Source organism: Oryctolagus cuniculus, chromosome 19 (assembly GCF_964237555.1).
Source record: "Oryctolagus cuniculus chromosome 19, mOryCun1.1, whole genome shotgun sequence".
NCBI classification, from domain to species: domain Eukaryota; kingdom Metazoa; phylum Chordata; class Mammalia; order Lagomorpha; family Leporidae; genus Oryctolagus; species Oryctolagus cuniculus.
Window position 1 is genome coordinate 33,765,679 of NC_091450.1, and position 67,407 is coordinate 33,833,085.

The window sequence follows — 67,407 nt, forward strand, 5'->3', positions numbered from 1 at the left end:
AAAAGGCGCCGGGCGCCCCACGTCCCGCATCCCGCGTCCATACCCACCCCACCCCTGAGAAGGTCAGGACCCCTTTGAAGGAAGGCGGGGAGCCGGGGGCGCCTCCTGCGACCACCGCGCCGACGGGCCTTGCTGGGGACCCAGAGAGAGGGGTCCGGAGCGGGTCACCCGCGTCAGGGCGCCCCCGGGGGCCGAGGCGTCCTCCCTCCCTGTCTCCGTGGCTCCCTCGCTGCGCCCCGGGGACCCGCGCCCCCTCCTCCCTCCCCCAGAGGGACAGGACCCCAAGAGCCCCTGCGGGGTGGCCAGAGCAGCGGGGCTCCCCGACGTGGACGCTGCCCCTGGCCCCGGGGCCGCCGGCGGGCGCAGGTCCCCGGCCCTGGCCAGCGGCGTGGGCGCCTCCCGTGCCTGACGGTGCTGCTTGGTAGTGGACGCTGGAGCTGCCCCGAGGCTCCACGCGAGGACAAGGACCCCGGAGGGACACTCGGACGGGTGGGGCAGGGTCTTGGGCGGGGTCCCTCGGAACTCCTGACCCGGCTCTCACTGAAGGCTTCTCATGGGGTCTGCCAGCGACCGGTTGGACCACCCATTGGGGGTGGGTGGTGTACCGGGCCATGGTGGAGCTGGGGACGGACGGACGGAGGGACGGTGGCCACTGCACAGTCCTTGTCCCTGAGTTTCTTGGCGGGGGGCAGAGGAAGACAGCACTCAAGCTGTGGCCAGCACCACAGCAGCAGCAGCCGTGCAAAGGCCCTGGGGCCGGCAGGAGCGGGCAGCGGGAGCCTGGGGCGCTGGGAGGACGCTGCCGTCCCTGGGGCGCTGGGAGGACGCTGCCCGTCCCTGGGGCATGGCCGCCACGCTGCTCCCTCGCGCCCCACCCTGGGGGTGTCTGCAGGAGCGAGGCTGACATTGTGTTTTAAAGCCGCACCTACGGTCTGACAGAGCTGGTAGCCGTCAGCCGCCTCACGGCCCATTTACGGACCAGTGGCACCCAGCGGGCACCTGGAGGGCGTCCTTCCGCTCGGTCAGGCGCAGCTGAGAACGCTCCGGAACTGTGGTCGCCCAGCTCCGAGCCCCCGGCCCTGACGCGCAGGGACTGCCCCCACGGGACAGCCCCGCCCTGCGGCTGGCCGCCGGTGCCCTGGAGGCAGGAGGCTGGGCCCGGCCATCTGTCCGTCTGTCCGCTTGTCCGCCTGTCCGTCTCCCGGGCTGGGGAGCGCAGGAAGAGGTGGGGCTGGCGCGGGGAGCTAAAAGGAGCTGTCGCGGAGGACAATTTGGAAATTGGCATTAAAATTGTTTAATTAAACTGTACAGCGTGTTCAGATATCTATTTTTTTACATCTTCCAGGCCTCTGGAAAATTTGGTTCTGCTTTTTGCTATTTGCTGGTTCTTTTTTTTTTTTTTTAAGGACAAAGCTTTCGCCTGGCAGAGAGCTGGGGTGGGGACAGAGGGCTCGTTGGTGCGGCCGCAGGAAGTGGGAAAGAGAGCCCCCACCCTGCAAAGCCCGGGACCCTCGGGGGGCAGCAGGAGGCCTGCAGTGGGCGGCCACAGCTGCCCCCGCCGGGGCCTGCGGGCACCTTGGTCCCCGTCCGGCTCCACCGCTCCCGTCCAGGGCGCCCAGTGCACCTGCTGCGGCTGCAGGCCGGAGACACCTTCCTGCGTGGCAGTGGGGCCTCCTGCCCGTCCAGCTGTCCCCCAGCCCGCCCAGGCAGCTCCAGCGTGGCGGCCCGCACGCCCCTGTGTGGCCCCTACAGTGAGCTTCCGCTGCTGCTGCAGTAGCCGGACCATGGCCGTGTGGACACCGTGGCCGTGGCTGTCCCTGCCTGCTGGCCAGCGCGGCCACTTGCCACTTCACCCGGCCACTCTGCCCTTGCTGCTGCCACCTCTCCGAGCGGCCACAGTCACCGCTGCCCCGGTGGTGGGCCCCGAGGTGGCCTCTGAGGCGCGCTCGGCCGGCCCGGCCCAGCACCCCGCCCGGCGGGTCCCGCCCCACCTCTGGCCTGCGCCGAGTGCGTGCTGGCACCTCCGCTCAAGCCGCCGGAGACTGCCCTCCAAGGTGACGAGTCGGCCCTGCTGGCCATGCCGGACGCGCCACAGGACCGCAGAGTCGTTCGCCGAAGAGCGAGTCCCACATTCGCGCCCCCGGAGGTGTGGGGCCGGTCCCCAAGAATGCCCACTGCCCCCCAGGGGAAGCAGAGCCTCCGGTTTGTCCCTGGGGTCCTGGGGGACTGGGGTGGGGACCGGGCGTGGACACCGGGGAGGCCCAGCTGTCGGCACGCAGGACGCCGGGTAGCATCTCCCAGGGCTGGGGTGCAGGCGGGATCCCTCAGCACTGGGGGGCAGGAGGGCTGACCGGGACCTGACCCAAGCCGGGAGCTTTAGGGGGCTGGGGGGCCGCAGGGAGTTTGCAGCTCCCCATCTCGCTCCCCGGCGCAGGGAAGCACCGGACTCGCTCCTGGGGCACCAAGGGCCCTTGGGGGTCCTTTCTCAGGAAGGGTCCCCTACAACACAACACAGCACGGCCCCCAGACCCCAGGTCTGATGGCCACGCCTCCCCCTGGCACCCCGGCTGTGCCCACCCCGCCTCACCTGGGGCCTTGCTTTGCCCCAGCCCAACCCTAGGGGCCTCACGCCCACCCATGAGCCATGGCCCCAGACAACGATGGCCAGCAAGGGGGTGACTGGACGTGACCTGGTCACCTGCCTGGTGACTCCCAGAGGTGAGCTGAGCCAGGCCTGGGTGGGCATCACAGGACCTCCGAGAGCGGGGGGCCGGGCTCAGGCTCCTGCCCTGTGTTGGGGGTCCCCCCTGCTCGCTGCTGGACTGAGGCGGAGGCAGGAGCGGCGCGGGCCCGTGGGCAGTGGGCAGTGGACACCGGGTCGTCGGGCTGGGCAGTTGCTCTGGGTCCCTGGCTCCTTTCACGCCCTCCCCGGGGGGGGGGGGTTGTCTTCCCGGGTTTCTGGGTAAACCCTCAGTCTTCACCTGCTCACCAGCCAAATATTTGCACAGCCCCTCCCGCCGCGGCAAAGGTCAGCGGGCAGAGCTCCAGCCCCCCCGCGTTTCCATGACTGATGGTCGGATGCTCCGCTGGTTCCGCTTAGCACTGGCTTCCTGGGCTGCACGTGGGGCCGGGCGGGAGTCCTGGTCACCACGTCTGCCGGCCGGTGGCCATCACCAACACAGTGAGCGCCAGCCCGGGGCAGGTGGCCCTGGAGCCCCTCCCCCATCCAGGACGCACAGGGATGGGCGCAGCCACAGGAGCCACCTGGCCAGAGCCTCGGACACGAGGCTGGGGTTTGTCCTGCCAGGCCGGCTGCCCGTTCCTGGCCTGTGCCAGAGCCCATGTGGTCTCTGGGGGGCCCTGGGGGTCTGACGCTGGACAAGGCAACACTGTCCCCAAGCCGCGCCCACCTGTGCCCAGAAGTCGAAAATTGTGTCTGTGGGCAGCAGGGCTGCGAGCAGGATTCCAGCTAAAGTGGCGACTTCCGGAACCTTCCTGCTTCCGGAACCTTCCTGCTTCCGGCCTGAAGGGCTGGACACCAGGCCGGTTCTTTTTGTTTTGTTTTGTTTTGACAGGCAGAGTGGACAGTGAGAGACACAGAGAGAAAGGTCTTCCTTTATCGTTGGTTCACCCTCCAATGGCTGCTGCGGCCGGCGCACCGCGCTGATCCGAAGCCAGGAGCCAGGTGCTTATCCTGGTCTCCCATGGGGTGCAGGGCCCAAGCACTTGGGCTATCCTCCACTGCACTCCCGGGCCACAGCAGAGAGCTGGCCTGGAAGAGGAGCAACCAGGACAGAATCCGGCACCCCGACCGGGACTAGAACCCGGTGTGCCGGCGCCGCAGGTGGAGGATTAGCCTAGTGAGCCTGGGCGCCGCGGGCCAGTTCTTGGGTGTGGCTACTGCCTCCTGGCCTAACGAGGAGGGAGGGGAGCAGCCAGGGTGGGAACGGGGGCCGTGGGGGTCCTGCCATGGCCTCGAGCAGGGGGTGCTCCTCTGCGCCCCTCCTCCGCCCGCCGTGCCTGCTGAGGGCAGGCACGGTCAGCCGGGCGCTCCAACGCGCAGTGCCCCTGGGCTGGTGGGCAGCGTACCCCTGGCTCTGTCCCAGCCCGGGGCTCAGCTGGCAGCCTGGGGGCCACGCTCGGGGGGCTCTGCCCCGGCTGCCACAAGGCTGCGAGCACCAGTTCCAGGGCGTCTGAGCAGGGGCCGCCCGCAAACCCCAGGCCTTGTCCCGTCTGCCCGCGGGAGGGGCTTCCCGCTGGCTGTGCCTGGCCCCCACGGGGATCCCTGCATGGGGGGTCGCCCGGGCGGGGCAGACGGGAGGCTGCAGGGCCCTTGGTGGGGGCCGCGGAGCAGGGGGCGAGCTGCGACCCCTGCCTCGCACACACACAGAACCCCCCGAGAGAAGACAAAGCCGGGAGCCTCCCAGGAAACCGTGAGGGAAGGCTCCGCACGCCCTCAGACGTGCCAGCGTCTCAGCCAGGAGCACAGACCGCAGCCGCCGGTTAGCACCAGAGCCCTTCCTGGAGCTCAGCGAGATTCTAAGGAAATCGAAGGCAGCGCAGGGGCGGGGCGGGGCGGGCGGGGCGCACAAGCTCCTCCGCTGGGGCCGCCGGGCCGGCCCCCAACCTGCTGCCCACCTGCACGCCCTCCGCCCTCCGCCCTCTGCCCTCTGCCCTCCGCCCTCCGCCCACCTGCACGCCCTCTGCCCTCCGCCCTCCGCCCTCTGCCCTCTGCCCCCAGGCTGTGTGCTGCTCCAGCAGGCGGCTTGTGCAGGGTCTTCCGAGACCCCGGGCTTGTGCGCACCTGCAGAGCCCAGTCACAGCGTGTGCGTGTGCGAGTGTGCGTGTGCGAGTGTGTATTTGTGTACGTGCGTGCATGCGTGTGCGAGTGTGTATTTGTGTACGTGCGTGCATGCGTGTGAGTGTGTGTATGTGCACACCTGCAGAGCCCAGTCACGGCGTGTGCATGTGCAAGTTCAGTGTATGTGTGTGCGTGTGTATTTGTGTACATACATGCATGTGTGTGAGTGTGTGCGTGTGTGTATTTGTATACGTACGTGCATGTTTGTGAGTGTGTGTGCGCGTGCGTGTGCGTATGTGTGTGCACGTGTGTGTATACGTGCACACGTGCGTCTCTGTCTCTGTGCATGTGGGGTGTGTGTACATGTGTGTGCACGTGTGCACGTGTGTGAATGTGCATGCATATGAGCGTGTGCACACGTGGGCGGATGTGAGTGCGTGTGGGGGTGTGTTTGGGGTCCTGGTGCCTTCCCCCCGGCACTTCGGGAGCTGAAGCCTGTGGCCAGAGCTCGGCTGTTGAGCCTCGGGCGCTGTGCCCTGAAGGCCTCTCTGGCCCCGCCTGGGGCAGCTCGGCCGCTTGGTGCAGAGGCTGCCCTGGGCCTCCCAGGGGGCACTGGGGCCCAGGCAGAGCAAGGATCTGGGCCAGGGTGCCTGGCGTGGGGTCCGCCTGTGCAGCTGGACGCTGCGGGAGCCGGGGTACCAGCAGGCTGCGGCCCGGGGCGGCCTCTAGCCCTGGGAGGAGGTGGGAGTGGGACGAGGGGAGGGGCCCCGGGCCCAGGCAGTGTCCAGTGGTGCTGGGGTCCTCGGTCCAGCTCTGCCCCTGACCCAGCTCCTGGGAGGCAGCACTGACGGCCCCTGCACCCGTTAGGGGGCCTCTGACGGAGCTCCAGGCGCCCGGCTGTGGCCGGCCCAGCCTGGCCGTTGTAGGCACCTGGGGGTGAACCAGAGGATGGAAGGTCCCCCACCCCCTGTTGCTCTTCCTTTGAAATAAATCCCAATACGTACATTCACATTTAAACACCCTCAACCTCATGGCAGTCCTCGCCCGACGAGGCCACAGGAACTGGACGTGGGCATGAGTTTGGGGCCTTATTCCACCACGCAGCCACAGGCCAGGGTGGGCCCGGGCTCTGGCGCAGCTCTGGGGCTGCCCCTGGTGGTCGTCCACTTCACTGACAGGACGCAAGCTTGCTGGGGCCCTGGCCCTCGCCCCGGGGTCCCCGTGGGACCTGGGGTCTGCCCGAGGGCTCCAGCCCGGCGCTCTGGCTCGGTGGCGACACGTGGGGTGAGCTCAGGAGGTTGTGAGGTGCCCTGGGGACGCGGCTTGGGGTTCCCCAGGCTGCACCAGACCTTGTCCAGACCTGGAGAGTCAGAGCAGCGTCCGCAGCCTCCGGAACAGGGGCGGCTCCCGAGTGGGCAGGGTCAGGGCAGCCCTGCCCCCACGGCTCACGGCGTCCACGTGGCTCTCACTTGGAGCCGGCCAGGGAGACGAGTCCAAGAGCCCCTGCCGCCCCAGAGCCTGGACTGTGTCCTGCCTTCCGGAAAGATCTGCGGAACCTCCCCCACCCTTCGAGCAAGCGAGTCCCAAACAGGACAGACGCTGGGGGCTCCCGTGGGGCTCAGCGCTGGGCGCAGAGGAGGGGGCGGCCAGGGCTCTGCTCAGCAGGGGGCAGGGTCACAGCCGTCCCACCAGCCCCAGCAGGCCCAGGGCGGCCACGGAATCCCAGCCCCCAGCTCCTGTGGCGGGACAGGTTCTGGGGGGGGGGGAGCTAGCCCCAGAGGGACGACGCGCAGGACATTTGCAAAGAAATGAGGCAGCATCATGCAAAAGTGAAGAAGACGCGCGCAGGGAGGGGAAACGCGGGGCCGCGTGGACAGCCATGCTCCCAGCATCCCCCGCTCACAGCTTGTCCAGCAGAGCCCCGACAGGTGTCTCGCGGATCTTGACAAGCCGACCCTGAGGTCGATCTGGGCAGGTGAAGGCTGAGGGCGGCCAGGTTTCAAGGGTTTCCACGGAGCTTGGGTGGTCAGGACCCCGGGGTTAGCAGGCGTGGGGGCTGTGCCGGCAGGGGCCTGGCAGGTGACGTGGCCAGGCCAGCTGGTGCTCCAGGAGGTGAGACACTTGTCACACGCAGGCACCGCTGCGGAGTGACCTGTGGGCTCCGGGTCAGCACAGAAGCCGCAGGAGCCTCCGCGGCACGACCGCGGCTCGTCCCGGGTGGGAGGCCAGCTCTGCACGGGCGGGGACCAGCCCGGCTCACGCAGGCGCTGTGGGGGCCGTCCGGTGTGGCAGTGGGGGCGAGGGGCGACAGAGCAGCCCCCACGCCCTCGTGAGCCAGGAGCAGCGTTCACAGGGGGACCCTGACCCCTGTGCGTCTCAGAACACAAAGCGTCCCTCAGTCAAGAGACCTGGGGGCCGGCGCTGTGGCGAGGTGGGTTAAAGCCCCAGCCTGCAGTTGGCATCCCTCATGGGTGTCGGTTCAAGTCCTAGCTGCTCCACTTCTTTGTTTTAATTTTTTTTTTTGACAGGTAGAGTTATAGACAGTGAGAGAGAGAGACAGAGAGAAAGGTCTTCCTTTTGCCGTTGGTTCACCCTCCAATGGCGGCCATAGCTGGCACCGCGCTGATCCAAAGGCAGGAGCCAGGTGCTTCTCCTGGTCTCCCATGGGGTGCAGGGCCCAAGCACGTGGGCCATCCTCCACTGCACTCCCTTGGTGGGTGGTGGATGAGGATGGGGTGGGTGGTGCATGGTGGGTGCACAGTGGGAGGTGGGTGGTGGGTGGTGGTGGGTGGTGGGTGCACAATGGGAGGGGGGTGGTGGGTGGTGGGTGGTGCATGGTGGGTGCACAATGGTGGTGGACAGTGGAAGGTGGATGCCAGTGTAGACGGTAATTCAGAGAGCGCATGTCAATAGCGGTGGACAGGTGGCCTGCGGCGAGGTCTCAGGTCACGGCCGGCCTCCGGAGTCGGTTCTTATGGTGCAGTGAAGTCTGGCCAGCTTCTCTCTCCCACGTCCCTGCTCCACACCCCGGCCTCCACCAGACCCTGACCTGCGCTGTACAGCCTGAGCCTGGCGCTCCAGGACCAGCCCCAGCCGTCCACACTGTCTCAGCCCCGTGCCAGGCTCCTACCGCCTGCTTCAGGGCAGACGGCGAGGGAAGGGCCAGGCCAAGCAGACGCAATGGGGGTACCGGGGACCTCCGGGGGGAGCCGACCTCCACCCCCTCAGGTTGTGTCCATCTGTCCACCTTCCACCTGGACCTGGCGCTGGAGCCCCCACCCAGCCAGCCCTGCCTGTGGCGGGAGGGGGGTCATCACTCAGTGACAGGGAAATCAGGGGTCAAAGGTCACTGGAGTACGCCCAGGACTAGGACCCTCACCACACACCCCACAGGGCAAGCCCCTCCCCTGCCCCACTGGTAGGTCCCCAGCTGCCCCAGCACCCACATGGGGTCAGGGGTCCCCGACACAGACTGCTGCGGACAGAGGCGCATTGAAGGCGGACAGCCGGGGTGTTGGTGGGTGGTGCCTGGGCCCCTCGCAGCCCCCTGAGCCTGCACCCCGGTCTCCCAGGACGGCCCCTCCCCTGGGCCCCAGCACGGGCTGGAGCTGCGGCGCAGGCTGGGTGGAGGGAGACAGACCCCTCCCCGCCCACCGTGCAGGCCCGAATCAAGGCGTGGCAGGGCCCCTTCCCCTCCAGAGCCCGCGGGCGGTCCCGCGTGACCCTCGCCCGTCTGCCGCGTGTCTCCCCTCTGCCGGGCCCCTCTCGGCCCTCACGGGGACACTGTTGGATGACGTCGACGGGGACCCAGGGTGACCGTCCGTCACAGGGCCTGGCTGGGGGGGAGCGCTGCTCGGCCGCTCCCATGTGGTCCATTCGGGACCTGGGAGAAGACCTGGGAAGACACTCGGGGCAGAAGGGTGGGGAAGGGGCTCGGAGGGAGGGACCGCTGCTTCCCGGGGGCTTCCCGCTGCTCTCGCGGGACAGGTGCCCTGGCCTGGGGGCGGGGCGGCTTTCCTGTTCAGGCCCCTGCTCGCCAGGCCCCTGCTCCGGGACAGGCCGGTGGTGCCGCGCGTCCTGGGGCGCCCTGGAGACGCCCGCCGGCTCCCCTGCCAGCCCTGCCCCTTCCCGCCAGGCCAGGCCTCACTCTGGCCTCTCTGCATCCCTGGCCGCTCTGGGGACAGCGCCTCTGTGTCCTGGCGGGGGTGGTCTCCACGGCGACCGGTCGTGGGCGGCTGTAGCAAGGGCTTCATGACGCTGTCCAGAGGCACAAGGCCGGCCAGAGGCAGCTGGGCTGGGCTTGTGCCCAGAGCACAGGGGCAGGGTGACCAAGGGAGGCCTGGGAGGGGGCTGGAGGCCAAGGCCACTGCCTGTCAGCCTGGTGGTCTGAGCCGCCTGGTCACTGCCCTGCCCCAGGCTCTGGGTGCAGCCCCCCGTCTCTGAGCCCAGCCCCTCCCCGTCTCAGCCCCCCCATCTCTCAGCACCCCCGTCTCTGAGCCCAGCCCCTCCCCGTCTCTCATTCCCCCCCATCTCTCAGCACCCCCGTCTCTCAGCCCAGTCCCCGTCTCTCAGCCCAGTCCCCATCTCTCAGCCCCCCCGTCTCTCAGCACCCCCGTCTCTCAGCCCAGCCCCCATCTCTCAGCCCAGCCCCCGTCTCTCAGCCCAGCCCCCATCTCTCAGCCCAGCCCCCGTCTCTCAGCCCAGCCCCCATCTCTCAGCCCAGTCCCCGTCTCTCAGGCCCCCCCCCCGCCCCCATCTCTCAGCCCCGCCCCCGTCTCTCAGCCCCCCCCGCCCCCCCCCCCCGCTCTGTAGCAGCAGGAGGTCTGGGAGCCTGGCTCCACCCACCATGGAGGACCCTCTGGCTCCAGGTGGTCCTCAGCCGGGCTGCGGGTTAGGGTCCCCTGCAAGGCTTCAGACCCCTGACACTCAGGTCACACCCTGTGGCCCCCAGACCAGGGGAGGAGCCTCAAGGCTGCCCATGGAGCCCCAACATGTGGGGTGAAGAATGGAGTTAGGCCACTCGCTGGACGTCAGTCTGCACGAGAGACGGAGCAGCAGCAGCCCCCAGGAGGCCCTGAGGCTCCCACTCTCCTTCCCATCCTGGTCCTGCCTCCCAGCGGTGCTCGGGCAGGGCCCCCCCCCCCCCGCTTCTGCCTCCTTGGCGGTGCCTGCCCCCTGCTGAGCCTGATGTGAAAAGCAGGCCCAGGCGGGTGGGCAGCTCCCGGCCAGCCCCAAGGGGGGGGGCAGGGAGGGGGGAGGGGGGCTGAGTGCAGGGCGGGGCTGTGGGGGCCGGAGCGTGGGGCAGCTCTGACCACGGGTCTCTGCCTCAGAGCGTGGACCCCGCGAAGGCGTGGCTGCCACCTTCCGCTTCCAGAGCCCGTGCCGCTGGGGCTGCGTCTCAGGGCCTCGCTGGGCCTCCTGGCGACGGGTCAGCAGCGTCCACCCCGGCTCTCCCCGGCTTCACCCCTGCAGGACGCGGGGGACCCCCGCTACAGGGACCCCCGGCTCCCTCGGCTGGGCAGGGCGGGGCGCTGGGGGAGGGGCGCCCTAGGGCAGCAGGAAGGGGAGGAGCCCCCCACCAGAGTGCTGCCAGGGGAGGGGCCGGGCGCTCAGCTCCGGGGGTCTCCGTGAGGGACCCCTCGCCGGCCAGGCCGTGGGACGTGGTCCCTTCCTCCCCAAGGCGGCCGCGCGGTGAGCCTGGCATGGCACAGCCTGGTCCGAGAGCAAAATATTTGGTTTCCAGGGCCGATGGCCTTGCAACGCAAACACCACTTCTGTTCCAGCCAACCCCCCCTCGGGCCTGCAGGAGCCCGGCTCCCAGCCCCGTCCACTGCCTGGCGGGCCAGGCGGGCGTCTGCTCTCCGTCCGCCGGCGACAGCCCGGGCACAGCAGCGGCCCCTCCGCCGGCTTCACTGGCGGGGAGACCCGGGAGGGCCGTGCGGGCTGCACCAGCCGGGATCACGGGGGCCTCAGCCGGTAGGGACCCCGCTGCCCCCCGGGGAGGATGTGGCCTGCCCCCCCCCCAGCCCCAGTCAGACCAGCAGGAAGCAGGGACAGCACAGCCTGGACCAGACCGCCCTGGACGCCAGGACCAAGGCTGGGGCAGGCACAGAGAGGCTCCAGGGCCAACCGGGCCGTGGCCCACCCACGCTCTGCAGGGGAGGGGGAGGGGGGCAGAGACGGGGTCCCGGGCTGCTGTCCAGCCCCTGCCCGGCACGGCCACACGTGCTGCCAGTTCCTGCATCCCCTCCCAGCCCACAGCACGTGGGGGGTGCGCGGTAAATCGCCCGTGACAACTTGGGGTTGGGCCTGTGGCCCAGGAGGGAGCCCCCTCCTCCAGGAAGCTCTCCTGGGATTGGAAAGCACCCGCTCTGCCCTCCCCAGAGGCTTGGGTTTGGGGGGGTGAGGCCATTCCACGGTCTCTGCCGGTAGCTGCGCCCCCCCCCCCCAGAGCACCGAGGCCCCTCTGTCATGCGGGCCAGCCCAGGGGCCTTGAGACTGGCGGCTGCTGCTTCTGCTTCCTGAGCAGACCGGGGGTGGGGGTCCCACCTGCCACCACTGAGCCACCAGGCCCCCCGCGGGCCGAGCCCTAAGCGCCAGTGGGGGCGGAGAGGGTGCTGGAAGCCGCCCCCAGCACCCGGGTGCAGGACAAGACCAGGGCCACTGGGGGCCTGCCCGGCCCGGCCACGGGCCCGCAGGACCCGAGATGCCGCAGCCACCCCTCCCTCACTGTCCGCTGGGTGGACGCCAAGTCCGAGTGCCCTGGGGGCAGCTGAGTCTCGGGAGTGGACACCTCCCGAAGCGGAGCCCTGGGCCCCAGGCCCAGCTCTGCCGTCCCGAGAGGACCTGGCCTGGGTCCTCCCGCTGCCCCCGGGCCCCCGGGCCCCTGGAGCCCTCCCCCTGCCTCCGGTCCTCCGTGCAGCGAGCACGGCCCCAGCCCCTGCTGGCTTCACTGGCCCCTCCCACTGGGGCATCGCCCACCCTGCCCGAGGAGTCCCAGGGTCCAGACTGCCCAGCTGGGCCCTGCAGCCAGGCAGAGCCATGTCGGGCCTGGGTCGGGTTCCTGCTCCAGCTCCACGGAGAGACCTGGGTGACCTCCAGCAGGGTGACATCGGGAGCCTAGGAGACGTCAGGCACCTGTAACTGGGAGGGAGGGAACGTGGCGGGGAGAGCCTGGGGTCACGCCCATCACGGGCCGCTTAAACCAGGCTGTGCGCCAAGGCCCTGCTGAGGCCAGTGCGGGGCTGGTCTCAGAGCCGGGGTTCCTGGCCCAGGCCCATCCAAAGCCGCTTCCTTGGGCCCAGGGCCCCTGGACACGGGGGTGGCCGGCAGATGCCCCACCCACTGTCCCTGCCTCTGCTGGCCCTGGGGACGGCAGCCCAGAGCCCACGCACGGGACAGCGAGAAGGACGGGGTGGGGGAGGCTGCCCCGCGGTCCCCTCGGCGGGAGCCCCCAAGAGGTGCTGCGGGAGGCAGGGAGCCGGCGTGGGCACGGGGTTGCCAGGCAACCACCACACGCATCCGGCGGTGCGGGGAGCTCAGGTTCCGATCTGGTGCTCTGCGCGCGCCCCCGCACTCTGCCTTCCCCACGCAGCCCTTGGCGCTGGGAGCAGCTGGTTGGACGCGGGTCGGGGGCAGCTGAGTGGCCTCTCTCTGCGGAGGACTCTCAGCCCAGCCCAGGCCACTGCGCCCTGACATCGACTGGGGGGGGCGAGAGGGTCTGCCTGTGGGTGTCTTGGGTCGCCTGGGCCCGGGCGAGAGCCCTGCAGGGCTGAGCTCCAGGGTGCGCTGGGTGCCAGCAGGGAAGGGGTCCGCTGTGGGCGAGGGAGGGCCTGAGGCGGCCCCCCTCCGCAGCCCCCACTGCCTGAGCGCCCAGGGTGGCCTGACCCTGCGGCTGGACCGTGGGCTGGCCTCCGGGTCCCTGCCGGACCAGGCAGGGCTGGGGCCTTCCTGCACGCTCTGTGGGCCCCTCCTGTGACCCTCTCTGCCCTGCCCACCCCGGGCCCCAGCGCCCGCGGAGCGTCTGTGGGTGCAGCTTTCCCCTGGCCGGCCTGGGCCTCCTCTGGTCCCCTGAGGCTGCTCGGGTCCCTGGGCTGCGTGCACTGGTGCCGTGCACCTGAGCCCACTGCCTCCCCTGCCCCCGCTCCTGCCCTGCAAACCCGGGAAGTGTGTCAGCCACAGGGCGCCTGCAGGAGGTCAGTGTGTGACCAGGCCTTGCCCTGGAGGGACCTGGGGGTGCAGGCGCAGCTGGGCCCTGTGCCAGAGGACCGAGCTCCCCCAGCCCCTGATGGTAACTTCAGATCCCACAGCTGCAGCCCTCTTCCAACCTTGGGTCCCCCAGCAACTTGAACCTGACCTCAGCACTGGGCCAGGAGCCCATCTACACAGCTCCCCCCGACACTGGGCAGTGTGGGGTCCCAGGAAGCGCTGAGCTGTCCCAGGGCTGGCCTGGGCAGAGCGAGGGAGGGGCTTTTACAAACACTGCGTGGTCAGCTCCCTCTGCGGGGCGTTGAGGACCTGAGGTCCTTCGTGAAGTGCGGCGTCGTGGGGACCCTGGGTTCTTGTGCCTCAGTGGGTGTCGGGGGGGTCAGCCCATCTCTCTGAGGGCCCATGAGCTCCCCCAGCCAGGAGCTGCAGTCACGTTTCCCGCAGGGGCCCGGAATCTGCGGAAGCGCAGCAGGAGCCCGGCAGGCTCCCCCGCGGGCCCCGGGGGTCTGGGATTGCTGGCACGCACCTGTGGGCCAGGTTCTGGTGCAGTGTGTGCAGGCCTGGGTCTGCTCCCAGGTGTGCAGCCCTGGTACGAACCACCGGGTCCCAGCCGCATCTGCCGGGCTGCCCACGGGCCTCCCGCCTCAATGATACCAACGGCCGGCCGGCTCCACAGGGGAGGAGCCCCCTCCTCCAGGCAGAGCCTGGAGCTGAGAGCCTGGAGGCTTGGCCCTGGGAGGCAGACAGGCCAAGCTGCACCGGTGGACAGGGAGGCCGCTGGGGGGTGTCCTGGCTGGGAGGGCGCTGGGGGTGTCCAGACTGGGAGGGCACTAGGGGTGCCCAGGCTGGGAGGGCACTGGGGGTGTCCAGACTGGGAGGGCACTAGGGGTGCCCAGGCTGGGAGGGCACTGGGGGTGTCCAGACTGGGAGGGCACTAGGGGTGTCCAGACTGGGAGGGCACTAGGGGTGCCCAGGCTGGGAGGGCACTGGGGGGTGCCCAGGCTGGGAGGGCACTGGGGGGTCCAGGCTGGGAGGGCACTGGGGGGGGGTGTCCAGGCTGGGAGGGCACTGGGGGGTCCAGGCTGGGAGGGCCCTGGGGGGGTGTCCAGGCTGGGAGGGCACTGGGGGTGTCCAGACTGGGTGGGTGCTGGGGGGGTCCAGGCTGGGAGGGCACTGGGGGGTCCAGACTGGGAGGGCCCTGGGGGGGTCCAGACTGGGAGGGCACTGGGGGTGTCCAGGCTGGGAGGGCACTGGGGGGTCCAGGCTGGGAGGGCACACACCCACCACCGGGCCCTGCCCGGGCTCCCAGGGGCTCAGTGAGCTGAGGGCTGCCCTGGCCGCCCCAGTCCCACACCCCTGTACCCCTCTGCCCAGGATCCCAGACCCCAGAGGGAAGGGCTGGAGGGGGTGGCCCCTAGGATCTTGCTGGAACCTTGCGGTCACCAGTGCCACGGAGACTCTCCCAGCAGAGCTGGTGGCCAGCTGGCAGCCCCCGCCCCCGCCCCCGCCAGCTGGGTCCAGCAGTTCTGCCTCCCCGGAGCCACCTCCCTGCACTGCGTCTGCGTCCTTCGGGGGTGCTCCGGGCTGGGCTTGGGGACAGTGGAGCGAGGTGGACGCTCCCTATCGATCGGGGACCGTTATCTGACAGCAAAGCCATTATATGCCTCACGCATCACTGACGCCTAGAAATAGCCGTGGATTGCTGGTCCCGCGGGCAAAGTCCAGAGCAGGACACTGCTTGGCTGGGCAGAGGCGGGCAGGCGTCCACTCGGGCCTGGGGACCTGGGGGTGTGCTTTGGCCGCTGCTTCTCGCCGTGGCGCCCACTCTCTGTCCACTCTGTGGTCAGCTCACTGGCAGGCCAGGCTTCGGCTGCCAGGCGGGGGCAGTGCTGGGGTGGCTTCTGAGCTTGGGTCTGACACAGGGCGAGCTCGCCCCCTGGGAAGAAGCCTGTGGCCTCTAGGTGGGCCGGGGGCATTGAGGGGGCTGGCAGAGACGGGGACGCAGGAGAAGCCCCCATGTCCAGCCCTGGAGCAGGGGGCAGTGCCCGTGGGAAGCCCCAGCCCTCGCTCGGCAGGGGGCACCAGCTTGGCCCCCACCCAAGGCCCGCTGAGCGATTCCCAGCGGTGCCCCATCGTCATGGAAACAGGCCCCACCCCCAGAGTGCACCCTGGCCGCCTGGGTCCCAGGTCAGCCCCTGCTGCTCCTCTAGCCCTCACCCCACCTCCCACGTCCCCACCTCGGGCCCGTGCCAGGCCTCACCTCAGCCCTGCCCAGCCAGTCCGCCAGCCTGCGGCCTGTGTCAGCCGCCAGCGGAGGGAGGCTGGGCTCCCCAGAGCGGCAAGGGCTGGGACGGACCCGCCCCTGCTCGCCGACTCTGGCCCCTGGGAGCTCCCGGGTTGGCGGGGCCGGGGCCGGGCTGTCCCAGGCACTGCGGCATCGTCACAGGGCGGCCAGCGGCTCTGTCTGGTGTGGCACGGCTTCCAGGCTTCCACAGCGCCGAGGCGCGGACAAACTCGGGGAGCTGCCTAGTCCCGCCTCTGCTGTGTGCTTCCCAGGCCTCAGGCCAGCTCAGGGCAGCGGGCCTGGCTCGGGGCTCTCCCTGTCGGTGACCGCAGCTGGTGGGTAGGGCCTTGGGTGGCCGCGCTGGGCGGGCAGGTCCCCTGGCCTCTACGTGCTGGCTGCCCACTCGAGGGCCCCGCCCCGCCAGTGTGTCCTCCAGTGGGCAGAGCCGCTGGAGGAGGTGGGCTGGGCTGCAGAGGCTGAGACCCTCGGTTTGGTTGGGTCTGGGGCCCGGAGGCCGGCGGGAGGGCACAGGCAGAAGCTGATTCTTGTAGGAGGGGTCCTGAGGACAGAGAGATGGACAGAGTGGACGGAGATGGACAGAAGTGGACTCCAGCAGGGGGCAGCCCATGACACGACGACAGCCCAGTCTGCAGAGCCCTGGGCGCTGAGAGCCGCAGCCACCAGCCGTGGTCACAGTGGGGACGTGGCCAGCAGGAGGGAGAGAAGTACAGGGCCACACGGAGCCCAGTGGCCCCCCGGGAGCCCAGTGGCACCCTGGGAGCCCTGTGTGCACCCTCAGGAGCCCAGCGGCCCCCCCGGGAGCCCAGTGGCACCCCCAGGAGCCCAGCCCTGTGTGCACCCCCAGGAGCCCAGCGGCCCCCCCCGGGAGCCCTGTGTGCACCCCCAGGAGCCCAGCCCTGTGTGCACCCCCAGGAGCCCTGCGTGCACCCCCAGGAGCCCAGCCCTGTGTGCACCCCCAGGAGCCCTGCGTGCACCCCCAGGAGCCCAGCCCTGTGTGCACCCCCAGGAGCCCTGTGTGCACCCCCAGGAGCCCTGCGTGCACCCCCAGGAGCCCAGCCCTGTGTGCACCCCCAGGAGCCCTGCGTGCACCCCCAGGAGCCCAGCGGTCCCCCCGGGAGCCCAGCCCGGAAAAGAGGGCAGGGCTGGGGTGGGGTGAAGCCAAAAGCCCCTTCCTCCCTTCTGAGGGTCCAGGTGTCCTGGAAGGGGAGCCGCACGGTGAGCTGACTGCTGGCCCCACAGGCGGGGCGGCCCAGAGTGGCCCCGGCTTGTCCCTTCCCACAAGCTCCACGGGGGCCTGGAGGGCTTGGCCGGGCCCTGGCCCTGATGGACCTGCATTCTTGTCCCCTCTCCCAGCTGGGAAACTGTGCCCCTTCTCCCATGGGCATCGTGTGCGGTGCCGTGTGCAGCCGTGGGCAGCCGTGTGCAGAGCCATGGGTAGCCGTGTGCAGCTGGGGGCATCTGTGGGCAGGGTCGTGTGCAGCTGTGGGCAGCTGTGGGCAGTGTCATGTGCAGCTGTGGGCAGCCGTGGGCAGTGTCATGTGCAGCCATGGACAGGGCCGTGTGCAGCCGTGGGCAGCTGTGGGCATCTGTGGGCAGGGCCGTGTGCAGTGTCATGTGCAGCCATGGGCAGCCATGGGCAGCTGTGGGCAGGGCCACATGCAGTTGTGGGCAGCTGTGGGCAGGGCCGTGTGTAGTGCCATGGGCAGCCGTGTGTAGTGCTGTGGGCAGCCGTGGGCAGTGCCATGGGCAGCCGTGGGCAGCTGTGGGTAGCCGTGGGCAGGGTCGTGTGTAGTGCCATGGGCAGCCGTGGGCAGGGCCGTGTGTAGTGCCATGGGCAGCCGTGGGCAGGGCCGTGTGTAGTGCTGTGGGCAGGGCCGTGTGTAGTGCCATGGGCAGCCGTGTGTAGTGCCGTGGGCAGCCGTGGGCAGGGCCGTGTATAGTGCCATGGGCAGCCGTGGGCAGGGCCGTGGGCAGGACCATGGGCAGCCATGTGTAGTGCCGTGGGCAGCTGTGGGCAGGGCCGTGGGCAGCCATGTGTAGTGCCATGGGCAGCCGTGGGCAGGGCCGTGTGTAGTGCCGTGGGCAGAGCCGTGGGCAGGGCCGTGGGCAGTGCCATGGGCAGGGCCGTGTGTAGTGCCATGGGCAGCCGTGGGCAGGGCCATGTGTAGTGCCGTGGGCAGGGCCGTGGGCAGGGCCATGGGCAGGGCCGTGTGTAGTGCCATGGGCAGCCGTGGGCAGGGCCATGTGTAGTGCCGTGGGCAGGGCCGTGGGCAGGGCCATGGGCAGGGCCGTGTGTAGTGCCATGGGCAGCCGTGGGCAGTGCCGTGGCAGCCGTGGGCAGGGCCTTCTCGGCAGAACCGCCCTTTCACCCCTGGCTCCCTCCCCCCTTTCTCTTGGCCTTGGGCAGCCTGACCTGGCCCGGAAACAGCCCGTGTTCTCTGCTTGTTAAATTACGTGGAATTGTCTGAAAAAGAAAATTCTTCCTCTCCTGCTGCTGACTCCAGCCTCACGCAGCCCCGGGCCTGCCGGGGGCCGCAGCCGCGGGTCTGAGGGCTGAGGAGGGCGCAGCTACTGGCGAGACGCTGGCCAGAGGCCGCGCTGGGGCAGTGGCGTCAGAACTGCCCAGGCCAGGAGGCCCCAGCCCCCTCCGCCTCTGGCTACGGGGGGCTCCGCGGGGGAGGCCGCGGGTGGACTTGCAGTGCCCGTGCAGTCCCAGTGGCCGGCCCCTCAGCCTGTGGGGAGGGGACCCCTTCAGACCGCAGGGAACCTTCTAGAAGCCGCTGTCCTGGGGGAGAGTGTGGGCAGAACTGCCCCACCGGCAGACAAGGCCTGGGGAGCCCCTCCCCGCAGCCCTGTCACTCATGGTGCCGCAGCGTCCTGGCTGTGGGTGCTGCGGCGACAGCGTGGGCTCTGGGGCGGGGCCTCATGGGGGCAGCTGCAGGGCAGGGCCGGCTCTGCGGGGAGCGGAGGGGGATGGGCGGGCCGCAGCTCCTCGAGGCACTTAAGGGGCTGCCCGCCTCTCGCCTCTCAACTCTCGGGGGAGCGCAACCTGAGTGCCTGCTTCCAGCAGCTAAGTGCTCCGGGCTGTGTCCACTGCTCCCGAGCCGACCTCGTGGTCCTCCCACCTGACCGGCCGCCTCTCTCCTTGTCTGTTTCCGGGCTCCTTGGATGCAGTGCTGGGTGGAGCCAGTCCCTCCAGGGCTACGTTCGTCCTGAGGCCTGAGGTCCCTGGCGTCGGCCTGCACGGGCTGCCCTTGGCTGGGGGCACGGGCCCCTCTCCCCCCGCAAAGGGTGGTCTTACACAGAATTGCGAGCTGGGAGCCCCTCCCCGCCGGTGATGTTCAGGCCAAGACCCCTGGCAGGGGGCGTCCCGGAGGCCGTGAGCGGCTGCTCCCAACGCCCGGCGCCGCCCCTTGGGTGCCCCTGGAGCTGCCTGCAGACACCCCAGCCGAGTACCGCTTAGGGAGAAGGACGAGGTCAGGTGGTGACCCCACGGGCTTGGGGTGGCCCAGCAGGGGACGGGGCTCCTGGAGAGTCAGGCCTGGGACCCTGCTCAGTCATCCCACAGGTGAGATGCCAACTCAGAGTGCCCAACGGTGGGCATGAGTGCAGCCCCAAGGGCATCGGGCCCCCACCCCTCAGTGCCCAAGAGAGGAGACCCTGCCTGACCCTACTCTTCATCATCCTCCCAGGTGGGCGTGCCGAGGACCGAGAGGTCAGGGCTGCAGGACGCGGGCGGCCACGGTTCAGGGTGGCCTGCAGCCTGCCAGGCCCGGGCTGGACCCCGGAGCCCAGAGAGCTCAGGCATTGGTCAGCCTGCACAGCCCGGAGACGGCTGCCTCCGCGGGGCCGGGCCGGGGCGGCGGGCACTAGCGCTCCCTGTGACCCCACCCCGACCTCTCCAGACCCACGCTTGCTGACTGGCAGCCAACAACGCCCTCGTCTAGCTGTTCGCGGGCAGGGGCAGACCTGCTGGAGGGGGGACCCTGGCCGAGGGGAGGGGCTGCAGTGTGAAGGGGACCCCACTAAGGCCCCTCCTGTCCCTGCCCCCAGTCTGTTGGTGCCTGGCTCGGGGGCCGCTGGGGCCGTGTCCACCCTGGGCCGTGCTCCCCTTGCACAAGCGGTACTGCAAGGTCAAGGCCAGTCTTCCTGGGGCTGCCCAGGCCGGGGTGGGGGGCTCTCGGGGCTGCAGAGAGCAGTAGGGGTGCTCGCCGAGGGGCAGTGAGGACCGTGGCCCCACAGCCTCAGAAGCCACTTGGGGGCTGAGCCCAGGGCTCCGCAGCAGACCCAGCCACTCGCTGCCACCCCCACAGGGCCCAGCCTTGGCCCCTGGCCCTCGGCCCCTGCGTGGTTGCCCTGCCCGGTGGGCGCACAGGGAGTCGGCGACTCAGCAGAGTGGCCCAGCAAGTCACACAGCCCCTTGCCCAGAGACCCCACCCCCACCGCGACCCCAGGTGGCCGGGTCTGCTCTCAGCTCAGCCACTTCCAGCCCGAACCCCGGGCCCAGCCCAGGGAAACGTGGGTGGGCAGAGCCTCCGTCCCTCCCGCCGCCGCCTGGCCCAGGGCTCGGTCCCCGCACTCAGGCCTTGGCTGTGGGCAGGGGGTCTCAGAACCAGCTGAGGGCCCATGAGCGACGCGTGGGGGCCTGGTGAGGCAGTGATGGGGCGGGGCCGCAGGGGCCGCAGCCCTCACCTGCCCCGCAGGGGCTCCGGCTCCCGTCCCAGGCACGGCCCCAACCACAAGGCGCCAACCTCAGGGACCTCAGCCCAGGTGATGAGGTCACAGTGCCAGAGGCATCGAGCGCCCAGGCGAGGGAGGCGGCTGCACCCTGGACTGCCCCTGCTGCATGGCGACGGCTCTGGGTGGGCTTCAGGGACACTCAGGCTTAGACCCGGCCCCCAGGGTGCGCGCCCTGTCTCCTGTGAGGCCTCCAAGCACTGCAGGTCTGGGAGGGAAGAGATGTGCCGTCATCCCAGCCGCCCCACTGCGCAGGGTGAGGGGGGCACAGGGACGCTGGGCCCTCGGGGGCTGCCCCAGCAACAGGGTGGGCGCAGGGTGTCCCGGCCCTCGGGGTGGGCGCAGGGTGTCCCGGCCCTCGGGGTGGGTGCAGGGTGTCCCGGCCCTCGGGGGCTGCCCCGGTGAGCAGGGTGGGTGCAGGGTGTCCTAGCCTCGGGGTGGGCGCAGGAGTTCCCGGCCCTCGGGGTGGGTGCAGGGTGTCCCAGCCCTCAGGGTGGGCGCAGGGTGTCCCGGCCCTCGGGGTGGGTGCGGGGTGTCCCGGCCCTCAGGGTGGGTGCGGGGTGTCCCCGCGGCAGCCACAGACTGAGGGCTGCTCCGGCCTGGGCGGCTGGGGGGAGGGGGCTGCCGCCTGCCTCCGGTGGAGGAGTCTCTGCCAGGCCGGCCAAATCCCCGGCTTATCGGCTCAACCTTATCTACAAAACCGCCCACAATTTCCCAGAGAACAGAATTAAATATGGGATTTAGCAGAGATTTTGCGTCTGCCTGAGCAGGGCTAGGAACAGGAGGTGGGCGGGGGAGGGGGTGCCCAGGTCACCTGAAAGCTCTGGGTCACCCGCAAGGCCGCCCAGGAGGAGGGGCAGTGGGGGCCGCGTGCTGGGTCGCCAGGCCTGCGCCCCCCACCGAGGCCCAGGAAGGCAGCATCCACTGGCCCACGACCCAGCCCTGTGAGAGCGCACAGAGCCGCCCCGGGTCCACTGCTTTCCCAGGAGCTGTGGCCGTCTCGTCCCTGGGGACCCAGCCCAGAACACTCACTCACTGGGGGTAGGGGCCCAGCACCCTGCCCAAGGTGGAGCCATCGTGACCAGCAGCCACCACTGTCCAGGCAGGGCAGCCTGGAAGCCCTGGGCTCTGCCTGCCTGGCGCCCACAGACCTCTTGCTAACGGTGAGATGACCCCACCAGCGGGAGCCCCATCTCCTGCAGGTCTAGCATCGAGGCTTCCTGAGGGCTGGGGCTGCACCCTGGGGTCCGCTTGGCACCTCAGCTTGGACCTGCTGGGGGTGGCCCGCGGTGGTCCTTGGCAGCCCCTGGCTGGTCCGTGTCTGCACCCCCTCGTCCCCCCTCCACCCGATTAGCACCCAGTGCAGGGCAAGCTCTCAGAGCTGAGTGGACGGCAGGATGGCCACGTCCGCTCCCAGCCGTGCTCAGCCCAGGCCAGCCCCGAGGTGGCAGGCCCAGTTTCCAGAGCTGCAGGCCACAGAGCCCTGCCGGCCTGGCTGCAGCCGCTGACTGACCCCCTGCCACAAGGCTGACACCACCGTGGAGCCGGGGCCCTGGGCAGCAGGGGCAGGTGGGGGGGCGGGGGGGCTTGGCCGGAGCAGAGACCGTGGACCGTGTCCCTGAGTGCTCCAGGCCTTGCGAAGGCTCTGGCTGGGCCTGGGGGACAGAGGAGCAGGTGCCCACCTCTGCCATCTACAAACCCCCAGCTCGGTCTGTGTCCCACTGCGCCTTTGAGAGCAGCTCCCACGGGAGACTGGGGCGGGGGCGCCTCTCCCCGGGGGACTGGGGCATGGGCTGGGGCACCCTAGGACTGCAGCCTTCTACCCCGTCCAGGGCTCTGAGGGCAGTGGACACCTGGGGACAGCTGGGACATCGTGCTGTCCCGGGAGCCCTCACCCTGCATTGCCTTCTCCCTGGCACGCCTGGGGTGTTTCCTGGCTGCCCCGCCTCCACGGTCAATTCCAGGCCCAGCTCTCTCTGCCCAATCAGAGCCGCTGTCCTGGGGCTCTTGGGTGTCACGTGGGCCAGGCGTCCTGTCCACCCCGGCCCTCCAGCACAACCTGCACCGTCACGCTGGGATCCGACGTCTTCTGCCGCTTCTGGGTGCAAACGTGGTCTCACAGAGACCCCTCCCCCCGCACATCTGTATATCAGATCCTGCCCTCCACATGTGTGTGTCGGATCCCGCCCCTACACGGGAGCATCTCAGACGCTGCCCCGACGTGTCTCAGGTCCCCCACGTGTCTCAGGTCCCCCACATCTCAGGTCCCCCCGTCTCAGGTCCCCCACGTGTCTCAGGTCCCCCATGTCTCAGGTCCCCCACGTGTCTCAGGTCCCCCCGTCTCAGGTCCCCCACGTGTCTCAGGTCCCCCAAGTCTCAGGTCCCCCACGTGTCTCAGGTCCCCCACATCTCAGGTCCCCCTCGTGTCTCAGAACCCCCCCATGTCTCAGGTCCCCCACGTGTCTCAGGTCCCCCATGTGTCTCTGGTCCCCCACGTCTCAGGTCCCCCACGTGTCTCAGGTCCCCCAGTCTCAGGTCCCCCACGTGTCTCAGGTCCCCCACATCTCAGGTCCCTTACGTGTCTCAGGTCCCCCACGTCTCAGGTCCCCCACGTGTCTCAGGTCCCCCAGTCTCAGGTCCCCCACGTGTCTCAGGTCCCCCACATCTCAGGTCCCTTACGTGTCTCAGGTCCCCCACGTCTCAGGTCCCCCACGTGTCTCAGGTCCCCCATGTCTCAGGTCCCCCAGTCTCAGGTCCCCCACATGTCTCAGGTCCCCCAGTCTCAGGTCCCCCACATGTCTCAGGTCCCCCAGTCTCAGGTCCCCCATGTGTCTCTGGTCCCCCACGTCTCAGGTCCCCCACGTGTCTCTGGTCCCCCACGTCTCAGGTCCCCCACGTGTCTCAGGTCCCCCACATCTCAGGTCCCCCAGTCTCAGGTCCCCCAGTCTCAGGTCCCCCATGTGTCTCAGGTCCCCCCGTCTCAGGTCCCCCAGTCCCAGGTCCCCCACGTGTCTCAGGTCCCCCCGTCTCATGTCCCCCACGTGTCTCAGGTCCCCCATGTCTCAGGTCCCCCACGTATCTCAGGTCCCCCACGTCTCAGGTCCCCCAGTCTCAGGTCCCCCATGTGTCTCAGGTCCCCCACGTCTCAGGTCCCCCACGTGTCTCAGGTCCCCCACGTCTCAGGTCCCCCACGTGTCTCAGGTCCCCCACGTGTCTCAGGTCCCCCACGTCTCAGGTCCTCCATGTCTCAGGTCCCCCCATCTCAGGTCCCCCACGTGTCTCAGGTCCCCCACGTGTCTCAGGTCCCCCACGTCTCAGGTCCCCCACGTGTCTCAGGTCCCCCACGTGTCTCAGGTCCCCCACGTCTCAGGTCCCCCACGTGTCTCAGGTCCCCCACGTCTCAGGTCCCCCACGTGTCTCAGGTCCCCCATGTCTCAGGTCCCCCACGTGTCTCTGGTCCCCCACGTGTCTCAGGTGCCCCCCATGTCTCAGGTCCCCCACGTGTCTCAGGTCCCCCATGTGTCTCAGGTCCCCCACGTCTCAGGTCCCCCACGTGTCTCAGGTCCCCCAGTCTCAGGTCCCCCCGTCTCAGGTCCCCCACATGTCTCAGGTCCCCCACGTGTCTCAGGTCCCCCACGTGTCTCAGGTCCCCAAGTCTCAGGTCCCCCACGTGTCTCAGGTCCCCCACGTGTCTCAGGTCCCCCATGTGTCTCAGGTCCCCCACGTGTCTCAGGTCCCCCATGTCTCAGGTCCCCCACGTGTCTCAGGTCCCCCCCATGTCTCAGGTCCCCCACGTGTCTCAGGTCCCTCAGTCTCAGGTCCCCCACGTGTCTCAGGTCCCCCACGTGTCTCAGGTCCCTCAGTCTCAGGTCCCCCATGTGTCTCAGGTCCCCCCCAAGTCTCAGGTCCCCCCGTCTCAGATCCCCCCGTCTCAGGTCCCCCACGTCTCAGGTCCCCCACGTGTCTCAGGTCCCCCATGTCTCAGGTCCCCCACGTGTCTCTGGTCCCCCACGTGTCTCAGGTGCCCCCCATGTCTCAGGTCCCCCACGTGTCTCAGGTCCCCCATGTGTCTCAGGTCCCCCACGTCTCAGGTCCCCCACGTGTCTCAGGTCCCCCAGTCTCAGGTCCCCCCGTCTCAGGTCCCCCACATGTCTCAGGTCCCCCACGTGTCTCAGGTCCCCCACGTGTCTCTGGTCCCCCACGTGTCTCAGGTGCCCCCCATGTCTCAGGTCCCCCACGTGTCTCAGGTCCCCCATGTGTCTCAGGTCCCCCACGTCTCAGGTCCCCCACGTGTCTCAGGTCCCCCAGTCTCAGGTCCCCCCGTCTCAGGTCCCCCACATGTCTCAGGTCCCCCACGTGTCTCAGGTCCCCCACGTGTCTCAGGTCCCCAAGTCTCAGGTCCCCCACGTGTCTCAGGTCCCCCACGTGTCTCAGGTCCCCCATGTGTCTCAGGTCCCCCACGTGTCTCAGGTCCCCCATGTCTCAGGTCCCCCACGTGTCTCAGGTCCCCCCCATGTCTCAGGTCCCCCACGTGTCTCAGGTCCCTCAGTCTCAGGTCCCCCACGTGTCTCAGGTCCCCCACGTGTCTCAGGTCCCTCAGTCTCAGGTCCCCCATGTGTCTCAGGTCCCCCCCAAGTCTCAGGTCCCCCCGTCTCAGATCCCCCCGTCTCAGGTCCCCCACGTGTCTCAGGTCCCCCACGTGTCTCAGGTCCCCCACATCTCAGGTCCCCCACGTGTCTCAGGTCCCCCAGTCTCAGGTCCCCCACGTGTCTCAGGTCCCCCACGTGTCTCAGGTCCCCCACATCTCAGGTCCCCCACATGTCTCAGGTCCCCCACGTGTCTCAGGTCCCCCACGTGTCTCAGGTCCAGCCCCTGCACGTGTGTTTCACAGACCACCCTGCAGGTGCGTCTGATCCTGCCTCCTACATGTCCTAGATGCCACCCCCACACATGTGCACCTGAGATCCCGCCCCCTGCACGTGTGTGCCTCCGGTCCCGCCCCCATATGTGTGTCCCAGATTCTGCCCCATCACAGCCTCCTGGGGACCTGTGGGGCCGTGGTGACACTGGCCTGGCACCAGCTGGAGAGGCCGGCCGTCAAAACCAGAGTGACACTGCTGCTGCCCCAAGGCCTGTGTGGGGACAGAGGTCACACCCATCTTGAAGGAGCCGAGGCCCAACCCCTGCAGGAGAGACAAGATCACTGGCCCTGAAAGCAGAACCGGCTGAGGCGTGGCCCCTGGGCGGCGGTGCCTGGGGCCAGTACTGCTGACCGGCATCTGGCTTCCTGGCCAGGGCAGGAGCCAGCAGGACACTGGGGAGTGGGGGCCCGCCCCAAGCCCCCATCAGCCCGCGTGTGCCTCCCGGTCGTCCTCGTCCTAGGGACACCCTGTGCCCTGCCTGCCCATCCACGAGATTGGGCTCCAGGTGCCCCACAGGGCCGTCCGGGGCCTCGGCCTTCCCGCCACCTATGCGGTCTGGCCCGAGCCCCTGGCCGGCCGTGCAGACTGCTGGGCGGCTGGCGGGGTCACCTTCCTTAGGCCGGGTCGCCTGCCCGGCCACTGTCCCCTCCTGGGCCCCGGCCGCATGTCGGGGGCTGGATGCAGGCAGCTCCGGCGCATAAAATTCAGGCTCTTCGCAAAAAAAAAAAAAAAAAAAAAATGGAGCCAGGACTGGCCCCTGGTGGACCCCAGGCCTGAGGCCCAGGAGGAGATGGACGGGGCCGGCGGGGGAGCCGGCGCGGGGCGGCGTCCTGCGGCCGACGGCGCCCTCTGCTGGCCAGGTCGGGCATCGCGGCGGACCGGGTGTGTGGCTCGGGCCCCGGAGTGCGGGGCGCTGCGGGGCGCTCCCCGCCCGGGCGGGCAGGCCGCCGCGGCGCCCGGGCAGGGGTGCGGGGCTGGCCCGGGGGTCTCCGCGGCTCGCGGGCGCCTGGCAGCGGCGGGCTCTTTAAGACGGAACCCCGCGGCCGGGCCCTTTAAGACGGAACCCCGCGGCCGGCCCCATGTGTGCGGCGTCTCCAGGGCGACCAGGACCGCGCGTCCAGGGCGACCACGCTGGCCGCTGGCCGCTGACCGCTGACCGCTGGCCGCAGCCTTCCCCAGCCGGCCATGGCGCAGTCGGACGTGCTGCTCACGCGGCAGCCGGCGCCGCAGACGGTGCCGGCCTGCGAGCTGCCCCGCAAGGAGCCCGCGCTGGCCTGCAACACGGGCGCGCACACGTCCGCGGGGCTGGCCACCGCGGGCTTCCGCACGGCGCGGTACCTGCTGGACGAGTGGTTCCAGCTGGGCTACGCGCGCTACCACCAGGCCTTCGCCGACCGCGACGGCTCCGAGCGCCAGCGGCGGGAGAGCGCGCAGCTGGCGGCCGAGGCGGAGGCGCTGGCGCGGCGCACGCAGCAGGACTCCACGCGTGCGGTGGGCGAGCGGCTGCAGGACGCGCACGGCTGGGCCGAGGAGCTGCGGCGCGCGGCGGCGGGGCTGGGCGCCGAGACCGAGCTGCTGCTGGCGCAGAAGCGGCGGCTGGAGCGCGCGCTGGACGCCACGGCCGTGCCCCTGTCGCTGGCCACCGACGGCCTGCAGAGCCGCGAGCGCCGCCAGCAGCCGGACCTGGTGCGGGACCGCGTGGAGGTGGAGCTGCTGCAGGTGCGTGGCGAGCCGGGGTCTGCGGAGGCCGCCCCGCCCAGTGCACGGGGCTCCCCGCGGCGAGGACCCGGGTCCCGGTGCGGGGGACGAGCGTGCAGCCCCCCGCAGCCCCCGGAAGAAAAGCCCGCCCTCGCCCTGCACCCGACAAGGAGGCGCGCGCCCAACCCGCCATGAGGGCTGACCCGGGGGTCCCCCCCAGCCCCGGAGTGGGGGGGCGTGCTCAGGAGGGGTCTCTCCCCCCCCCAGGAGGCGGAGCTCATCCGGAACGTGCAGGAGCTGATCAAGAGAACCATCGTGCAGGCCGCCAACCAGATCCGGTGGGCGGGCGCGGCCGGCACAGCCGTGGGGGACGCGGCCCGTGGGGGCCTGGGCGCGGCCCGTGGGGGACACGACACAGCCGTGGGGGACACGACACAGCCCGTGGGGGCCACGACACAGCCCGTGGGGGCCTGGGCACGGCCCGTGGGGGACACGACACAGCCCGTGGGGGCCTGGGCACAGCCGTGGGGGACACGGCCCGTGGGGGCCTGGGCACAGCCCGTGGGGGCCACGACACAGCCCGTGGGGGACACGACACAGCCCGTGGGGGACACGACACAGCCCGTGGGGACACGACACAGCCCGTGGGGACACGACACAGCCCGCGGGGACACGACACAGCCGCGGGGGACACGACACAGCCCGCGGGGACACGACACAGCCGCGGGGGACACGACACAGCCCATGGGGGACACGACACAGCCCGTGGGGGACGCGGCCCGTGGGGACCTGGGCACAGCCCGTGGGGGACACGACACAGCCCGTGGGGGACACGACACAGCCCGCGGGGACACGACACAGCCCGTGGGGACACGACACAGCCCGCGGGGACACGACACAGCCGCGGGGGACACGACACAGCCCATGGGGGACATGACACAGCCCGTGGGGGACGCGGCCCGTGGGGACCTGGGCACAGCCCGTGGGGGACACGACACAGCCCGTGGGGACACGACACAACCCGTGGGGGCCACGACACAGCCCGTGGGGACACGACACAGCCCGTGGGGACACGACACAGCCCGTGGGGGCCACGACACAGCCCGTGGGGGACATGACACAGCCCGTGGGGGCCTGGGCACAGCCCGTGGGAACACGACACAGCCCGTGGGGACACGACACAGCCCGTGGGGGACATGACACAGCCCGTGGGGGCCTGGGCACAGCCCGTGGGGGACACGACACAGTCCATGGGGGACACGACACAGCCCGTGGGGGACACGACACAGTCCATGGGGGACATGACACAGCCCGCGGGGAGACACGACACAGCCCGTGGGGGACATGACACAGCCCGTGGGGGCCTGGGCACAGCCTGTAGGGACATGACACAGCCCGCGGGGGCCCCAGCACAGCCCGTTGGGGCACACAGCCCAGGCACGGCTTGTAGGGAGACACGGCCCCAGGGCTCAGATGTCACAGCCGGGCGCCTGGCACTGGCCGAGGGTGCCAGTTCCTGCCCAGCCGGGGTGGGGGGCCCAGGGGCCGGCACGGGGGAGGGGCCTGGCCCTGAGCGGCCACCCTACTGCCCAGGCTGAACCGGGAGCACAAGGAGACGTGCGAGATGGACTGGTCAGACAAGGTGCAGGCCTACAACATCGACGAGACCTGCGCCCGCTACCACAACCAGAGCACCGACGTGCAGTTCCACCCGCACTCCACCAAGCTGGAGGAGAGGTGCGGCCGCCCCCGCGGGCTGCCCCTGCCTAGCCCTGGCCCCTGAGGCCCTGCGCGCAGCCCCTCGGATGGGCGCCCCCGCCCGAGCGCCCAGCATCGCCCAGCTGCACCCGGGACCTGGGACGGGAGGGGCGGCCCCAGGCTGCGGGCTTGGCCGCGTGCGGCCAGCAGAGGGCGCGCGAACGCCGCGCATGGCCGGGCCCCGGGGCGGGGGGCGCGGCGCGCGAGCCGGGCGCGCCCCCGACCCTGGTGCCCGCGCTCGCACAGCGCCTCCACGCCCGAGTCGTGGGCCAAGTTCACCCAGGACAACCTGCTCCGCGCCGAGCGCGAGCGCCAGGCCTCGGCCGACCTGCGCGCGCTGGTGGACTGCGTCCTCACGGACGTGGCCGCGGACCTGCAGCTGCAGGGCGACGCCGTGGCCCTGGCCTTCGGGCAGCGCTGCGAGGAGCTGGAGGACGCCAGCCACAAGCTGCAGCACCACCTGCGCAAGGTGCGGGCGCTCAGGGGCCTGAGGCTGCCCGGCGGCCGGGGCGGGGCCGGGGTGGCCGCGGGAGTGGGGCCGTGCCGGGTGGACTCCGTGGCCCTGACCGGCCGCCGGGGCGGTGTCCTGCGCAGACGCTGCGCGAGATCACGGAGCAGGAGCACAACATCGCGGCCCTGAGGCAGGCCATCAAGGGACAAGGAGGCGCCGCTGCGCGTGGCCCAGACGCGCCTGTACCAGCGCTCGCAGCGGCCGGGCGTGGAGCTGTGCCGGGACAACGCCCAGTTCAGGTGCGCCCGCCCCGGCTCGGCCACGCCCCCGCGGGCATGAGCTAGACCGCCGCTCCGGACCCCACCCCAGGAGAGGGCCCTGCCTTGCCCGGGCTGTCCACGCCATGAGGGAGGGGGCTGGGGTCTCAGGGCCCCTCTTCGGCCACGCCCCGCTCAGGGAGCGAGGTCTCCGCTCCCCCGGCCGGCCGGCGCCCACCCCGAGGCAGGAGAGGTGCAGCCAGGGCCGCCCGGGGTCCTGAGCGGCGCCCCGGCCCGCAGGCTGGTGAGCGAGGTGGGCCAGCTGGACCTGGCGCTGTCGGCGCTGCGGGAGAAGCTGCTGGAGGCGGAGCGGTCGCTGTGCGCCCTGGAGGACACGCGCAGGAGCCTGGAGCAGGACCTCGCGGTCAAGGCCGACAGCCTCTTCATCGACCGCCAGAAGTGCCTGGCGCTGCGCGCCCTCTACCCCACCGCCTCCCGGCTGGCCGGCTACGAGTGACGGCCGGGCGAGCCCCTCCCCAAATAAAGAGCACGTTAGCTTGCGCGCTCGCGTCCTCTGCGGCCGGGGGCGGGGTCAGAGGGCGCGAGGCCACCCCCAGGGCCCGGCCTCAGCTCCGGCACGCGGAGCTGACTCAGTGGTCCGCCAGGCCGAGCCCCGGCCAGCGTGCTGACCGCAGGACCCTCCGCTGGGCCGGGCAGACGGATGGGGGCTGTGTGGAGCTGCGGCTAGCGCCCCAGAATGGGGCCCGGGGTGTGGGGGTGGGAGACCCTGACCCCCAGGGGGACAGGCAGGAGACCAGAGGTGCCCTGGCCACGCAGGGGTGCGTGCTGCCCAGCCCCGTCCACCTCGCCCACCCAGGCAGGGCTGGAGCTCAGTGGGGACTGGCACTCCCATCACTGCCTCGCGGGCGCCCACCGTGGCCTGGCTCACGGCGGGGGCCACAGTGCTAGTCCCTGCCCCTGCTGCCACCACAGGCAGCTGGGAATTCAGAAGGCACTCAGCCAGGTTGGGGGGAGTCAGGCCGCCTGGGGGCGTGGTCAGTGGGGGACAGGAAGGGCCTGGTGGAGGAGGGGTGTGGTCAGTGGAGGAGGGGGCGTGGTCAGTAGGGGGCAGGAAGGGCTTCCTGGAGGAGGGGCCGTGGTCAGTGGGGGCAGGAAGGGCTTGGGCTCCCCCTCACCTCTCACCACAGCCATCGGATCCTTGCTGGCCCTGGGATGCCCCTCCCTCGGCCTTGAGCCCCATGGTTGGTGGGGGTGGGGCTCGGGCTGTTGCCCTTCACTTCCTGTGGGGTTGGGGCTTCGGGCAGCTTCGAGGCCCTGGAGAGCAGGGTCCCTGTCGTCTGGGGGTGGGGTGGGGTGGGCCTGGCCCCCAACCCGGCCCCCAACCCAGCCCAGCCTCCAGCCCCCAGCCTCCAGCCCTGGGCCTCTGCCCACCAGGTCCCTGGTCCCTGCTCAGCCCGGAGCAGCATGGAGCCACCTCCCTGTCCCCCGCGGCCCCTGAGCTGTGGGAGGGGGGTGAGGGCTCCACGCGCTGTAGCCAGGAGGGCGTGAGGAGTGGGGGTGGAGGCTGCCGAGCCCCCGCTGCCCCGTCCACTGTCCTGTGCTGGCCTCAGGCACAGGCCACGTGTCCCCCGGGTGGCGGGCGGCAGGGCCAGGGGCCCCGATGACCGAGTGTCCAGCTGCTGTGCCCGCCTGGGCAGCCGTCAGGACCTGAGGGACACGTCTGTGAGCACTGGGGAGGTGACATGGCCACTCGTCCCATTCGGGGCCCCAGAGGGTGGGGGGCTGGCAAGGAGGGGCGTGGCCCAGGCTCCTCGTCGGCTGGGGGGGGCCAGGCTCCTCGTCGGCTGGGGGGGGCCAGGCTCCTCCTCTGCTGGGGGGGCAGGCTCCTCGTCGGCTGGGGGGGGCGTGGGCCAGGCTCTTCCTCTGCTCCGGACAGGCGGCCGGCGCCGGCACAGACGCCAGGTGGCGCTATAAGCACTGGTTTTCTCTCTCCTGCTGCCCCGTGCGTTTCACAGCGGGAGAGGCCCAGGGGCCCTGACCGCTGGGCCCCCCAGGACGGGTCTGAGAAGCCCCCACCTCCGTTTCTGGGCCTGCAGGACAGCGTTCCTGATTCTCACCCGCGGCTGCCCAGCCCTCACCGAGCCCACCGGCACGCAGGCGGCTGCTGACCAGAGGCCCTGGGTGCAGCCCCCACGGCGGGTCAGGCTGCCCCCGAGGGCGCAGGGCGAGGCCCGCCCTCTGCCCACTCCGGCTGAGCGGCGCCCCTGCCCTCCTGCCCCTTCTGGGAGAGTGGGGCGGGGTCTACGGTGCCCTGGGGTCAGCTCGTGCTGTCTGCCGCGGGCTCAGGCCCAGCCTGGACACAGCCCTGGCAGGTGGGGGCAGCTCCGCCCACTCCAGCGCCCTCCAACAGGTCTTCATGGTCAGCCCGGCACGTGGCCGTGCCCGGAGCCCAGCCCTCTCGGCGTCAGGCCACGGCCCCCTGTGCTCCCAGAGCCTTGGCGCACACGCACTGCCGGCCAGCTGCCTGGCTCCTCCCGCTCCGGCCGAGACCCTGGGCACTGCCCTCCCGAGCCCACAGCGTGCCCAGCAGCGTCCACCTCGCCCACCCAGGAAGGGGTGGCGCTCCGCAGGAGCTGGCCCCTCCCAGCACCGTCTCCCCGGGCTCCCACCGCCCCTGGGGACCCTGCGGGACGCCCTCTGCGGCCTGGCTCTCGGCGGGGGGCCGCGGCGCTGGCCCGCCCTCCGTCGTCACGGAGATGCGGTGGCTGTCTGAGCCCGGGCTATTTCTGTCCTGAGACTTGGTGTCCTGACGCGCTGAGTCACCCTCCGCCTGCTGACCACGGCCTGCACACACCTTCCCAGCCCGTCCAGATGCTCGGCCGCTCACCGCACACTGGCTGCCCACCGAGGGCCTTCCGGGGCTGGAGGGTGGTCGTGCGGTGTTGGGAGGGCCCGAGGGCCTGCAGCGGGTCACTGCCCCGTAGCCGCTGAGGCTCACCCTGCCCAGCCCTGTCCAGGGCCAAGCGGCTACAGGGTGTGGGTCCGTTCCTCAGTGTCCATCCCATCAGTGTCTCCGCTGGGCGTGGGGTGCAGACGGGGGAGCCCGGAGACCAGCCCCAGCCCCTGGCTGCCCCTTGGCCTGTGGGAAAAGCCCCCGCGGGGGGGCCCTTGCAGAGGAGGACCAGGCTCGGCGGGGGCGGCTCTCTGGCCACGCCGGCGCCGCCCTCGGGCGGGTGGCCTGGAACCCAGGAAGTGGCCCCTTGCCAATCACCACGTCCAGGTGCCGGGTCATCCCTGGGCCCAGGGTCAGAGCAGGGGTGGACAGGGCCCCATGTGGACTTGGCCCCCCCTCTGCACCCGGGTTCCCCACTGACCTGTGAGGTCTCCATCAGCTGAAGGCTGGGCTGTCGCGGGGACCCCGTCTGCCTCAGGCACCTGGTGGGGCCCAGGCCAGGGGTTCCCTGCTGGGGTGGCTGAGCGCCCACACACAGTATGGACCCCGGCCAGACCCCCCAGCCCCTCACCACGCTCCACCCCGTGGCAAGGCCGCCCCCGTGAGCCGCCATCCCAACCTGTTCAGGCCGAGCTGTCCTGCCCAGACCCTCCCCTGGACCTGGGGCTGGAGGGTGGCCGAGGGCAGGCCGGGCGGCGCGCGGAGGGGCCCTGAGAGTTTTGGCCGGGAGCGGCGGGGCGGCCCGGGGCTGCGGTCTCAGCCAGGAAACCACGGCCGCCAGTGGTGTGCAGCGCTCCTTCAGAGGCCTGCAGCCCAGGGCGGCACAGCCGAGGCTGGCGGCCGACACCTGCAGCGAGCCGGGGCGGGCAGGGCCGGTGGCCCGGATTCCCAGGCAGGGTCTGTGGGGTGGGGGGCTGCTGTGACGCAGGCGTCGCGTGGGAGTCCAGCAGCCCTGGAGTGGGTCAGGGTCTGCCGGGGCCCCGCGGGGCAGCTCCCCTCCACAGCTCCTCCCTGGGAGCTCGGGGTGAGGGGCCTGGCTCTGGGGGCTGGGTGGGGGAGCCCCCCTGCCCCCACAATGGCTCCCCCTTTGCCAGGTGCGGGGCCCCCAGCACGGGGCACCAGGACACCCTACTCCAGGCAGCTGGGTTCCTGCTGCAGCACAGGGCTCGGGCCAGGGAGGGGCACCGGGGACAGAGCGGCCCCGGGGCCCCAGCGTCCTCCTCCTGCCCGTGACCCCTGTGACCCCTGGGGCCTCGGCGTCCTCCTCCTGCCCGTGACCCCCAGGGCCTCGGCGTCCTCCTCCTGCCCGTGACCCCCGGGGCCCCGGCGTCCTCCTGCCCATGGACCCTCAGCCCCCGACGAGGGGCTGCCCTGTCTCCGTCTCTCAGGCCCTGGGCGGGAGGGCAGCTCCCACTCTCCTGCTCCTGGTGCAGGTGCTGCCCACAGGGGCCTGGCCGGGGGTCCTGCTATCGCCTGGCGTGGCCGCCCGCTGGCCCTGGCGCGTACACCTGGAGGAGCCGAGAAAGCCGGTGCCCACGGCAGGGTCAGCTGCTGGGGGCAGCGCTGGGGACAGGGCATAGGTGTAGAAGGCCACAGGCCCAGTGGCTGGGGAGAAGGCCCCGGCCTGTCCCCACCTGGGTCACCGAGCTGGGCGGAGCTCCCGGCCGCACTTTGGCCCCTTGGCCTGCAGCGGCTAGACGAGCCGGCCCGGGTGCTTGGCAACAGGTGAGCTGGTGCTCCTGGGGCCGCGGTGCCGGGGTCCGTGCCATGGAGCGGGCTCCGGGCTCTCCCCTGCCTCCAGGCCCCGTGTGTGCCCCGTGCCCCGGACGGGCCCTGGCTGTGTCCTTGGCATGCTGCCCACCTTGCCAAAACGCCCGGTGCATGGCTGGCGTCCGGGGGAGCTGCCTGGGTGCCGCGGTCTGGCTCAGTGGGCACTCCGCCCTCCCTGGAGCCAGGCAGCCTGGCCGCTCCAGGCCCGCCCAGCCAGGGGCCTCCTGCTTGGGCAGCTGCCCGGGGAGGGTCTTCGCAGCAGGGAGTCACGGCCACCCCAGGGCAGGGGCCCTGGTGCTCCCCGAGGCCGCCCTGTGCGGGCAGCGGAGAGAGCACTTCCTGTCTGTGCGGAGACGGCCGGCGCACATGGCCTGCCCCGGCTTCTCTGCCTGATGCCCGGAGTATCGGGGCCTCTCCCTGGCCTGGGCAGGCCACACCTGCCACCCACTCCCCTGCCCGTAAGCTGAGTTGTTATGAACTTGGAGAACCCGGTTTTAAATTGGGCAAAAATAGCATCGCAGAGGACCCGGAAGATGGAGCGCGCAGGATTCGAGTTCCGGGTGTCCCTCGCGCATTGTGTGCGCTGTGCTGTCAGAGCAGCCCCGAGGGCGTGGACAGCGGCCACAGCCCAGCCCCGTCGAGGGACGGTGGACGGGGTAGGAAGCGCTCAGCCCCGCGTGGGAGGAGATTCCGGAAGCAGTGGGAGTGTGCGTGAAGGAGGCCGGGCGCAGAGCCGGCCCTGGGGGAGGCGGGGCCCTGGGTGCAGGACGGGGGCTCCCTGAGGGGCAGCGCCCCACTCTGACCGCAGGGCTCCGGGCGGGAGCCACACGCTTTCCACAGCGTGGAGGATGTGTGCCGCGCTCATTCAGGAAAGCAAAGTGGAAGAGGTCCCAGCTGGTCACGACTGACCACGTGCAAGTGACCATGTGAAAGTGGCCTGTGTCGGTGCTGAGATGAGGTGGGGGGCCCGAGACCTGGGGGGACCTGAGACAGACGTGGGGACCTGAGACAGACGTGGGGGGTCTGAGATGTGGGGGGACCTGAGACAGATGTGGCCACACCCATGGCGGGGGTCCAGCAGTGGGCTGGGGGCTGAGATGGGTGTGGGCGGCAGAGAGAATGGGGGGGGGCCTGGACTCCAGCTTGCAGGCTCTGGGCCGCTTCCGCAGAGCTGACCCCTGGCCCTGCCCCCAGTCCCCCCTCTGGGTGTCCCTCACTTCTCTGCTGCTGTGTCTGCCCTGTCCATCACTCGTGTCCCCCTCATCTCTGCCAGGCCCCCCCACTCCCGGGGACCCCTGAGGGAGGAGCAGGCTGACGGGGGGTCCCATCCAGGGCACCCCAATGTCACAACTGCTGGGAGCCAGCCCAGCCTCGGTTTCTCTCCCAGTCACCACCCTCCCCCCCCAGCACTCTGCCCTGCTGGGCAAACAGACACTCCCACCCCTCCCGCCGCCCCCGCCTGCCGGATGTCCCCACAGGCTCAGCCTGGGCGTCACTGGAGCCCCGGGGCCAATAAAACCCACTGATGCGGACGGAGCCCCAGAGCGGCCGCCGCTCCTGCCCACAGCCCCGCACTGGCTCTGGCCGCCAGGGCGGGGCTGCGTCCTGGGACCCACTGTGGCTGCTCAGGGCTGTCTGCCCTGCCAGGCCTTTCTTGGGGGTCTGGGCACCGTCCATGCTGACCATGCCTCGTCCCTTGGACCCTCCTGAGACACCCCCGGCTCCGCCCCAGGCCTGCCCTGAGCGCTGATTCTGCCTCCTCAACCCCCCAGGAGCCCTCGGCCCGGGCTCAGCTCTGCTCGCCGTCACCGTGTCCAGTCCCCCCCCCAGCCAGGATCAACCCCTGGAGGCAGGGCGGGGGCCCTGCACCTGCTGCTGTCCCCGCCCCGCCCCTCCCCCCAAGCTATCACACACGCTGTTCCCTGTCTGGGATGCTCCCCCCAGCTGGGATCCTCGGGACCCAACCCCACGTGGGCACACAGCACGTGGACCCACCATCTGTTCTCGGGCTCCGCCTGGCTGGGGCTGTGGCTGGGAAGACAGAGGCCCGGGCCCAGCCGCGGGGCAACCTCTGAGCTCCCCGTGTGGGGGCTGCTGGGGACCCCGAAGAGGAGGCCACGTGGTGGGGAGGGCGGTGTGGGGACGTATGTGGCCCTGATGAAGATGGCCGTGGGTCAGGCGGCCTGCACGTGGCTGGGGAGCCTGGAGGGTGGGCGGGGGAGCAGGCCCTGGGCCAGGTCTGCAGCACGTTCGGGGCTCCAGGCTGCAGGGGGCGGGGGCTCAGTTCCCGACACTGCCCTAGCACGCCGCCACATGGGGCGTGGTCAGCATCTTCTATGGCCTCCCCGGGTGGGTCTTCCAAGCTGCTGGCTGCCAGGGAGGAGGGGGCCTTGGTGAGGCGAGGAAATGGGGGGCAGAGAACCCAAGGACCCCCACCCCCACCCCTATGGGTCCCACAGCCAGGGCCACAGCAGGGCAGCACACAGACACATGTGTGCACACACAGGCACAGGTGTGCACACACAGACACAGATACGCACACACAGACACAGGTGTGCACACACAGACACAGATACGCACACACAGACACAGGTATGCACACAGACACATAAACGCACACACAGGCACAGGTGTGCACACACAGACACAGGCATGCACACACACAGGTACGCACACACAGACACAGGTACACACACAGACACAGGTGTGCACACACACAGGTACGCACACACAGGCACATGTATGCACACACAGGTATGCACAGACACAGGTACACACACAGACACATGTGCACACACAGACACGGGCATGCACACAGACACATGTGTGCACACACAGACACATGTGTGCACACACAAACACATATACGCACACACAGGCACATGTACGCACACAGACACATGTGTGCACACAGACACAGGTATGCACACACAGACACATGTGTGCACACACAGACACAGGTATGCGCACACAGGCGCACACGGGTGCTGCTGGCCTCTGCACCCCTGCAGGGCACTGCTGGCGGCCAGGTCCTGGGTGACAGGCACACTGGATGTCAGATCAATCAGGAGGAATTGATCCGGGCGGATTTCCGAGCCATCTGCTTGTTCCTCAAAGCATCTGAGCGGAGGGACGTTGTGTTCAGTCTCCGGGCAGGGAGCAGGCAGACCAGAGTCCCCTGGCCTGGGCCCCCGGGATGCCGGTCCCTGCGGGGGAGCCTCAGACACGGCCTCGTGGAGACCCCATGCCCACAGGGCCCAGAGCTGGAGGGGTGGGCTCCTGGGGACAGCGCCCCCTGGGCCCCGTGCCACCCCGGTCGTTGGCCCTGTCCCCCCCGCCGCCGTCACTGGCTACAGGCAGGGGTGTGGCCTTGTCTGGCGCTGCCCAGGCCGGGGCGGGAGGGTGTCTGCTTTGCTGCCCTCGGCTCCGGGAGCAGTGTTTGCTTTGGGAAAGAATCAAACATTTATTTCCAAGTCGTCCAGGGAGCAGGTTGTCCAGCTCGCAGGCTCTCCTCACACCTGCGTCCGGGGTCAGTGCTGAGGCCAGCACTGGGCAGCGACCCTGTTTGTCCTCCTGGGGGCACCGGGCAGACCACAGACGCTCGAGCGGGGCCTCTGGGGCCAGGCCCAGAAGGCTCGGGCACACAGGCGCGGGGCAGCGGGGCTGGGGACGCAGGACTCCTCGGGGGCCCTGCGTCTGCTCCCTATACAGACACAGCCCTCGGCCGCCCCAATCTGCCCGTACCCCCAGCCGCTGTCCCGAAGCAGGAGACAGTGCCCTGCCCTCCACACGCCCCCCGCCCCCGCCGGCTGGACCTCAGCAGAAGTGAGGCCTCCTGTACGTCCCCACTCGCCCTGCCCCACCGCCCCTCACCCACCGGGCACTCAGACGCAGGTGGGGGCTGAGCCAAGCGGGGAGCCCCCTCCCAGGGCGGCACTGGTGCTGGCCAGGGATGCACAGCCGCCGTGTGCAGGACGCCCAGTCGCACCTCATGTCCCAGCAGACGGCTCCCCTCTGGGCGTCCTTCTCCTGGATCCAGAGGCCCGGGCTGGGGGTGGGAGGGGAGGGTGGAGACACCCTGGGGAGAGCCCGTCACAACCCCCACCTTCCCGGCCCGAGAGCAGGCTGAGGGCGCTGCCCCTCACGGCCTGGTCCGGGAACCCCCTCCACACGGCATCCAGGCTCGCGGGCCCCAGGCCGGGGGCAGCTCAGCCCCTACGTCCCGGGGTGGGGGGCGCAGGCAGGAGACAGGGCAGCGCCCACCATGGGCTCCAGGCCGCCATGGCCATCACAGCCTGCTGGTCTGCATGAGCCCGTTGGCCTCTGGGCCAGGGGCGGGCAGCGTGGCCTCCCGCGGCCGCGCGCCCTTCTCCACGGGGTCCGCGTCCTCGGCGCCGTAGCCCCTGTGGAGGCACAGAACCTTCCGGAAGCTCTGGCGGAAGTTGTCGGAGAGGAAGCCGTAGAGCACGGGGTTGGCGCAGCTGTTGGCGTAGGACAGCACGACCACGGAGAAGTAGAGGCCGGCGGAGGCGGGGCCCTCGGGCAGCGTCACGGCCAGGTTCACGATGTTGAGCAGGAAGAAGGGCAGCCAGCAGCCCACGAACACCAGCACCACCACCACCACCATGCGCGTGAGCCGGCGCTCTGAGCGCCGCCGCCGCGGGCAGCCCGCCCGCACGCCCGACGCCTTGACCTTGACCACGATGAGCAGGTAGCACAGGCAGATGACCAGCAGCGGCCCGAAGAAGCCCAGCACGGACGTGTAGGCGATGAACGCGGCGCCCCACAGCCCCACGGGCTCCGGCCAGCTCAGGTTGCAGGTGCCCCAGCCCTCCTGCACCTCGGCGAACAGCGGCAGCGGCAGGGACATGAGCAGCGAGAAGGCCCAGACGGCGGCGCTGGCCAGCTTGGCCACCTGCGGGCGGCGCCAGCGGGCCGAGCGCAGCGGGTGCACCACGGCCAGGTAGCGGTCGACGCTCATGACGGTCAGGCAGAAGATGCTGGTGAACTGGTTGATGCCGTCCAGTGTCATGACCAGGCGGCACAGGAAGGGGCCAAAGGGCCAGTAGGAGACGGCGTTCTGCGTGGCCAGGAAGGGCAGCCCCAGCATGAGCAGCACGTCGGCCACGGCCAGGTTCAGGATGTACACGTTGGTGACCGTGGCCATCTTGGCGTGGCGCAGGACCACGTAAATGACCAGCGTGTTGCCGCCCAGCCCCACGGCGCACACCAGCAGGTACAGCACGGGCACCAGCACCGCCCGCACCCCGGCCGAGGGCGCCAGCCCCGCCAGTGTCCCGTTGTGGCTGCCTGCAGGGGCGGCCACCGAGGAGGAAGAGGAGGGGGAGGGGGAGGAGGCGTTCCAGCCCGGTGCGGCGGCGGCCGGGAACAGAGGCTCCATGGCGGCCCTGGGGCCAGCGCCAGCCCGCGTCTGTCTGCAAGAGAACAGGGCGGGGCGGGGCGGTGAGGGGAGCGTCCGCCCAGGCCCCGCGGCCCCCGCCCAGCGGCCAGCGGGGTTAGTCGCGCTCAGCTTGGCTCGGCCGGGAATCACATTAAGCAAATTGTCTGGAAAGCGATCCAGGAGAGGAAGGAGCCCTGGCCCGCCGGGACGGGGGCAGCGGGCCGGGCCGCCAGCCCAGACGGAAGCCGTCTGTCCGTGCGAGGTGGCTGCCCGGCGACTGCCCCTCCCCGCGGCTCCTCGGAGCCCTGCGGGGAAGGGGCCCAGGACCAGCAGGTGCCAGCACCCGGGGGCCCACGAAGCACGGGCAGAGGGGACGGGTAGGACAGTGTGGGACAGCCCTGAACCAGCCGGCCCCCCGGGGTGCCCAGCTGTGCCAGCTGCGGTGGCCCCGCCAGCGTCTCCGGCCTCCAGGGCATGTGTCCACGCCCCCCGCAGGCCCTGCTCCAGGGCACGTGACCCTGGGCTATGGGACCAGGGGACAGCAGGACAGGGGAGGTCGTCACAGCTTCCGGGGCGCAGGTGGACACTGCTCTGGGGCACTGGCCGGGGCGGGATCCGACCCCACATGAGACGTCTCTCAGGCCCCTGGCAGACAAGGTCCCTCCCACCCCAGGCGGGCAGCAGCGAACACAAAGGAACACGTGCAGCACATGCGGGGGGGGGGCCGCGGGGGGCGGGGCGGACGGGGTGTCCCCCCAACAGGGACAAAGGGGAAAGAGGCAGACGCAGAGGCGCCACGGGCCCGGGAGAGAGTGGTGAGGTCGCGCCCATCACAAGTGGTGCGTCAGAGGTCACGTGTGCCAGAGGTCGCGCCCCTCAGATGGGGGTCACGTGTGTCAGAGGTCCTTCCTGTCAGACGGGGGTCATGTGTGTCACAGGTTGCGCCCCTCAGATGGTGGTCACGTGTCAGAGGTCACACCCCTCAGATGGGGGTCATGTGTGTCAGGTTGCACCACTCAGAGACAGAGGTCACGAGTGTTGGAGGTCGCGCCCCTCAGAAAGGGGTCATGTGTGTCAGAGGACATTCCTGTCAGACGGGGGTCACGTGTGTCACAGGTCGTGCCCCTCAGACAGGGGTCATGTGTCAGAGGTCATGCCCCTTAGGAGTTATGAGTGTCAGAGGTCACACCCCTCAGACGGGGGTCACATATCACACCCCTCAGACAGGGTGATGAGTGTCTAAGGTCACGCCCCTCAGACGGGGGTCATGAGTGTCGGAGGTCATGCCCCTCAGATGGGGGTCACGTGTACCAGGTCACGTCCCTCAGATGGGGGTCACGTGTGCCAGGTTGCACCCCTCAGATGGGAATCACGTGTGCCAGGTTGCGCCCCTCAGACGGGAGTCACGTGTGCCAGGTCACGCCCCACAGATGGGGTCACGAGTGTTGGAGGTTACAACCCTCAGACGGGGGTCACGTGTCAGAGGTCATGCCCCTTAGGAGTCATGAGTGTCAGAGGTCACAACCCTCAGATGGGGGTCACATGTCAGGTCACGTCCCTCAGACGGGGTCATGAGTGTCGGAGGTCACGTCCCTCAGATGGGGGTCACGTGTGCCAGGCCGCGCGCCGCAGGCAGCTGTGACGCGGTGGGCACCCGTCTCAGCCACTGTGGGACTTGGCTGTCTGGAGCTCTCACGGAAACCGCGCAGGGCCCAGCCCAGGCTCGACCTCCCCACGGCAGCCGCCGCCCCCGCCCCCGCCCCGCTCCCGAGGGCTGCCCCGCGACACCCCTGCTCCCTGCTCCCTGGGAGCCTGCAGGGACGGCTCCGCGTCTGGGTGCCAGTGGGAGTGGGTGTGGCAGTGGGAGCGACCCGCGGACAGGCGCTCGGTCTCCAATGAATGAATGAATGAATGAATGTTTGAATCGCGCCACGCCGGGGTGCCTCAGGAGAGGCAGGGACGAGCTACTAGGACATAAACCCGGTTCCTAGGGGGACAGCGAGCAGGTGTCTTTCCTGAAAGTACAAACCTTGAGTGTGAAAAGTAGTCACTTGGACGAAGAAATACACAAGTCAGGCTCGGGAGGTGCACAGCGCCCGAGCAGCGGACAGGGCCTGAGCCGGCCGGGCAGACCTGGGGGCTGTGGGGGCCTGAGCCGGCAGACCTGGGGGCTGTGGGGGGCCGGGCAGACCTGGGGGCTGTGGGGGCCTGAGCCGGCAGACCTGGGGGCTGTGGGGGGCCGGGCAGACCTGGGGGCTGTGGGGGCCTGAGCCGGCAGACCTGGGGGCTGTGGGGGGCCGGGCAGACCTGGGGGCTGTGGGGGCCTGAGCCGGCCGGGCAGACCCGGGGGCTGTGGGGGCCTGAGCCGGCCGGGCAGACCCGGGGGCTGTGGGGGCCTGAGCCGGGCAGACCTGGGGGCTGTGGGGGCCTGAGCCGGCCGGGCAGACCTGGGGCTGTGGGGGCCTGAGCCGGCAGACCTGGGGGCTGTGGGGGGCCGGGCAGACCTGGGGGCTGTGGGGGCCTGAGCCGGCCGGGCAGACCTGGGGGCTGTGGGGGCCTGAGCGAGGCCTGGGCAGACCTGGGGTGGCTGTGGGGGCCTGAGAGGGGCAGGGCAGACCTGGGGAGGCTGTGGGGGGCCTGAGAGGGGCGGGGCAGACCTGGGGAGGCTGTGGGGGGCCTGAGAGGGGCGGGGCAGACCTGGGGAGGCTGTGGGGGGCCTGAGCCGGCCCTGGGGGGGCTGTGGGGGGCCGGGCAGACCTGGGGGCTGTGGGGGCCTGAGAGGGGCTGGGCAGACCTGGGGGGGGCTGTGGGGGGCTGGGCAGACCTGGGGAGGCCGTGGGGGCCTGAGCCGGGCAGACCTGGGGAGGCTGTGGGGGGCCTGAGAGGGGCTGGGCAGACCTGGGGGGCTGTGGGGGCCTCCCACAGGTGGGGTGAGACAAGATCTCTGCTTAAAAAGACGAGGTGGGAGTTGGGGGTGACCAACTTCCAGGCAACGCCCAGGAGTCCCCGTGGCCCTGGGCGAGGGGCGGGCAGGTCTGGCTGGAGCCTGCTCCCACAGGGGCCGCCGGGCGGAGGTGGGCAGAGCTGGCCCGGCACCCCACCCGCTCCGGGAGCACATGCGGTTCCAGCCCGGCTCTGCTCCCTGCTGCCGGGCGCCCTGGGCGGCAGCGCTGACGGCCCTGCCACTCCCGTGGGAGGCACCGGCTCGGGCTCTGGCCTGGCCCAGCTGTGACTGCAGTGGGCACTTGTGGGTGAACCAGGGACAGGAACTCTGTGTCCCTGTGCTCTCCAATAAACACAAAGCTCAGGGGAGAAACCAGAGTTCAGGGGTCTCAGATGAGGCCGAGCCGCCGGGTGGCTGTGCAGTGGGCAGGGGGCGGCGTGGGGGTCCAGGCAGACAGGACGCACGGCCCGAGGGGGGCTCCTCACGCAGGTCCTGGCACACGAGGCTGCCCAGGGGCAGAAGCTCCCGGCGCCCCGGCTCCACCGGCCAGGCCCTGGCTCCGCTGTCCAGGCCCCGGCTCCACCGGCCAGGCTCCTGCGGCTCTGAGACCTCAGGGCAACCGGGCCCAGGAACAGGTCTGCGGGGGGCACGGCCATGCGAGGGGGCCGCCGCACTCAGACGGGGCCCTGCACCTGTTTTCCGGGGGAGGGGCTTTTTGGCTGGGAGACAGCCCCCCCGCAGGGCTGTGCTCAGCCAGCAGGTCCCCCACACCCGCCCTGACACTCAGGACCCTGGGCTGCCCCCCCAACCCTCCTGGCACAACCCTTGTGTCCCTGAGCCTGGCTGCCGGGGGGGGGGGGGGGGCTGCCGAACCTGGGCAGGGGGCAGAGAGTGGGGCGGTGCCTGGAGTTCAAGGCACACCCCCCAGCGCCGCCCCTGGCTCTGGCCCCTCAAGAGGGCCCTGGGGGCAGGGCCAGCTGGGGCCCGGGCCACCCCTCCCCGCTGGCCTGGCAGGACAGCCCAGCCTGGAGAGGCTGAAGACGGCTCTCTGGGCCTAGCATCTCGCCCTGGGGCCCACACCCCACCAGGGGGCCACGCGGGGTCCCCGGGGAAGGTGGAGGGGATTCCTGCCTCAGACACCAGGCTCCACCCCACCCAAGGGCCTGGCCCAGGCCCCCTCCCGGAAAAGCCCCCTCCCGGCACAAGCCCACTGAGCGCTGCGGGGCTCACCTCTGGGTCGGAGCCATGGCAACCCCTAGCCCGTCCCCCACACCCCAGGGGCCCTCAGCAGCCTGTAGTCAGCGGCAGCACCCTCCCCACAAGGGGAAACTGAGGCAGGGGTGGGCTGGCCTGAGTACCCCAGCACCTCACAGCCCGTGCACTCTGGAAACCCCGGTCACCGTTTCAGACCCGAGGCCGGCCGCTGGTCCTCGCCGGGCCCCCCGCCCCCATATTCTCTCCCAAGACACCAGGGAACCACCGCTGCCTTCGGGTTGCTGGGCTCCGGGCCCCCAGGCAGCGCCAGGCGGCGAGCAGGCCCCCAGGACCCTGTGACGGTCCACAGCGCCCTCCCTTCCCGGGAGGGTTGCCCGGAAGTCGGGGGCTGCAGGGTGCAAGCGCCCTCCCGGCGGCCGGCAGAGCCGGCGGTCAGCGCACACCCGACCGCCTCGCGCCCAACCGCGGACGGCCCCCCCCCCCCCGCCCCACCGGACAACCTGCGGCGCTCGCCCTGGCCCCCGCTGCCCGCACCCTCCCCAGCCCTGGAATCCCCCCAGTCGGGCCACCGCTCAGGTCCCCGCGGTTCGGCCACGACCCCGCGCGCGCGAGGGCAGGGGCGCTCACCTGCGCGGCGGCCCGCGGAGCCGGTCGGGTGCTGCGCTCGCTCCGGGCGCCGGGCGCCTGCGGGGCGGGGCGCGTGGGGCGGGGGCGCCCGCGGGGCGGGGCGGGGCCGTGGGGCGGGGGCGCCTGCGGGGCGGGGCGGGGGCGCCTGCGGGGCGGGGCGGGGCCGTGGGGCGGGGGCGCCCGCGGGGGGGGCGGGGCCGTGGGGCGGGGGCGCCCGCGGGGCGGGGCGGGGCCGTGGGGCGGGGGCGCCTGCGGGGCGGGGCGGGGCCGTGGGGCGGGGGCGCCCGCGGGGGCCGGGGGCGGGGCCGTGGGGCGGGGGCGCCCGCGGGGGCCGGGGCCGGGGCCCGGGGGCGGGGCCCGGGAGCTTCACCTGCCTGGCGGCCCGCGGCGCCCAGACTCCGGAGTGCGTCGCGCTGGCTCCTCCTAACGGTCCAGGCCCCGGCGCGTACTCTTGCCGCCCGCCGGAGTCAGGGAAAATGGGGTGCGCCCGCCCCAGGAGAAGCACCGGGCACTCGGGCTTCTCGCGGATGAACAGGGGCTGTGCCGGGGACGGCGGTGGGGTTGGAGACCTCGGGCACCTGCCCGGCTCTGGCCCTCGCGGGGGTCTCGCTTTCCCGCCAGCTCTCTGGGGCTCCTGGGAGTACGCGGGGTTCAGCCGACACCTGCAGTGTGGGCAGGCGGCCCGGAGGGTGTGGACAGGAGCCGAGGGTGGGCAGGGAGAGACCGGCTGGGCGAGGCTGGGAGCTCCGGGCCAGGCCCTGGGGTGGTGCCCACGGGTGCTGGCGGCTCCCAGGAGGCTGGGTCCCTGGGGGGGTCTGTTGTGGGGGTCGGGGGCTTTCGGGGAATGGCGGCTCGTTGGTCCCTGGCTTCTTCCCTGCTGCCCGGCAGGGTGCGCAGTGCCTGCCCTGGAGCTGACGCTGCAGTGCCGGGGCCTCTGGCCTCTGACCTGGCCAGGGACAGGGGACAAGGGGACAACGGGACAAGGGGACAAGCAAGCCGAGGGCAGCTGCCCCCCACCCGGCCCCAGCAGCCCCCTGCAGCATCTGTGGACAAAATGGACGGCTCTGTCCACGGGCTCAGAACCCGCGGAGCCGACGGGGCCGGTTTGTAAAGGGGGCGTTTCCGACCGAGCAGTGGAGCTGGAGAGAGAAGCAGGCACACGGGCCCTGGGCGGCGAGCGGCGGGGGGCGGGAGTGGTGCCTGGAGCCGAGCCCCCTCTGCCTTGCTCTCTGGCCCCCAGCACAGCCAGAGGCCGGGGGTGGGGTGGGGAGATGGGGCAGACAGTGTCCAGCCGAGGCGGCTTTGCCGACAGCGGCGAGGCCACAGAGAGCAGACAGGAAGCTGTGGAGGCTGAGCAGACGCTGTGGGGGAGACCCTGTGCTGGGGGCCCCGGGGGTGACACTGCCCTGACCTCCTCAGCCCCCCACCCACGGAGGCCGCTCCCGGGCCAGGCCTGGAGGGCTGCCCCGGGAGAGTCACCCCTGCTCCCCAGCCAGGTCCCCAAGCCCCGTCCCCAGCCCACTCAACCTCGCCCACCAGGGGCTCCCTCCAACCTGCCGCTGCCTGCAGGTGCCTGGGCACAGCTGGCGCCTCCTGGGAATGCAGGAGGGACACGGCCCAGCAGCCTGCCCGGGCCCCTGAGACCGGAACCCCGGGAGCCCTGATGGCCAGAGGTGGCCCGGCTGCCCCGAGCCCCTCCCGCACCCCAGCCGGCAGGATCCAGCTAGGTGAAGTGGGCGGGACGCTCAGACAGTGCCGATGGGTGTGGCCCAGGAGCCATGGCAACGGGACAGTGGCCACATGGACTCCCTAGGGGGACCCCAGGCACTTCTCACGGGGACCCGTACCGTAGCCGTGACCCACAGGGGCCTGCGACACCCCAGGTGCAGCTGCCTGCTCTGAGACAAAGGCCGGTCCAGTGACCCCTGGACTTCAGCCCCAGGCTAGAGCACCCCAGAGGGAAGGAGGGGGTGTGGCCCTGTCCGGCCGCCTCCCGTCACCCACGACACGGCCTGGGGCTCGCCCACCTCCGTTTCTCCTGTGAATGCCCTCAGTTCAGATGACCCTTCCTCCAGGAAGCCCCTCTGGGTCTCGGCCGTCTCAGGGCCCAGCAGGCAACAGCTTCCTGGGGAACCCCTGCCCACGCCCCTGTGCACCCCTGCTGACGCCCCTGTGCACCCCTGCCCACACCCCTGTGCACCCCTGCTGACGCCCCTGTGCACCCCTGCCCACGCCCCTGTGCACCCCTGCCCACACCCCTGTGCACCCCTGCCCACGCCCCCAGAGCACCCCTGCCCACGCCCCCAGGGCACCCCTGCCCACGCCCACAGGGCACCCCTGCCCACACCCCTGTGCACCCCTGCCCACGCCCCCAGGATACCTCTGCCCACGCCCCCAGGACACCCTGCCCACAACCCCTGTGCACCCCTGCCCACACACCCAGGGCACCCCTGCCCATGTCCCTGTGCCCCCCTACCCATGACCCCAAGGCACCCTGCTCACAACCCCAGGACACCCCTGCCCACACCCCTGTGCACCCCTGCCCACGCCCCCAGGGCACCCCTGCCCACAACCCCAGGGCACCCCTGCCCACACCCCCAGGGCACCCCTGCCCACAACCCCAGGGCACCCCTGCCCACACCCCCAGGGCACCCATCCTCACGCCCCCAGGGCACCCCTGCCCACACCCCTGTGCACCCCTGCCCACACTCCCAGGGCACCCCTGCCCACACCCCAGGGCACCCCTGTCCACACCCCTGTGCACCCCTCCCCACACTCCCAGGGCACCCCTGCCCACACCCCAGGGCACCCCTGCCCACACCCCCAGGGCACCCATCCTCACGCCCCCAGGGCACCCCTGCCCACACCCCTGTGCACCCCTCCCCACACTCCCAGGGCACCCCTGCCCACAACCCCAGGGCACCCCTGCCCACACCCCCAGGGCACCCATCCTCACGCCCCCAGGGCACCCCTGCCCACACCCCTGTGCACCCCTGCCCACACTCCCAGGGCACCCCTGCCCACACCCCAGGGCACCCCTGTCCACACCCCTGTGCACCCCTCCCCACACTCCCAGGGCACCCCTGCCCACACCCCAGGGCACCCCTGTCCACACCCCTGTGCACCCCTCCCCACACTCCCAGGGCACCCCTGCCCACACCCCAGGGCACCCCTGCCCACACCCCTGTGCACGCCTGCCCAGGTGCCTCTCCACCCCCTACTGGGAAGAGGAGGCCAGCCTGTCTGGGACAGAGTGGTGAGCAGGTGGGGGACCTGCGGGGGAGGCTGTGGCCGGGGAACGAGGCAGGTGGGATCAGAGCCGCCCTGGCGGAGGCCGGGAGGCGGGAGGGCGCAGGCTGGGCCCCGCCGGGCTTGCTCCATAGCTTGCTCACTGGGCTCAGCCTGGCTGCCCCTGCGCGTGTCACCGAGGTTGGGCTGGGGCTCCCGGGGGGCTCCGGCCCCTCTGTCTCCTGACAAAGTGCTTAACCCATTCCTGGGACCCCTGCGTCCTGTGCCCCCTCTGCCCCGGACCCCAGCACCCCTTCCTCCCAGCTCCACACCTGGGCTCCCTATGCCAGGGCGGTGAAGGGAGGAGCAGGGAGGGTTGCGGGCACCCCCCACCCACGCTAGGGCACACGGGGGCCCCAGGGGGGCTGGGCTGTCCTCATGGCCCATGGCCACTGCCTCCAGTCCCTCCCTTGCCCGGCCCTGGTGCCGATATGGACGCTGGAGGGCAGGGGTGGGTGGCTCTGCCTGGCCTGGCCAGCTGGGTCCTGGGGATGCAGGCGTGGCCTCTGGCGCCATCTGGTGGACATGGTGGTCTGTGTGTGAGTCTCAGATCAGGAAGGGGGCGCCCAAGGCCAGGGGCGGGGCTGGGGTTGGGGGAGGGTGTGTGGGGGCTGCCCAGCGGCTCGTGGGGGCTGCCCAGCGCTCGTCCAGCCGTAGGTCTCCTGGACTAAGGCCGGGGCAGAGGCTGGGGAGCCGGGCATCCTGTGTCCCCCAGGGACCCTCCACAGCCGGGTCCCCTGCCCTCCACCCTCGCTGTCCATGTGCTGGGCAATCTGGGGTCGCGGGAGGCTGCCTGCCCTAGGCCTGCCCGGCCCTGGAAGGCAGGTGTCCTGAGACCCCAGGGCTCCACACTGTGGGTGCTTCCCTGACGACCTCTGGGCTGCCTGCCCCCAGCCCCGGGGCCAGCAGCGGGCAGCCACCTCCAGGCCCCTCCCTCCCCTCCTGACCGAGGGACATTCTGAAATGGCCCCCCTCTGTCCCCAGGGGACCCCAGCCCTGTGCGGGCCCCCTCAACCCCATCTGCCCGGCAGAGTCAGGCGGAACATTCCGGTGATGGCCACCAGGAGGCGCGCGTGCTGCTCACAGCGCCACACGCCCCCACCAAACTGTGCCTGGGGCCAGGATCCCGCCCAGCACTCAGGGTGTGGGTGGCGGCGGGGGGGGGGGGGCAGTGGGGGTCTTTGAGCCTCCTTTACGGGGTCAGCATTTCCCAAGCTGAACTCACTTCCCAGGTGTCCAGACTGAGACCGAGGCCTGAGGGCAGCTCTGGACATCCCTGGCCAGCACAGCCCCGCTGGACAGAGGCGCCCAACCGCGGGGGCAGGGGGCGGGCCCCTCCTGCCTCCCCCAGCCCCGGCCACGCTCTGCTGGCTTTGCTGCCCCAGTGAGTGGCCAGGGGACAGCCCCAGCCCACCAACAGCTGGCTGGCCACACCTGCCGCAGCAGCTGCTTCGAAATCCCCAAATCCCAGCAAACCGGCCGCTGGGCCCTGCCTTGGCCGCATGGTGGGCCTGTCCTGCCCTGAACCGGCTGTCGGGGACAGCGGCCAGGTGGGCAGGCCTGTGGTGGGGGCCCAGCCCTCTGGAGCAGTCATGGGAGGGTCTGGGCACGGCTCTCAGGGAACGGCCCCCTGGGGCTGCTGGGACTTGGAGCCCCCGGGCTCCCAGGGGAAGGGCCACCCGGACAGGCCTGGCCCTCCCGCCACGGGGCCCTGAGGGCTGAGGGCAGCGCTGGACAGCGGTGTGGGGGCCGGAGCTTGGCCTCTGTGGAGGCTCCTGGGCCGCGGCTGAGCGGCGCTGGGCACTCCTGGGGAGCCCGGGCAGCCCCGACGGCGCGTGACGCCCTGTCGCCCAGCTGCAGGAGATCAGGCCGTGTGCTCAGGGCTTCCTTCTGCGTGTGGCACGACCCCCTCCGTCCAGGGCGCGAGGTGTGGGAGTCTCTGCCCAGCGGGAGACTCCCTGCGGGGCTGGGGCCGGCCATGACTGCTGGGGTCTGGTGGGGCGCGGGGCCAGGGGTCGGAAGCCCCTGGCCGCCCCACGCTGGCCCCCAGCCCTCTCCCTCCCACCCCCTCGGTTCCCTCCAGCTTCGGCAGCAGCTGTAAGGGATCCCGGGGCCGGGGGCCGCCTGGGCCCTGGCTGTGCCGGCTCCCGAGCCTCCGGCCCAGCTGCTGCCGGGAGGCTGGCTGTCCTCGGGGCCGACAGCTGCGGGCCCGGAAGCCCCCTCCCCACTCAGAGCAGGTGTGTACCCCGTGTGCCCGGCTCCTCCTGCCAAGGACCCAGCCCTGGGACTCAGGGGTCCCGTGCCCTCCCCTCTGCCCAGCCCAGGGGGCTTGGCCGGGATGGATATTGGGGTCCTCAAGTCTGGGGGCCCCGGAAGCCAGGCCCTCGGTGGCTGGCCCGCCTGGGCTGGGGATGGCGGTCTGTGTGGCCACATGTGCCCAGCCTTGTGAGACAGACTGTGGACGTCTTGGCCAGGTCCTAGGGAGGGAGGTGAGCTCCTCTCTGGCCAGCAGCCTGGCCAGCAGTGAGCAGCCCGGAGCCCAGGTGGCCACAGTGCATGGCTGGGCTGGGCCCTGGTGCCATGCGGCCACTGACACCAGGGCCAGGAGAGGGGGCACTGCGCTGATGAGCCCACCCAGGCCAGGCCCCGGCAGCGCAGTCGCCTGTGGGGGGCGTGAGGAGGCGCGGGTGTGAGCTCGGCCGTTGCCCTGGGCGGTCGCTGCCCCTGGCCTCAGAGCGGGTCTCCTTGGGGACAGGGCCCAGGGGCGCGGCGTCACCGAGGCCGCGTCCAACAGGAGGAGAGGTGGAGCTGGGAGTGGGGGAGACCCCCGCGGGCGCCCGGGGAGCTGGGAGTGGGGGAGACCCCCGCGGGCGCAGGCTCCTCTGCTTCCAGCCTGCAGAGAGCCAGGCCTGGCCGGGCCTTCTGTGCCCAGCGCTGCAGGGGCCTCGGGCTCAGCCCCAGGCTGGGCTCCGCTGCCGCCACCCTCCTGAGCCCTCTGTGGCCTCGAGTGGCCAGCGTGGCCGTGGGGGCTGGGCTGGGGCTGGGCCTGCGGGGGCTGGTCTTCAGCCCCAGGGAGACAGGCTGACCAGCAGTGGCCTAGGCGCCCCTGAGGTCCCAACCCCATCTCCAGCTGGGACCCCCGAGGGGCATCTCCGGGCCTCCTCCTGATCCTCAGGCTGACCCTGGACATGGTGCAGTGTGGGTCACAGCCCATGGTCCAGGCCGCTTCCCCAAACCCCCGACACCTATACCCCTCCCTCTGGGGGCAGACGCACTGGGGACGCTGGGGGCCCAGGCGTGAGCTGGCCACAGGCAGCCTGTGTGGGCGGAGCCAGGGTGTCCCATCTTCTGGTCCGTCCTCCCCATCCACACCCCCCTGCTGCCGCTCCAGGCCCCACGGCGCCAGGTGTGACAGGCAGCAGCCAGCCCCTGCCTGCCCCGCCCCCGCCCCGCCAGCTTGGCTCCGCCCTGCCCGTGGCATCGACATCAGTTACCAGACCTGGCCCTGAGCCTGCTCGACGCCCTGTGGCCCCACGCGGGGCCGCGCCACACTCAGGAGGCCTGGAGCACCTCTCTCTGGCCACCCCAGGTCCCTGGGACTGGACAGCGGCCCTGCGAGGCCCGGCAGAGTGTACATGACAGTCGCAGGTGGCGGGAGGTGCCGGCACCCCCTGTGGGCAGGGACCGGGAGGGAGGCCGCAGGGGCTCAGGGCCAGCGCACAGCAGGGGCCGGCTGCCGCCCTCCGCCCCTTAAGACCGTCTGTTACCTTTGACCGCCCTGAGATGTCCCTGCCTCTGATGGGCCTCTTTTCTGGCCAGGGCTGGACACAGAAACCGATGAACCCACAGCAGAAGGCACACGTCTTTGGGGTGACCACGTGGGCCACGCTGCCCTGCTCGGGGACTGCGTCCCCCCAGCCAGCCGCCCCGGGGCCCTGGCTCCGTGCCCCGCCCCCTCCCCGCCTCCCCACGTGTGAATGCAGCTGTGGCTCTGGCTCTGGCTGCTGGCGGGGAGCGGGGAGGGGGCACGGAGCCAGGGCCCCGGGGGGCGGCTGGGGGCAGGGCCGGCGGTCTGATGGAAGAGGCAGGCAGGGCCGGGCACAGTCTGATGGAAGAGGCAGGCAGCGGCTGCACTAGAGGGCAAGGTCCCCCCAGGACTGCGGGGTGTGGGGCCCCTCCCAGGAGAGGGTCCGGGACTGGGCCTCCTGTGTGTCCTGTGGCCACCCCACCACAGGACAGCAGCCCCCAGGTGGCCTGAGCATCCCCTGAGTAGGACCCAGCCTCCCTTCCCTGGGCAAGAAGTGGCCCTAAGGGGCCCCAAGAGTCCCTGCCACCTCCAGTGGCCTCGGGCTGCTGACCCCACGCTGCTGCAGACCACCCCCCAGCAGACCCCGCGGAAGGAAGCTGTCTTCCCAGACCCCGTCCCTGGCTCCGGTGGAGGAGGGGCTGCGTGGGTCGCCCCACGGCGGGGCAGGGGGCTGCTGTGTCTGCCAGCCCTGGGAGGTAGCAATGGCCCTCCGCCGAGGCCTGGGCACTGGCCTTGCAGGGGGAGGGGCTGGGGGCTCCCCGAGGGCACTCTTGAGGCAGTAAAGAGAAGCACTGAGCTTCCTCGTGCAGTTGCAGGCACGGCTGGATCCAGGCGCTCGGAGCCCTGGGCCTCCTCTCAGCCAGGGAGAGGGCGACAAGGAGCCTGAGCCCTCCTCTGTCCAGCTCAGGGTGACCTTCTGGGGTCACAGGCACATCCCATGGTGGGGGGGGGAAGCCCGCGCTACCACCCCACCCCCATCCTGCAGAGCTCTGAGGACGCGTGGCCCCAGGTCCCCCAGCACCCGAGAACTTCGATGGTGGCAGGCAGGCAGACCCAGGCTGGCGAGCTGCTGCCCACCAGGACGGGGCCTGGGGGCCTCAGCACAGAGCAGGGACCACCTCCCCACGGCCCCGGGGCTGAGCGAGAGGTGGCTCAGCACCCGGCCCCCAGCAGACCCCGCCCTGGCCCCTAAATCGCATCTGGAGCTGGCGGCTCCCGGGGCTCCCCACGGCCCCACCTGGGCACACACCCAGCTCCCACACTGGGTCCCTCGGGGCCCCTTCCCCGGCAAGGTGAATCCATGGGGCCCCCGGGGTCACCGTGGCTCTGCCATTTGCCCCGGCCGTGTGCAGACAGCTCGGGCCCTGCTCCAGCCAGGCGGCCAGCGACACCCAGGGAGGTGCCCTTGGCACAGAGCCGCCGCCCTGAACCCCTGCCCGCGGCAGGCAGACCACCCTCTCCCGAGGGCAGGCAGGCGGGAGCCGGCCTCGCCGTGGCCAAGGACGGGTGGGGCCGGCCTGGCCGGCTCCTGCTGCCCGGCCAGGGCAGCCGCCCCAGCACAACGGGGCTGTGAGCCCGGGAGGGCCGCGAGGCGCTGCCCGCCGCCCGGCGCTCACAAGGAGCCCATTGTGCGGCCGCGGCTGTGGGCAGCAGGTGGCTGCTCGGTCCTGCACGGGGAGGCCCTGCCGCCAGCCGCGCGCGCGGAGGAGGGCACCGCGGGCACTGGTGGGCGGGGGCCGGTGGGCCGGGCCAGGCCGGGGCCCAGCACGCGGGGCCAGGCTGCCGTGAAGGCGCCCATTCTCTGACGGCCCGCGGCTGGGGGCTGCGGCCGGGCCGGGTGTGGTGAGGTGCCCCCCCACCGTGGGCCCTGGGCCGTGCCTGGCTGCACCGGGGACGCAGACAGCAGGGCAGGGCTGGGCCCAGAGGGCAGGAGGGGGGGGTGGGCGGTGGCCAAGAGGGTGACAGGAGTCGCCCCGTGGATGGGGCTGGGCTCATCCTTTTCCCTTCTCATTCTTCCCAGAGCCACGTGTGGTCCAAAGACCCCTCCCCACCCCCACCCCTGGGCCCCCTGCTGCCAGCAGCCAGCAGGGAGGGGCCTGTGCTCCCCACAGCCCTCGGAGGTCCTGGGCAGCCCCACGGCTCCGGCTGGGAACACTTCGGGGTGCCCGGGGTCACCTCCCCGCGACGCTGTGTGGGTAGGGGCTCTGGCGCCCCCAGCCGTCTACGCTGGCGGAGCGGCCCCTAGAACCGGCGGCCCCGGTGTTTGCCGGGCTTCACGGAGACGCTGGCCCCACAGCGCTCTGAGTCAGGATGAACCTGGGCCCAGGCCCGCAGCCCCCGGGCCCCAGGGGACGCTAGCTGGCCAGTGGTGGCTGTGGCCCAGACTGAATACCAAGCCACAGGGCCCCGCGGCGGGCAGGGGCGGCCGGCAGCCGTGGACGCGGCCCTGGCTGGCAGAGAAGACAGGCTCAGAAGCCACGGGCGCCGTCCGGGGCCAGGCCTCCCCTGGCCTCCTGCCAAGCAGGACACCTCCAAGGGCTCCTCCCACACTGTCCAGGGGGCGGGGTCTCCACGGAGCATGCCTGCAGGGGTGGGGGAGGGGCGGGCGAGCGGCTGCATGGGCCAGGTCCTGCACCCCTGCCCGCCCAGGAGGCCATTCAGGGCTGACCTCAAACATGCTTGGGGAAGCCAGGACCAGGCAGAGAGCATGAGGTGGCCCAGATGCCCACAGCCCAGGACAGTGCCCAGGGAGGGGACACAGGCTGGGGGGCCACGTCCAGACCAGGAGGGGACAGGTGGCCCCTGCTGCAGGCTCACCCAGGCTCCTCCCAGCCCTGCCAGGCATCCCTTCTCCCTGGCCAGCGTTTGGGGCTCCAGCTCATGGCCACCTCCTGTGGGAAGCCCACCTGAGGGCTCTCACCCCTCCCCGTGGAGCTGGGTGTGGGCCCGGACCACCCCCACGGCCCCTGCCCTCCACGTTCTGTCTGCTCTGGGTCCTGCCTCTGGCCAGTGATGCCGGATGACCCAGGGACAAGCCTCGCCCCCGCCCCCTCCCAGGCGCCAGCAGGCTGGCCCTGGGTACCGGGGGTGGGGGCGGGAAGGGGGCCCCGGGGGAGGGGCGGGGTGGGCCGGCTCCCGCCGCAGCTGCCTGGCTCCGCCAGGACCTGGCACGAATCGATTCTCCCCGATTCCTCCCCGGGCCAATCTGGAGCCGAATCAGAGGAGGGATTCCACGGCTCCCTGCGGCCCCCGCGCCCCGTGCCCCACGGCGGCCAGAGCCTGTACCCGCCCTCCCAGCTCCTCGGGGAGGGGCAGCCCTGCCTGCCCAGGGCCGGCGCCCCACCCCCGCTGGCCACACTGCCCCACTAGGACCTAGCTCAGCCCCCCCGCCCCCCGCCCCACTTCCCCACAGTGTGGAGTGCGGCAACTCCTGGGCTCTGGGCCCCTCCAGGCCGCACCTGTGACGCCCCCGGGGCCCTCGCATCCGCCCTGCAGGGAGGACCTCCGGAAATCAGGGATCCCGGCTGCTGCCCCGGGCGGGCGAGCGCAGAGGTGGCCGAGCCCGCAGCCCAGGGGACTGGCCGCACTGGGAGGGGGGGCTGGCAGGGAGCCTCCGCCTCCCCTCCCCCGGGCTGAGGAAGAGGGCCTCGGCGTCCACCCCAGAGCCCAGAGCAGGAGTCTGCCCGCAGGAGGGCCCGGCCGTGACCCACACCCCACCCCGCGCCGGGTTCTCCGACATCCGCGTCTTTCCGTGTGGGCTCCATCTAGTCTGTCAGACACAGACAGAAACAGAAACAGAAAGGCCGCCTCCTCCAGGAGGCCCACCTCGACAGCTGTAGGTGGCTGTGTCTACCTGTCCCCTTGCCCTAGCGCTGACCTCTCTGCCGGCCCCATAGCCTCATCCAGCACCTGACACTTGGGAGGTGTCCAGTGCATCTTTGCCAAGCGACTCAGGGAACGAGAGGCCATTGCGACTGAGTGTGAAGCAGGCAGGGGGTTCTGCGATTCCCAGCGTCTGCTGACTGGAGTCGGGCCCGCCCCCGACGGCCGGTTTCTGTGGCCGATCTGAGTGGACGGGACAGCGGGGCTCAGGGACAGCCACGCACGCCGGTGCTAGGCCCCGAGGAGGAGTGGGAGCCCTGCCACGCAGCAGCCACGGGGTTGCCCTGGACGAGGGCGGGAAGCAGCGGCCACCAGCGAGGTGGCGCCCTACGCCCACTGCCCGCCGAGGGTGTGGGAGGTGGCACAGGGGCGGGGTCGGCACCCCAGGTCTGCGTGTGCGCTCGGCGGTGCAGCCACCCCACGGAGACCCCGTGACTGCTTCAGGGGTGGTTGTCGTGGCAACCGCCTGGCTTCTAGCAGGTTCCGGGGGGCTCTGCGGTGGGATTGGGCTGCAGCAGCAAAAGCTGACCGTTCCGATCCGGCTGTGTCCCTCCTCGAGCCCCCCCGCCCCGGGGGGGACAGCAAACCCACGGGCCTCCTCTGCCTGCCTCCCAGGAGGTCCCGGCCCCTGCAGTTGACTGGAGCTAACGATGCCCCGGTGCCAGGCCTGGGCCTGGGCAGAGGGTTCCTGGGGCCGCAGAAGACAGCAGCCGTGCCGAGGGGCTGGGGCCTGGGAGTAGCTGGGGGCTGAGAAGGGCCTGGGCGAGAGCTGGGGGGCCCTGGGCGGGGGGCCTGCCGGCTCGCTCGGTCCTGGGGCGGCACAGGCGGAGCCTGCGGCCGTTGTCCCCGACCTCCCTCGGCTGCCCCGTCGTGGTCCCCGTGGTCCCCGTGGTCAGAGGCCCACTTCCCTAATGACATGTTGGGGCCGTGGCGGGCCAGGCTGGCGGCGTCTCAGGCCTGGCTGTGGTCTCCCGGGGAGGCTGCCAGCCTCCAAGCCCCGCGGGGCCCCCACAGGCACGGCCCCGGCCCCGGCCCTCTGTCCCGGCTCTAGGCCTGGTCTCCTGGTCACCACTTCTATCTCCTACGACCGGAGCCGCCCGGCTGCCCCTCCTGGCTCCAGACCTGCGGCTCTGCCCCGGCTGGGCGCCACAGCAGTGGCCCAAGCTCTGCACAGCCATCCCCACGCTGAGAGGGGGAGAAGCCGGCTCTTGTCTCTGCAGCCTCGGGGTGCGGGCAGGACACTGCACTGGGCCCCGTCTGCCCGGCTGGCTGTGCCCCAGCATCCTGGCTGCCAGGTTGGGGGTGTCCTGCTCGGTCTCCTGTCCTGCTCGGCCCTCAGTGACCGGCTGGCAGTGTCCGGGGCTCAGTGTGTGGCTGGCGGGCAGCGCTCCCTGCCGAGCGGGGCCTCTGGCCACACGGGCTGTGGGAGCGCTCCCCTGAGCAGGAGACGCAGCAGGCGGCGGCCGGGCCGTCCTGGAGGGTAGCCTCCACTGCATGACCCCACTGGTGGCCCACGCGGGACAAGCAGAATGGAGCCGGTCTGTGCCAAGTTTCACCGTGGTGGGCGGTGCCCTGCGGGTCCCTGCCGCCTCCAGGTGTCCCGGGCGCTGTGACGAGCGTGTCTGGCCCCTACGGCCATCTTCAAGGTGCCGGGCAGAAGATGGTGTGCAGCCGCCCCGAGAGTTCTGAGCGCTGCCCGGCACGCCCACCCGGGCTCCAGCAGCCCCGGAGCGGAGACGCTGGTGCAGGCCGACCCCAGGGCCCTGCCCACGCCCTGGCTGCCTCCCCGTCCTCAGAAGGGAGGGTGGCTTTGTCCCCCGGTCCTACTGCCGCCTGGGCTGCCTGAGCCCTGCTCCCGGGCAGCGGTGGGGACAGGTGAGGGGGGCCCCGGGCCGGAGGGGGGCAGTGGCTGCAGCAAAGGGCCCAGCATGAGCACGGAGCCTCCCCACAATACCCATCTCCCCTCAGGACCCTGGACTGGGCCTCGACCCACCGGTCCTCCAGGACCTCATCAAAGTGGCCGCTTCACACACAGCCTGCCGAGGGGGGGGAGGTCCAATGCTGGTGCAGCCGGGGAGGAGAAAGCCCCCTAATGACCAGTGCGGGGAAGGGGGGCCACGGCTGCCAGCCAACCCCTCCCCTGGCCAGCGGCCGCAGTCCATCCTCAGCTGTGAAGTCACGAGGGCTGCTTCCTCCCCTGGGCTGTGCCCCCTCGCCAGCAAGGAGCGATCCCCCAGGGACCACGTGGACAGACGGGGCCTGCAGGACAGCGGAGCCCAGGGGTGGGGCAGGAGCGGGAAGACGCAGCCCTGGGCTCAGGCCGTAGCCCCAGGAGGGGATGGGAGGGCGGAGACTGGGGGGCCTGCCCACCCGACCCTGACCCCGACCCCAGGCAGCTGAGGCTGAGGGCTTGTCCAGGGCTTGCCCAGCCTCCTCTCCTGCACGACAGGTCAGTAGCTGTGCAGGGGACAGGGCAGGAAGCACCCAGTCCTGCCACACTGGGGGCGCTGCCACTCTCTGCTGAGGCCCCCCGAGATCCGTCAGCAGCAGCGTCCCTGTCCGTAGCCAGAAGAGCCATGATGCCGGCAGCTGGGCGGTGCCGCCCCACCCCCGCTCGGACTGAAATGCACGGGGCTGCTTCCCCCCCGCAGCGGGGCCGTGCTGGCCAGTGCTGCCCCTGAACGCCGTCCTTGTGCCCACTGGGGCCACAGACAGCCTGGCGGGGCGCAGCGGGCCCACGGAGCCTCCTGCCCAGGCCCTGGCCGAGTCCTGCTCCGTGCGCCCTGCAGGACGAGGTGGGCGGCCCGCGTCACCCCCTCCGGCCAGCGCTCAGGGCCACAGACCCCAGAGACTCCTCCTGCAGAGCCAGACAGGGGCCGAGCGCCACGCCGCTTCCTCGTGGACCCCAGGTGGGGGCAGTGCGTCCAGGGACCGCCCCGCCACCGAGGTCAGTTTCCTCCTGGTCCTGTCCCCTGGGGAGCAGCCAGGGGAGCTCGGTGAGGGGGGCGGAGCCTGCCTCCAGGGTGGCCTGGGACCAGCCCAGGAGAAGCCCCCTGCACTGCTCGGGCAGCCCCCACAGAGCTGGGAGGGGTCCGGCGAGAGGCGCTCGTGGGCCGGGCTGCGTCTGTCGGACACCGATGGACAGTCACAGGCACCGGGGTGCGTCCTCACAGGCCCGGCTGCCGGGCAGCTGGCCTTGCTCCGCCAGCTCTGGGGCTGCCACAGTGCCGGGCATCTCTGGCTGTGACCCGGCAGTCTGCCTCTGTGGCACGTGGACTCTGTGCCGGCCCCGATGACGCTGCCAGAGAGGCCGGGCCCACCGAGACCCCACCTAAGGACCCCATCTCCATGGTGGGCACCATCGAGGTTCTCGGTGGACTTGAACTGCACAGGGGGCCTCGCTGGGAGGGTGGGGCCCATCGCTGCATCGGGGGCAGCGGTGCAAAGCCAGCCGGGCCAAGGAGCTGGACACATCCCAGGGAGCTGGGGGCCCTGGGCAGCCGGGCAGGGGCAGCCAGGTGACCGGGTGGGGGCCTGCAGCCCTTTGAGGTACAGCAAGTGCACATGTGGTCAGCGGGTACCCAGGTGATGGGCAGGGGACACTGTGAGTGGGAGGGGACAGCAAGGGGTGGGGCTCAGGAGACCGCTTCTGCTGCCAGGACGTGGGGGGCTGGGGCAGGTGACCGTCCAGTGGGGGGGCTGGGGCAGGTGGCCGTCCAGCAGGGGGGCTGGGGCAGGTGACCGTCCAGTGGAGGGGCTGGGGCAGGTGACCGTCCAGCGGGGGGGGGCTGGGGCAGGTGACTGTCCAGTGGGGGGGCTGGGGCAGATGACTGTCCAGTGGGGGGGGCTGGGGCAGGTGACCATCCAGCGGGGGGGGCTGGGGCAGGTGACCATCCAGCGGGGGGGGCTGGGGCAGGTGACTGTCCAGTGGGGGGGGCTGGGGCAGGTGACCGTCCAGTGGGGGGCTGGGGCAGGTGACCGTCCAGTGGGGGGGCTGGGGCAGATGACTGTCCAGCGGGGAGGGCTGGGGCAGGTGACCATCCAGCGGGGGGGGGGCTGGGGCAGGTGACCGTCCAGCGGGGGGGGCTGGGGCAGGTGACCGTCCAGTGGGGGGCTGGGGCAGGTAACTGTCCAGAGGGGGCAGCCAGGGCAAGTGACCATCTTCCAGGCCCCGGAGCGTCTGGAGGACTCGTTGACGGGCGTCTGTGGTGTTGGGGGCAGAGCTGCGCCCGCCCACCCAGCTGCCCGCGAGGGGCCGAGTGGGCCTGGGCTTCCCTGGGGAGGCGGCCGTGCAGACTTCCTTCCTGGTCGGGAGAGCAGCCGCCGGGAGTCTTGGAACGCGCAGTCCCGGCTCCAGCACCGGCTGCGAGGAAGAGGGGCCATCTGGTTTCTGTCGTGGACAGGCTGGGCCCCGGGGGGACGTCCTGCAGACCGGCCGCCCCGCTGGACACAGAAGCAGGCAATGCCCTCGCCGCCCCCTTTGCAGTCAATGAGTCCGAGCCTTCTGGAAGGTTCCGGGAGGGCCTGTGCAGGAGCGGGAGGGGTCTTGGTTCCTTGGGCCCTGCCCTGCGTCCCCGCCCTGGTCTGCCCAGTGGTGGTGCGGCCAGGGGCCTCGCAGGGCGGCCTGGGGGCCCGAGCTCCCGTCCAGGTGCGAAGCTGGGCAGCATCGTGCCCACCTCTGCCTCCCAGGGTTCCCCCAGGGCAGCGCCCTCCCCCCCAGGCTCCCACACCAGGAGCTGCGCTAACAGTGGACGTCACTGTGGCTACCTATTCAATAGCAGATGTGCTACGGCCACTGGAGTCACCGGTGCTGGGCACCGCATCACTGACGGCCCCTGGCCGGGCGGTGTCCAGCAGCGGAGGCCGCGGCCTTGCCTGCGTGACCACTGGGCCCTCGCCCTCCAGCAGGGCTGTGCCCTCCCCCACTGCCAACGCTCTGCCCCTGTGGGGCTCCGAGGGCCCTCGGTCAGCGTGGTGGGTGGAGCGGCGGCCGGGGCGGGGGCTGAGCCAGCGCGGGGCAGGCCGGTCACTGCGTCCGTCCTCCCTGCCGCCCCGTCCGTGCGTGGCCTCTCCTGCAGGGAGGGCCAGCGGCCTGACCCCGGGGGACCCCAGCTTCCAGGGCAGGACCCCTGGTGATCAGGACACTCAGGCCTGGGGGCGGCGGGGTCCGGCGCCCTCCCGCCAGCACCCCTCCTCTGGCTCGTGGCCCCCACTTGTCTGACCCACTCTGTGCCTGCTGCAACAGGACCAGGCCACAGGCTGGGTGAGGGCAGAGCCAGACCGCACTGCCCTGGGGCTGGGACTCCCCGGGGGCGTGGCCAGGGGGCGGGCAGGGGCTTCTGAGGAAGCCCCTGTGGTCACCTGGGGCTCCGCCTGGCTGGAAGTTCAGCGTCAGAGGGCCCCGGGCCGTGGGCCAAGTGGATTCCCAGGGAGTTCTCCAGGCCAGTCAGGAAACGGAGTGAGCTGCTTCCCCCGCCCCCGCCCCCACCATCCCCAGGGCGCCCTGGACGGGGCAGGACAGGCACCTGCTGTGTGTCCACGTGGGCAGCTCCTCCAGAGAAGAGCTGGGGCCGGGTCCTGACCCCTGAGCAGGGGGTGCGGCACGGAGCCCCCCTGCAGCCGGGAGGTCTGGGGGGAGGGGTGGCGCCGTGACGAAGGAGCTATGGCCGCGCAGCGTCTGCACCACCTGGCCCCACCCTGGGCATGCGCCCGCTCGCCACGGCCCTGCACGGTGCTGGCCAGGAAACCCCGCGCGGCTCCTCGCGGGGAATCTGCCTCAAAGCAGAAGTCTCTGACGCCTGAATCCCCGGGCAAGGTCTCTGGGCGGAGCCCCCGCGTGGCCTCAGGGCTGGGATTTGGGGAACTCTGCACACACCCGCTGGGGAGCCCCGTGACGCGGCCCTGGCAGCCGAGTGACCTGGGTGAGTCACCTCCCCCCTGAGCCCGCCGTGGGCCCAAGGCTGATGCGGTTCCCCTCCCAACCTGGGGGCAGCGTCCCTGGCTGGCCGCGTCCGGGTGGCACGAGGCGGCTGTGCCCTCACCAGTCTGCAGCTGATAATGCAGCCCCTCCCAGGACACCACGGGCAGGCTGGAGCCAGGGGTTAGAGGTCAAGTTCATGAGCACACAGACACCTGCAGACCTGGCGCCTGTGCCCAGAATATCCCCAGGTCCTGTTGCAACGGCTTCCGTGGCTGCTGGAGGGGGCAGGGGAGGCGAGAAGCCCAGCCCCCCTGGACAGGTCGGGGGAGCAGGGACGGGGACAGGGTGCCCCAGATACGCGGGGTGCCCCCCACTCAGGCCCGCTCCAGCCCCTGGACAGCCCCCTCTGCTCCCCAGCCCTCTCCACCTGCTGGAGTTCACTCCCTGATGTGGGAGTGGCCCTGGGCCTGGCCCCTGCAGCTCACACGCACCCCCTCGGCCTGGCTCCCAGTCTAGGGCCCCTGCCCTTGCTCCCCACGACTGCGGGCGCCCAGCCCCCAGGATGAGTGTGAGCGCACTGCGGGTTCTTTCTGGGAGGGTTCTGCCCCTGGGGAGCAGGTCAGGGGTCCAGGGGTGCGAACAGGAGCCGGGTCCCGGACCTGCTGGGGTCTACACCCTGCAGGCCCTGCCCCGTTGCCCAGGTGACCCTGGGGCACACCCCTGCAGTGTGTCCTTGCCCCTGGCCCAGCTGCAGTGGACACTAGCAGGACAGCGGCCGGTCCCGGGCTCCAGGAGCCTCCTGCAGGCCGAAGGCGTGGCGAGGGCCGAGCCAGGCGACTGCCACGGAGCGGGGACCCCGCGGCCCTGCCAACCGCATCGGCTCCCCGCCTCCGCGAGGGTCCCTCGACCTGGGTGCACGACCACTGCGGGCTGAGGCCAGCGTAATCCCACACTAGATGGACTTTCTCATGAGGTGGGGACAGGCCTCGCGTGCTGGCCGGGCCGGCACAAGATTTGCATTGTGTGCAGAGCAATCCCGGCACGGACAGGCGGCCTCAGGGAGCGTCCTCTGGCGTGGGGAGGCCACCCCTGGACGTGACATGACCCCTGGACTGGACACGACCGCTGGGAAGTGCCCAGAGCCCGGCCGGGCTGCCCAGCCATGGGGAGTCCTCTGTCTGCTCTCGGCCCAGCTTCTGTCCATCTAAGACAACCTCTGTGAGAGCCGTCACCTGCCGCTGGTCTGCCTGGGTCCACTCAGTGTCCTGGGCTGGGGCTGGGATCGGAACAGAGCTTCAGGGCGGGCAGGGGGAGGGGTAGACCTCGCCACCTGGCATCGAGACAGACCAGCCTCCCCCACCAGGAAGTCCTCCTTGGCTGCCTTGACCTCTGCGTCCCAGCACCCACCGTCTGCTCGGTGCTGGGCAAGCCCGGCACGTGCCGGCATCACCACGCACGTCCTCACCCCACTCGGCTGCTCAGCGCAGGCAGGTAAAAATGAGCAGGCTCCAGAAGCTTGGGCGCTGTTCCGGTTGGAAACCTTGGACTCCGGCAAGAAAAAGGCCCAGCTCGCTCACCGGACAGGCACGTGGCAGGCACGTGGCACCGCCACACACAGAGCTCCTGCACCTCAACAATGAAGAAAGCACCTAGTTAAAAACAGCTGAGGGGCCGGCACTGTGGCGCAGTGGGTAAGGCCCTGGCCCTTAGTGCTGGCATCCCACACGGGCGCTGGCTGGAGTCCCGGCTGCTCCTCTTCCGATCCAGCTCTCCGCTGTGGCCTGGGAAGGCAGTGGACGATGGCCCAAGTGCTTGGGCCCCTGCACCCGCGGGGGAGACCTGGAAGAAGCCCCTGGCTCCTGGCTTCGGATTGGCGCAGCTCCGGCCGTTGCAGCCACCTGGGGAGTGAACCAGCGGATGGAAGACCTCTCTCTCTCTCTCTCTCTCTCTCTCTCTCTCTCTCTCTCTCCACCTCTCTCTGTAACTCTTTCAAATAAATGAAATAAATCTTAAAAAAAAAAAAAACAGCTGAGGTCTCAGGCATGGGAGGACCAGAGCTCAACCCCACCCACCACCAGGGAGATGCAAATCAAAGCCACGGCTCCCTGTGGGGATGGCAGCGTCCATGGCTCCCCACGGCTCCCCATCGGGATGGCAGCATCCACGGCTCCCCACGGCTCCCCACGGCTCCCCGTCAGGATAGCAGCGTCCACGGCTCCCCACGGCTCCCCGTCAGGATAGCAGCGTCCACGGCTCCCCACGGCTCCCTGTGGGGATGGCAGCGTCCACGGCTCCCTGTGGGGATGGCAGCGTCCACGGCTCCCCACGGCTCCCCGTCGGGATGGCAGCGTCCACGGCTCCCCACGGCTCCCCATGGCTCCCTGTCAGGATGGCAGCATCCACAGCTCCCCACGGCTCCCCATGGCTCCCTGTCAGGATGGCAGCGTCCATGTTGTCTCATGTGAGGAAAAAGTCCATTGTAACATGAGACACTGAAGGTGGTGCCCGAGGGACATCCCTCAGCTTCCGTGTCCCCAGCAGGGCAGCTGCCTTGACCCGGCCAGGCCCTGGGTGCACCCAACAGGGCCGAGAGCAACGTGAGGGCACTGAGTGTGCCCTGCTGTTGCGCCCCAGGCCCTGGGGGCCCCAAAGGCCGCCTGCCCAGCTGCTCCCAGCAGACCACAGGGAGTGGGCTTAGCCCCAACACACACAGCCCGGACCTCGGTCGCCACTGTCAGGGTGGGGGTAGTGCTTTTGGCCATGGCAGAGCCACTGCTGGGACCAGCCTGAACCTCACACGGGGTATGCCCCGGGCCTGCTCATCCACGAGGCGAGACGTGGCACCAGCAAGGCTGGCCCTGCCGCCACAGCCCACCCACCCGGCAGGGTCTCTCACGGGCACCTTGCTCACCTGGGGCGGTCACAAGGAGTCCCAGGGCCACCTGTTCTTGTACGTGGACACAGCTGCCTTGGTGTCCCCCTCACCCAGGCCTCCTGGGGTCCCTGCACGGGGGAGAGGTGGAGCCCCCACCCCTTCCTTCAGGTGCCTCCCTGGCTGCTCTGCTCTTTGAGGCCCCCAGCGCAGCCAGCGGGGGCGGAGCCTGGGGCTGCGGATCCAGGGCTCCCCGGCACCTGCCGCACCTCTCCCCCGATCCCTGCACGTCACGCATGTCACTCACGGTGCCGACACAGCGCAGGTGTGCGCAGGCAGCTGTCACGCTGATCCCTGCTGGGGCTCCGGCTCCAGGCTTCCTTGGAGGGGAACTCGCCCGGCTGCTGGGGGAGCCAGAGCGCCCCTCCCACCTGCTCACCTGTGCTGCTGGGGGAGCCAGAGTGCCCCTCCCACCTGCTCACCTGTGCTGCTGGGGGGGCCGCCCCTCCCACCTGCTCACCTGTGCTGCTGGGGGAGCCGCCCCTCCCACCTGCTCACCTGTGCTGCTGGGGGGCCCCCCTCCCACCTGCTCACCTGTGCTGCTGGGGGGCCCCCCTCCCACCTGCTCACCTGTGCTGCTGGGGGAGCCAGAGCGCCCCTCCCACCTGCTCACCTGTGCTGCTGGGGGGGCCGCCCCTCCCACCTGCTCACCCCCACTTCTGGGTCGGCTCATCCTGGCACCGAGCTGGGGCTCAGTGAGCCCGCCCCGCGCGCCTGCGTCGGCTCTGGCGTCTCTCACCTGTCGGGCCAGGAGGCGGGGTCTCGTGTTGCTGTGGACCCAGAGTTCCACCCGTGCATGGGGAAGTGGATCAGCCCTGCCCTCGGCGCCTTGACTGGACCACGGGGAAGCTGCTGTGGCACTGCAGCCCCCTCCCCAGCAGGTGCAAAGCCAGGGCCTGGGAGAGACCCCCACCCTCACCCTTTCCCGCCTGCCCCCGAGGGTGCCCCGCTGCACCCCCCAGCAGAGATTGGAGGCCTGGGTGGGAGAAGCCGGGCGCCTCACTGGGGCCCAGAACTGCCCCGCCCAGGCCACCGGAGTCCCTGCACTCTGGACAGCAAGTGGCCGGAGCCCCCTTGGGGCTGGCAGTCCCTGGGGAGACGGGAGGAGGACCTGGGGCCCAGGCCGGGCTCAGCTCCGGTTACGCGGCAGCACTGCCCGCAGCCCCGGGTGGCCTCCAGCCAGCACCGCACGCCTGGCAGAGCTGTCTCAGGTGCCTCCCGTGCACTGGATCCGGCCCACAGGGACCCTGTGCCAGGGTGACTCGCGCCCACCGAGAGGACCTGGTGCTGAGGGCCCCCTGCCTGGCGCTTGGCCGGGAGCAGCCGGGAGCCCCTCCTTCACAGCTGCCCAGGTCCCGGGACGCCTCCTGGACGCTGGACGGTTGACCTGCCCAGCCGGCTGTGGGGTCGCAGACCTGGCCCTCTGCCGAGCACCGGGGGAAGCAGGACGGAGCTTTGTGTGCCCTGGGCCCCCGCCATACCCCCCCTCGCCCTGCCCCGTCCTGCTCTAGACCGAGCCTCAGCCGCTGCACCGGACACTGAACAGGGGAGCCCCGTGCCTGGTCTGGAACGTGGGCCTTGGGTCGCGGTGTCTGTGGGGCGGGCGCAGGGGGCTGACCGCCCACCTTGGTCCAAGTTGTGGCTGCAGGGCAGCAGTGGCCGCTGAGACTGGCCCAGGCCGGCCAGGTGCCCCAGGGACAGAGCCAAGACCGCCCAGGGCTCCACAGAATTCACACCAGGCTCAGAGACCAAACCAGCCCCTCCCTGTGATGCACAACCCCCCTCCCTCCTGACTCAGTAGGTACCCCCACCCTCCGGCCACCCCCCAAGCGGGAGCGCCAGCAGCTCTCCCTGGAGAGGACTGCCCTGGGGCTCACCCAGCCGCCTGAGTTCCCAGGGGAGCCCTCACAGGACCACAGCTAGTCCACTGCTGCCCTCACTCAGCACCCCTGCCTCCTGGACCAGCTGGGCACGGCTGCATGGACCAGAAGACACTGCCCCAGCCCCACCCGCAGCCCCTGCCCGGCCCACGGAGGCCACGCCCCTCTCCTGTCGCCCCCAGGCAGCAAGGGGGCAGCAGAGAAAGAAAGGAAAATGGGAGAACCTCAGCCGCCTGCCCAGCTCCCTTACGGGGTGGGCGCTGTCTGGAAGGTGAGGGCTGGAAGCAGGCCCTCGAGCCCACGCCTCTCCTCCGGGCATTGTGCGCCAAGGGTAAGGAGGGTGTGCGGCTGAGGACAGGGTGCAGGTGTGGGTGGTGTGCAGGTGTGGGTGGTGTGGGAGGTGTGCAGGTGTGCAGGTGTGGGTGGTGTGGGAGGTGTGCAGGTGTGGGAGGTGTGCAGGTGTGCAGGTGTGCAGGTGTGGGAGGTGTGCAGGTGTGGGAGGTGTGCAGGTGTGGGAGGTGTGGGAGGTGTGCAGGTGTGGGTGGTGTGGGAGGTGTGCAGGTGTGGGAGGTGTGCAGGTGTGCAGGTGTGGGAGGTGTGCAGGTGTGGGTGGTGTGCAGGTGTGGGAGGTGTGCAGGTGTGCAGGTGTGCAGGTGTGGGTGGTGTGGGAGGTGTGGGAGGTGTGCAGGTGTGCAGGTGTGGGAGGTGTGCAGGTGTGGGAGGTGTGCAGGTGTGCAGGTGTGGGAGGTGTGCAGGTGTGGGAGGTGTGCAGGTGTGGGAGGTGTGGGTGGTGTGCAGGTGTGGGAGGTGTGCAGGTGTGCAGGTGTGGGAGGTGTGCAGGTGTGGGAGGTGTGCAGGTGTGGGAGGTGTGCAGGTGTGGGTGGTGTGCAGGTGTGCAGGTGTGGGAGGTGTGCAGGTGTGCAGGTGTGGGAGGTGTGCAGGTGTGGGTGGTGTGCAGGTGTGGGAGGTGTGCAGGTGTGGGAGGTGTGCAGGTGTGCAGGTGTGGGAGGTGTGCAGGTGTGGGAGGTGTGCAGGTGTGCAGGTGTGGGAGGTGTGCAGGTGTGCAGGTGTGCAGGTGTGGGAGGTGTGCAGGTGTGGGAGGTGTGCAGGTGTGCAGGTGTGGGAGGTGTGCAGGTGTGGGAGGTGTGCAGGTGTGGGAGGTGTGCAGGTGTGCAGGTGTGCAGGTGTGCAGGTGTGGGAGGTGTGCAGGTGTGCAGGTGTGGGAGGTGTGGGAGGTGTGGGTGGTGTGCAGGTGTGGGAGGTGTGGGAGGTGTGCAGGTGTGGGAGGTGTGCAAGTGTGGGAGGTGTGCAGGTGTGCAGGTGTGGGAGGTGTGCAGGTGTGGGTGGTGTGCAGGTGTGCAGGTGTGGGAGGTGTGCAGGTGTGGGAGGTGTGCAGGTGTGCAGGTGTGGGAGGTGTGGGAGGTGTGGGTGGTGTGCAGGTGTGCAGGTGTGGGAGGTGTGCAGGTGTGGGAGGTGTGGGTGGTGTGCAGGTGTGGGAGGTGTGGGTGGTGTGCAGGTGTGGGAGGTGTGCAGGTGTGGGAGGTGTGCAGGTGTGGGAGGTGTGGGTGGTGTGCAGGTGTGGGAGGTGTGGGTGGTGTGCAGGTGTGGGAGGTGTGCAGGTGTGGGTGG

At 70.8% G+C, this 67,407-nt stretch overlaps 2 protein-coding genes across 2 annotated transcripts; one reads left to right on the top strand and one right to left on the bottom strand.

Annotated features, from left to right (window-relative positions):
- The first annotated feature begins 25,701 nt into the window (after window positions 1-25,701).
- Window positions 25,702-29,697, top strand: TEKT4 (tektin 4). Its single transcript, XM_051828576.2, is given in 7 exon segments — window positions 25,702-26,692; window positions 26,939-27,009; window positions 28,265-28,408; window positions 28,676-28,898; window positions 29,024-29,083; window positions 29,085-29,179; window positions 29,438-29,697. Coding segments are annotated over 7 exon segments (1,344 nt in total). The 5' UTR covers window positions 25,702-26,158; the 3' UTR covers window positions 29,655-29,697.
- A 7,622-nt stretch (window positions 29,698-37,319) lies between these two features.
- Window positions 37,320-44,120, bottom strand: SSTR5 (somatostatin receptor 5). The gene is made up of 2 exons (XM_051828575.2): window positions 44,069-44,120; window positions 37,320-39,316 (listed from the first exon to the last, which is right to left on the bottom strand). Exon 2 carries the CDS (start codon window positions 39,280-39,282, stop codon window positions 38,170-38,172), a length of 1,113 nt encoding a protein of 370 aa, XP_051684535.1. The 5' UTR covers window positions 39,283-39,316; window positions 44,069-44,120; the 3' UTR covers window positions 37,320-38,169.
- Window positions 44,121-67,407: the final 23,287 nt, after the last annotated feature.

Coding starts and splice junctions, on each gene's coding strand:
- SSTR5 (XM_051828575.2), bottom strand. CDS start 39,282: ATGGAGCCTCTGTTCCCGGCCGCCGCCGCACCGGGCTGGAACGCCTCC.